General features: G+C 44.1%; 1 pseudogene; it reads left to right on the forward strand.

Annotated features, from left to right (window-relative positions):
* The first annotated feature begins 9,169 nt into the window (after window positions 1–9,169).
* On the forward strand, window positions 9,170–45,460 carry LOC144762563 (chromosome-associated kinesin KIF4-like; annotated as a pseudogene).
* Window positions 45,461–72,089: the final 26,629 nt, after the last annotated feature.

The raw sequence follows: 72,089 nt of genomic DNA on the forward strand, positions 1-72,089 counted from the left end.
CCCAAACACCACTGCAATACCCTAAACCCTAAAACACTACCCCCACCACTACCCCCTACACTACACAAACATCACTGCACTACCCTAAACCCTAAAACATTACCCCAGCACAACACCCTACACTACACAAACACCAATGCACTACCCTAAACCCTGAAACACTACCCTCAGCACTACCCCCTACACTACACAAACACTACTGCACTACCCTAAACCCCAAAACACTCCCCCAGCACTACCCCTACACTACCCAAACACCACTGCCAAACACTAAATCCTAAAACACTACCCCCAGCATGAACCCCTACTCTACCCAAACACCATTGCAATACCCTAAACCCTAAAACACTACCCCCACCACTACCCCCTACACTACACAAACATCACTGCACTACCCTAAACCCTAAAACATTACCCCAGCACAACCCCCTACACTACACAAACACCACTGCACTACCCTAAACCCTGAAACACTACCCCCAGCACAACCCCCTACACTACTCAAACACCACCGCACTACCCAAAACCCTAAAACACTACTCCAGCATGACTCCTACACTACCCAAACACCACAGCACTACCCTAAACCCGAAAACACTACCCCCAGCACGACCCCATTCACTACTGCACTACCCTAAACCCTAAAACACTACCCCCAGCACGACCCTCTACACTACCCAATCACCACTGCTCTACCGTAAACCCTAGAAAAGAAACCCCCACCCCATGCCCAATCCCCCTTACCTCTCACTCCTTGTGGTTCCTCTATTGTGGTTCCTGCTTTAGGTTGTCTCTGAGGGGAGGTGAACGTAATTGTGAGTTAATGGAACAGCCTCTGTTTCCTTACAACGACGTGGATCGTCTACATGTTTTTTAGAACACATGGTCATTTACCATACATACCTTTACAACAAAATTTGTTGTAAAGGCATGCGTGATAAATGACCATGCGTTCTAAAAAAATGCGCAGTAATGACTTTGCGATGTACAACCCATTCGTGGTAATGCATGCGTTGTAATTGTATCGCGAAGTTAAAAAGTTGTTGTAACGGCTGTTTACCGATCGAAGCTGACCCGTGTTCTTCAGTGAGACGTTTCTTTGATTAATTAGGAGGAAGGAATGTGTTTTTTTTTACTGAAAAGTGCATTCTCGGCTGTTGTATTGTGAAATTGTCCGCGTGGCCTGGTTTCCCTTCAGGTGAGAGAGTGGAAGAGTCTGTTTGGATCTAAATGAGTTCTGTTGTTGGACGGGGCCAGCACGACACATCATCAGAAAACATAGCTAATGGAAAGCGTCCTCCCTGAAGTGTGGAGCAGTGCCATGAGAGGTCAACAAGTGTGCGTCCCACCGCAGTATGACCGTACCGCTTGAGCCATGTGCCGCCTCCAGGGTACGGGAGCCAGAAGCGGCATCGCAGGTCCTCTTTAACCCGCAGTAGCACTAATTCTACATTTTGGTACCAGGGCATTTTAACTTTGTTGTTCCTGCCTGATACAAAGAGAACATCCTGTGTTATTCAGTGCCCTTGTTACCTTTTTAGTGGGTTGTGGTGCGTGTCACTTCGCTGCCCCACCGGTGCACACGACTGGGCACCCCACCTCGTGTGTCATCTGCAGGGCCTCTGCCCTCGGATCACTGGTTTCGGTTTCTGGAGTGGCAACATAAACAGTTGCTCCCAAAGAACTAGACTGAACACTTAGGTGAATATCCCCTGCATAAGCATTCCACAGAAATTCTTTCCTAGCTCTCCCATGTCAACGAGGACATCGCAATAGCACGGCTCCGCTCGCGACACCGTATGACATCATCGAAGCCATAAGAGGACCTCGCCGGCGAGCTGACGTCAGTCCCACCCTTTTTTCCGTGCCACCGAGGCAAACAAGCTGACCGAGACATTTTCACATGTATATATAGTATAATAAATATATATATATTCACTGAAAAAACCATAGGTTTCGGGAACGTTATAGTTAGAAATTAGCATTTAAAAAAACCTTAGAATTTCACAGAAAAAAACATAGGTTTCAGGCACGTTATAGTTAGAAATTAGCATTTAAAAAACCTTAGAAGTTCACTGAAAAAACCATAGGTTTCAGGGGTGTTATAGTTAGCTGGATATTTCACTCGTACACAACCATAGAAATTCCCCCATTATAGTTAGTTCAGCTAACCATGGGCCAGATGTAGGTCGGCAAATACCGGTCGGTAACGGCCGATTTCGGTATATTTACCGATTCGGTAAATGTACATAATCGGTAAAATACCGAATCGGTAAATATACCGATTCTGCAAATCAATATGTAGGTGGCACTTCAAAGAGTGCCACAGGCCCTTTAGGAGTCGGTATTTACCACCCAATCCTATTGGGTGGTAAAATATCGAATTCCAGTGTACATGGGCATCTGTGCATGTACACCTATGCCATGTGACACACAGACATGCCCTTAGGGCATGTCTGTGTGCCACATGGCACACAAGCCTGCAATTGGGGTGCTACAGGGTGTCAAAGTGACACCCCGTTCTCCCTGCCAGGATTCGGTATTTACCAATTCAGTAAATACCGAATCGGTATTTCCCATTGATTCCTAAGGGCTTCAAGGCCCATAGGAATCAATGGGAAATACCGATTCGGTATTCACCGAATCGGTAAATACCGAATCTTACAGAATCGGTAATTGTAAAAGAAAAATTACCTACATCTGCCTACTTCCAATTTACCTACTCTTAAATACCGAATCGGTATAATTCGGTATTTAAGAGTAGGTAAATCGTAATTACCTACATCTGGCCCTATATCTCGTGCGCTCGCAATGCACTGCTGATGGCGTCACATATTACATCACTCATGACATGGTCAGTGACATCACCCATGACATCACTGATGACATCTCAAATGACGTCACTGATTACATCACTGATGACATCATCCAGTGAATGTGTGTTTTTCTGAAAATAAATATGTTTTTATATGTATATCTCAAGGTTGATGGAAGAATAAATGGGTATATAAGTGTCTAAATGGATTTTCTTTGCAAAATTGATTGTATAACTGACTGATTAAGTGTATCTTAGTGAATACATGGGTTAGTGAGTAATGTTTAAATATGTAAATATCTGTATCAGTCTCTCACTTTGTGTAAAAGTGGCTGCATGGGTTGGTGAGTCGCAACATGAGTGTCTATATGGGTTATTAGTTGGTTATCTGAGAATCAGTATGAGTGTCTGAGTGTCTGTATGGTTCAGTGGGGGGTATTACTTAGTGCATAGATGCATGAATGAGTGATTCACTGTTTATATGTGTTAAAGACAGCATGTGTGCAGGACTGTATTGGTGGATGATTGTGTGTATGGGTGTGTTAGTGAGTGAATGACTGTCTCAATAGTGTCTTTATGAGTGACTACATATGTTTTAAACTAGTATATGTGAGTATTGGTGTATATAAGTGAGTATATGTGAGAGTGAGAGATTGGAAGAGTTCCTGTACAAATAAGTAGGTGTTTCTATAAGTGATTGTTTAAGAAAGTAAGTATGTGTAGGTTTCTGTAGAAGTAAGTGTGATAGTGTGTGTATAACTGTATATGCAAGTAAATGGATGTTTGATACTTTGTTTGCATGTGTGACCATGTGTGTGAGTAACTCTATGGATGAGTGGCGGTGTGTAACAGGATGTATAGGTGTATGAGTACATATGATGAGTGAGTAAATGTATGAGTGACTGTATAGGGACTGTTAGTGAATGAGTGGATGTGTGTGTAGATCTTGGAATTACCGGTGTGTTGTAACTGGTATTGGTATGTCCATTGTTTTGAAAATAAGAGTTTGTATTTTTGAGTGAGTGTATCAAAGGTTATATTAGGGTGAGAGGAGGTCTGCCACTGCATTGCGGGCCCGTTATAGTTATCTGAACTAACTATAACAGGGGAATTTCTTTGGTTTTGTACGAGTGAAATGTCCAACTAACTATAACGCCCCTGAAACCTATAGTTTTTTCAGTGAATTATATATGGGGACTCGAGGGACCTCCGATTCTACAATTAAGGAAGCTGCTTGCCACCACATGGCCCCCCCCTGACTGGGTAATTCAGCGTTTCACCCCGCCTGATCACTTACCTTGCTACTGCATGCTGGGAACTGTAGTCGTGGATTGGACTGCATGTGTTCCCAATAAAGACGGGTCAGCTGATACCGGAGGATTTTCAGGGGAGGAAAGGGCGACATCCTGTTGCAGTCGGCGTCTGAAGAAGGCTGGGAAAACCGAAATGCATTACGCTGTGCAATGAACTTAAAATAAAGAGGTCCTTCTTGTATCCCCCTTGTGTCCTTGAAATCATTCAACAGAGGTGGTTTTGTGCTACATATTCTCCGCGTGAAGCCAGAAACGCGGTACAAGGACCCGCCCCCTCAAGTGTCCTGGGAGCTACTGGCATCCTGCTCTTTTGCTCCATTGTGTTCGAGGTATCGAATTTCCCAGGAACGCCACGGGAATCAGCTGGATGCAGGGCTGCTGCTTGGACAGTCCGTGAAATACACGAAGGAGAGGGTAAACCCTGCGCTCTCCTCAGCTCTGTGTCTGTTCTCCCTGTGAACGTGGCTGGCGCGTTGGGGACTCGAGGGACCTCCGATTCTACAATTAAGGAAGCTGCTTGCCACCACATGGCCCCCCCCTGACTGGGTAATTCAGCGTTTCACCCCGCCTGATCACTTACCTTGCTACTGCATGCTGGGAACTGTAGTCGTGGATTGGACTGCAGGTGTTCCCAATAAAGACGGGTCAGCTGATACCGGAGGATTTTCAGGGGAGGAAAGGGCGACATCCTGTTGCAGTCGGCGTCTGAAGAAGGCTGGGAAAGCCGAAATGCATTACGCTGTGCAATGAACTGAAAATAAAGAGGTCCTTCTTGTATCCCCCTTGTGTCCTTGAAATCATTCAACAGAGGTGGTTTTGTGCTACATATATATATATATATATATATATATATATATATATATATATATATACACACACACACACACATGGAGCAGAAGAAGATCATTGCCCTACCTTAAGTTAGTGTGCCTTCACTACTTCCGCCCACGCAAATATGTGATCAATTATTGGTATAGATTTAATTTAGTCGCACCTCAATATAAATCACACAGCCCGGGGGAAGAGGGTTAGGGTTTAATGAATGGTTGGGATGGGGTATTTGAGACAACGGTTTGACAAAGACAAACACTACACATGCACAACACACAATCTTGGCAGACAACAATCATAAATCTGTTAAGGGAGGAAAAGGAAATGCATGCATGATGATGACTTGATGGTTAATGATAAGTAGTTCTAGACTAGTAGTACAGGGCAGCAGTATATTATTAATTATTAATATTATTAAGCAATTGCCTTGCCTGTCTGCCCTCAGAGAGACCCAAATTACATACATTTTACGTTCTGTTGTACCGGGCTTCCTTTTAAAGCTAGCAAAGAAAATTAAAAAATAGCTTTAGGGGTCAAATAATTAATCAAAGAGTAAACATAATAAACAACAATACATTCATTCTTAATGATTGAAGAAAAAAAATGAATCAAATTAATTAAAAGATAATGAATTATTCTAAGTTACTATGTTATGATCAAATTGGGGAGTTGCATCTCGGCATTCCTCTTGGTCCTTCCTTCCATGGACACTCAATCTTGGGTGCCACTGCCTGCCTGGCGGATGCGGATTGGTAAGATAAGTGTGAGTTGTTTTTCCCAGTATAGCACAGGGTAAAGGTCCGGTCTGTGAGTGTAGATGGAAAAACAAAAGGGATATTGAAAAATCAAGGAGAAAAGTAAAGATCACTTTCAGAGGCGGCATGGCTAAATCATGTCTACTATGTTTCCAGCCTTAACCTACAGCAACAGCAGGACAGAGCAGGCCTGCGACGCCCACCCAACCTCCACTTAGGTTAGAGTTTGAGCCAGACAGAGCACACATATACAGCAACATTAGCATTTTCCAAATTAAGTAACTGAATCAATGCACCGCTGTCAGTCATACTACACTACACCCGCCTCCACCACTACACAGACATGTAGGTCTGTTGTGGTTGTTCTTGACTTTTTTACCTTTTAGGTCACTTCATGATACGCCTCGAGTTATTCCAGCAATCATCTCCGATCCTTCTGACTGACTGTGACGAGTATAGTATGTATGGTCATCATGCTGTCCAACTTTGTAGTGTACTGAGTGAGTCCAGAGTCCATATTAAAAAGTGCAATGGATCGGCCTGCAGTAGAAGTACAATTTTGTTATTAAACAACAAGAAGGGAAACATTCACTTGAGTCACTTTTTTGTGTGTAGAATAGATTAAATACTAGTAAACTTCATGTACAACAACCACACAAACACCAATCACTCAGAGTCAGCGTCCATTGCATGCCCTCATCATTACCTGTTCTTAAGGGGCAGTCTCCCTCGGCTCGGAAAGGAGGATAGCTATAGCCAATTAGTCATGTTCTTTGGAGTGACTCGACGAGGCAGGTACACATCTTGTACTATTCTCCAACCAATGTCTGGCTTGATTTACTGCAAGTCAGGAGGAGGGTACTGGAGCATGACTCAGAGCAGTGGACTTACTTCTTTAATGACTGCACACAGTTGAAACTCCAATCCGGAAATAAAACAGTAAAACAGTGGTGATGCATTTTTTGTGATTTGAACCAGAAAGACAGAGACTCACACAAATAATAAAAGTAAATAAGGAAGAAAGAAAAAGTAACAAGTTGAAACTGAAAGCCTAGTTGTCAGGGAAGTAGAGCTCATCCTCAACCTATGGTGGTTCACCCAGAAGTAGGTCACCTAACACACTACTTCCATGACCTAAGTCGCTGTCATCATCTTCCTGCTGTGCTACTCCAAGTATGGTGTAATCTGGTAGTATAAAGTGCTGATTAATTTTGATCATGGTTAACCTCTCCACGTTTTGGGGTGAGAGAGTGGTACTTTTGACTGTTACATTGGCACCATCAACACTGAAAACACGTTCAGAAGAGACACTTGCAACAGGGCAAGCCAGATAGTTTATCGCCAGCCTGCTGAGCACTGCCCATTGGCCCCATTTCCCAAACCAATACACCAATGGGTTTTGATCAATGTAGACCTCTGTTGGTTCATCCAGATAGGGCTGGACCATCCGCTCAATGCTCAGGAGTGCTCCGCTTTGTCTGCCTCTTTTGCCTTTGCCTCAGCACTGGAACTAGCTAGCCCTTGCCCTACATATCATTCCTGTGCCAAATTTACTGGGGCTAATTATCCTGTTCTTGCTGTTGTTGATGTTGTTCTTGGTGTTGGCAGTGCTTTTGACTGCTGTGGGCAAACCGCAGTGCCCTCAGGCTCAGAAGTTGAACTTGACGCCAGCTGGCCTTCGGTACTTGTTGTGGTCTGGAGTAGCAGGCTTCTAATTCTCACTGTTCTTTTTCTAATTGACTGGCTCCCGCAGCTATCCAAGTTTTGTACTTGGCAACATCCACTTCTGAAAAAGGAATCAATGTGTTAGTGTTCAGTACTGCTTTGTACCGTGGATCTAAAATTGTGGCAGAAATGTAATGGTTGGATGACACAATGCTTCTTTGCATCCTTGTATTTTCAGATAAGCGAAGCGTTAAGCTCTCCACCAACTCATATGCTTCTTTTTGTCTCCCACACCTGCATACATTGCAGACAACCCCTTCAGCTGCTCCTGTAGCATGTGCAACAATGGGATAGCTTGGCCCATAGTACAGTCCTCCTTGGTGACTTCACATGGGAAGAACTCAAAAGGAAGTAGCATCTCTGTCAGGCATTTAACTAGGCCCCATTGGTCCAGCTCAATGGTCATGCCTTTCACAGTAGCATCCCCTCTTTGCATGACAAATTCATTGATTGGTCTGTACTGCTCAAACAGACTTTCATGCATGTAATAAGTTGAGTTCCAACATGTTGGCATCTCCTGGATGAGTGTTTTAACTGACACTCTATACTCACGTTGAATGATCCTCAGCTGCTTCTGGGCTTTTAAAGAATGGCAGAAAGGTGTACAGATTCTTCTGTAGGTGGTCAGTAAGTTGCTGACTCTGTCTTCTTTTTTCAGAAAGTATTGAACAATAATGTTAATGTAGTGCGCCAAACACAGGACCCTGAAATAGCCACCATGGTACATGGCCCTAACTATATTACCGCCATTGTCCCTGGCAACAAAACTAATGTTAAGCCCTCTTGGGTGCAGCCATTCAATGACCTTGCTGTTAAACTCTTCCAAAATGTTTGCAGCACTATGAGATTTCTCCATGGCAAACATGGCTACAGTTGAATGTTTCCGAGTGGTATTAAAAATCTCAGCAGTGTCAACACCTGCAGATATCTTTTCTCGAATCCCCACAAAAGAGATCCAGTGTACAGTGTTGGACATGTATTAAGTGGTTTGGCAACTGGTCCACATGTCTGTTATCAGGTGGATAGTGTGAATAGCACTCTGCTGCAAAGCCTGGCCAAGCAATTCCAGCATGTCGTGATGTAGTGCTGGAACAGCAACTCAGGCAAAATAGGACCAGCTAGGAACCTTTCATTTTGACCAGGTGGTTGTCACAAATTCAAGAAAACCCACCCCTTCCACAATAGAAAAAGGGAGAAGGTCCAGCGCTAACATGTTAGCCAGCTTCATATTGTACAAACGTGCAATTGGGTGGTTGCGTTCGTACTGCCCCTCCGACCTAAACATGCTGACAATGGTATCATGGATCTTTTTCTTTTCTGGTGCCACTGTTGCAGGTGACATCTTCTTGATGCCAGATGTTGTTAGGTTCAACACACGTTTCATTGCAGTACTCTCTTGCCTGGGACCCCTTGATGTTGCAGCCTGTCTCTTCCTCTTGTGCCACTGCGATGTTGCTGATGCGGATCTGGCCGGTACCACTGGACTGCTGGGGACAGGGCTACTTTGTGTACCACAGAAAATGTAACCCTCTTGTTCACTTTCCACCATGATCGGATCTTCCACTCCTTTATCCCCACCAACAACAATGGGTGCAGTTTTTTGTCAGCTAAGGTGCGCCTCCCACTGGATCATGTGGTGTTTTTTCAGATGGGTTGTTTGGCCTCCGGTACCATAGTTTGTACAAAGCTTACCCCGACTAACACCTTGTCCACAAATGGAGCTTATCACAATGTTCAACTACTTCCTGCTAACTGAAAATAAGTCCCAACCTGGGGAGCTGAACTTTCTGGAGCTGCTGGTGCCACTTTCAATGCTGGATGGAATGGTAGGTGGGCATGGAGTTTGACTCTCTGCAGTACCTACTTCTACTGCGGTGGTTTTGCTGGATGTAGGTCGCTGCTGGGACTTTGCAAATGCAAATATGGAAGCTGGAGGTGGTGTTGATGTTATCTGTGTTGGTGGTATCCGTGCCACATCCCTCACAGCAATTTGAGATGGTGTATTGTCAGTCTCCACTGGGGCGGGACTAATGTCCATGATGACTGGCTAATCATCATCATCATCATCATCCTTCTCTTCTCATCCTCTTCTACATCTCCCTCCATAACTTTAAGGTTTTCGGAAACCTTCCTTTTCCCTAGCCTTAACTAGTGGCATATCTCACTCTCAGACTGAGGTGGTGGCTTCCAGGTGGCGCCTAGATCATCAGAAGGGGGACTTGCAGAAGAACTCGATGGACTAACCCTCCTTTTCCTTGCTGGGGATATGGAAGACAATAGATCTTCTGAAAAAGTTACTTGCTCTTCTTCTTTATCTGCTGGAAGCTCGATTTCCTGAACTGCCCCTACTTCGGGAGGAACAACTACTATTGTGGGTGGTGGTTACAGCTGTTGGTGTCCACTTATCTGAGTTTCCTGCGTTGATTGGGTACTACTTGCGATATAAGGATAAGTACATTTTAACATCACTGCTCCTTGGCGTTGTCGTGATTAGACTGGCTGCCTCTGTGACAGACATGGGTTTGGACCTGGGTTGGGGTGGGTCAACTGATGCGGGCGTGCTGCTCCCAGCTTGCTTCCTGTACACCGCTGCTGCAGGTGCAATTTTTTGTTTCCCCAAAACGATCTTGTGTGGCTCACCAGTCTTGGTAAGTGGCAGTTCTTTCTTCTCACTGGCAACTTTCTTGGTACTGGAGGACCTGGTACCTTTCTTTGGGGTCATCTTCTTCAGATGTTAGCAGCACACAATGGCACAAGTTAAAGAGATGTCTGTGGTCACACGTCACATGAGGTTATGCACAGCAGGACTTTTGCCTGGCAGTAAAATGGGTGATGACACCTCCTCCTCTTTTATGCACCTAAAAGCATAGAAGCAAGAAGAACATCAGTGAAACATGGAATTTATTGTTGTGGTTTAATTACTACTAGTACAAACAAACAAATATAATATATAACTTAGTGTGTGGTCACACTTGTCAGTGTTATCATTAATACTATTACATTTTATTAACTCAGGGGCCGATTCAAAGAACTAATCTGAGACAAAAACTTAAACTTACAACTTCTGGTATTCACAGAAGGCACTTACGATTTTTGGTATTCACAGAAATCACTTATGACTCCTAACTTTACGTCCGCAGTCGGGCAGGAATCTCCGCACCCGGACTGTACTCTCCGATTAGGGCCGTAATCTCCAGCTTAAACCATAATCTCCGGCTCGGGACGAATAAAGTGTAATCAATGGGCTGGAATGCAATTTTTACAAAAAGGAACATTAGGAATGTGTGATAAATGGTAGAGGAGGTCATGAAAAATAGTCTGGGCAGGGAAAAGGATATGGCCAGACACTACTCATAACCCAGAAAAGTTTTCTCCTTTGTATCATGGTACAATTTGGTCTCCCCTCAGTGTTAACTGTAGTGTTGGCACCTCAGTCAACACTGAGAGGAGTCAAAATTGTGCACTGCATGTAACATGATGCAAAATCTCGGCAGCGATCACAGGTATCCCGGTAAGTCACTCCCAAGAAAACGCATTTTGAGAGTGCAAACACAAACAAAACTGCGCAGAGTTTTTGGTAACTCTGCGTTCGAAGTGGAGTTGCCAAAAATCCGCAAACTTCGCGAGCGGAGCGGATTTCACGCCCAGGGTTAGTTATCATTTCTAAATCATTGGCAAGAACAATCATTACGGCAGATCATGTCAATACTTTTCACAGTTTGGTGCAGGGCTCCGGCAATTTGATGGAGCTTTCGACTAAACTGTTTTCTTTTTTATTGTCACAAAGGAAATCCTAAAGCAGGATTTTTCTTTTGAAGATATAAAAGATAATGACTCCCTCTCCCTGGGTTTTATCTCCCATAGTGAGGGTGGGCGTTTCTGGTTTTTACTGCAACTTAGCCTAAGGGTTTGCTTGGCGGTGACAGACAGAAAAAAAAATGACTATATGCCTTCTTATCCTAATTGGGTTGACCGGCATATAGGCAATTCTTCAATAGCCCTTACTCTGTTGGGCCATCAGAGAAGTTTGGCTACGTCGGTAATGGAGTAGTCACCACCGTAACCAAATATATGGTCTGGCCATATTTAGATCGATTGGTCAGACCACTGTGTTGGCCAGGAGGAACCTCCATTGCCATTGTGAGGATGTTCTCTCTCCGTCAATATTTAAATCGGCTGCTAAGTTTACCAATTTCAACATTTTTAACAATTAACATTTCGTATTTTCCAGAGAAATACTGTGCAAATAGATGCAATAGAGGTGAAAGATTAAAAACACATTTTATAATTATTCCTATAATATTTTAATTTTTTTTAGCAGAAGACCAAAAAGTGTTGAAAACTGAAATGTACTTTCTAAACAAGGAAACAGACTTCTCAAATACAGTGGGTACATTTACTGTAAGGAGAAACTTAACTGAGCCCAGGAGTCATTGTAGGTGTGTAGTCTACTTCTTAACTCATTGTAGAGACAGAGTTGTTACTCATGGTGATTTTCTCAAAAAGACAACTGAGCATTACCACTCTACCTCTGCAAAAGAGTTCTAAGTAAGAGAAAAAGGCAAGCACATTAGGATTGCTGGTGTTGCCTCTAATGAACCCGGTTGCTCAGGTAGCGTAAAACATCCCCATACATGTTGCTGCCTGGATATGCCTACAATAACTGAACATGAATGCTTCAAATAAAACACAGAGAAATAAAGCAGACATAACTCCCCCGAAAACATTTAAGGTCTGATTTAGATTTTGGAAGGTGGGTTACTCCTCACATACCAACAGATACTATCAGTCTACACAAAGGCTTTGTCTTAAGAGCATCTTGGAAAAGATACTTGAAAAAATAACCACCCAAACTACCTCTGAAAGGCAGCTAGTGAATCTGCATCTCCTGTGGCTTTATAAACATGGGACCCAATGACCAGCTTGTAGAGGTTGAGCATTCACACGCTACCTCTCTGTGGAACTTATGTTGCTTACCATTGCTGCCACTGACCATCAATTTCTAAAGGGGTTGTACTTGGTATAATTTGCAGAGCCATAGTCGGACAGGCCCTAACACATTAGAGGCAACTTACCTCCACCCTGGCAGTGGAGGACTAGCATCCCCTTCTTACCCTGTAATCCCCTCAAATAGGACAGCAGTTTACTCCAGATCATAGAACGTAAAAGCATACTGGCTGTACTGAATACTTCAGACAGATGAACAGCAGCATGAGCTGCACAAGAACCAAGCTGTTGAATCACTGGACTCAGTGAAATGTACTTCACAAACAGCACGTGTGGAGCAATCATCAGAGACAAGTAGTTCCTCTACAATGCCAGTACAAATTAAGCACAAAGCTAATTGCACATTATGCATCTTCATTGTGATACCAGAAGCAGATGCATAAACTCTAGTGTATAAAGTAATGCACAATAGCATTTTGTTATACATGAACATACAGGGGCAGATTACTAAGGACTTGTGTTAACCTTGTGTCCCTTAAGTGGGATTTACTAAGCCACTCAAAGCAACCATGCTTGGCTCGGTGTGGTTTAGTAAATCCAGAGTAAAACAAGGGCCCACAAATCGCTGCCTTGCTTTTCTTCTCTCACCCTGTCATGCAACGCAGGCCAGCATTTTGTTTTGTTGTGTTTCATTACGTGACTTTGCCCCTTAGTTCATTGTTCATTATCAGTAGTATGGTGGAATTTTCTTTAATGGTTCACATTGCCATTCAGTGTGAACTTGGATTTACTACTTTTTTTCCTAAGGTTGTCTCTTGGACTGTCTACTGATTTAAAAGTAAAGGAGACAATTTTTTTAAGTGATATATTATTTTCTTTCTTTTACGTTCATTGAAGTGATGTTCTCAAAAATGACTTACATTGTCTTTAAAAAAAGGAACATTAACAAAAAAATATATATTTAAAAAAGGATAGTTATTTAAAGAGCCACTTCTGAGTTTAGCTCACCGGCATCATTCTCTTCCCAGTAGATCCATGAATAGCTACGGGTAAAACAAGGGAGAGCAGTGATAAGCCATATTCATAGTTCGGCCGAGAGATGAAAATGATTTCTAAAACATGCCAACATGCAGGATAAAATACTCACTAGCAAAAACCACCGTGCAGTCATTGCATAAAAGCTCTAATTTCACCACCCAAAAATATAAAATTATTACATTCATGATCCATGAGGGGTTTTAAAAAGCGCGCAAACACCCAAAAGGTGTCCTGGCATTACATGTACAACATATTTACACTGTGAGATAATTTCTAGTGGACATCGGGGGGACATCGCCAAGCGCACACCGGCCCTAGGAGGGGTCACAGCGCTCCGCTGCTTGCTGAACTGACCTGACAGTCAAAACCTCGCAGCGCCGCTGGGTTCCTGACGCTGTGATCGGACTACAGCTCCCAGCTTGCCCTGCACCCACACCGCTTCCTCTTCCTGCCGTAAGCGCCAGGAGGCGCACAAAAGGGAACAGCTCCCACTGAGGAGCGGGGGACATCGCCAAGCGCACACCGGCCCTAGGAGGGGTCACAGCGCTCCGCTGCTTGCTGAACTGACCTGACAGGCAAAACCTTGCAGCGCCGCTGGGTTCCTGACGCTGTGATCGGACTACAGCTCCCAGCTTGCCCTGCACCCACACCGCTTCCTCTTCCTGCCGTAAGCGCCAGGAGGCGCACAAAAGGGAACAGCTCCCACTGAGGAGCGGGGGACATCGCCAAGCGCACACCGGCCCTAGGAGGGGTCACAGCGCTCCGCTGCTTGCTGAACTGACCTGACAGTCAAAACCTCGCAGCGCCGCTGGGTTCCTGACGCTGTGATCGGACTACAGCTCCCAGCTTGCCCTGCACCCACACCGCTTCCTCTTCCTGCCGTAAGCGCCAGGAGGCGCACAAAAGGGAACAGCTCCCACTGAGGAGCGGGGGACATCGCCAAGCGCACACCGGCCCTAGGAGGGGTCACAGCGCTCCGCTGCTTGCTGAACTGACCTGACAGGCAAAACCTCGCAGCGCCGCTGGGTTCCTGACGCTGTGATCGGACTACAGCTCCCAGCTTGCCCTGCACCCACACCGCTTCCTCTTCCTGCCGTAAGCGCCAGGAGGCGCACAAAAGGGAACAGCTCCCTCCGCGTCGCGGACACGCGCGGACGGCGCCGGGCGGAGTCCGGGCAGAGGGCGGGCCGTCTGTGGCCGTCTAGGGACGACGAGGGACGGGACGGGCCACTCCCCTTACGCCCAGGATCCAGGACTCAAGCTCAAGATGGGTAAGAGAAAGTTACCCTCCCCTACTGCTGGCGGCAAACCCAAGGATAAGGCCCCCAGGAAATCCAACAGCATTCTCTCCTTTTTGACCTCGGAGGTGGGGAAGTTGACCACTGAAATTGCAAGAACTGAACGCAAACTGGGGTTAGAACCATCGCTGACTAGCAAGGAGAGCATAAGCCCACCGCAAACTGGTACTACTCCTATTCCCCTTGAACCAAAAATTGTTATAGCCCCGCCCCAGGAGTCTGCGTTACCTTCCAATTTTACTACTGATGTCTCTAATGGGGCAACTTCTAAACTCCTTAGTACAGCTGGAGTAAATAGAGCTACATGCTCAAAGCAAACGAAAAGACAGTACAAAAAAAGGAACACACACAAACCCAAAGGAGGAAAGGGCACAGTAGGCACACTGGAAAAGGCCATCAGAGATATGGTGGAAAGAGTAATCACAGATAAGATAGAGCCCACACTCACAAAAATAGCCTCAGACATCATTGACGTTTTACATCAGTGCGTCGATGGTATCTTAAGGAAATGTGAGCGCCTGAATGTATGCCTTAAATCCGCTGAACCTGCCACTTTTGTTTTTAAAGGGAATACATCGGTGGAATTAGGTCCTTTATGCACCCAACCTAACAGTGGCAGTGGCAGTGGCAGTAAAAGACCAAGGGAAGATACCCCAGTAGCCAGGAGCGTGGTTCCCATCTTGTCCTCTGGCCCAACAATTACACCGACAGTCGTCCCCAGATTAACAGGAGATACAAATAGGTCTGCTATACCTGTAATCACAGGCCAACAGAATTTACCCATTGTACCCAAACCCGTCCGTCAACCTTTCATTAACCTACCCCCTGAGGCGGCTCCCTTTGTAGCCATTCTGGTAAATGTTCCCCCACTTAAGCCAGGAGAATATGAACAACCATTCCAACTGCTAGCCAGGGCCAAGACATGGGCAAATTTGACCTGTTCGGGTGATAATGAAGTTTCTAATGCCATTCTTTCTGTCCGGTGGGTGGGCTGGATTGGGCGAACAACCAAAACAACAGAGGGTGACTGCCTGATAATTAATTTTAATAATCCCGGAGAGGTTCGCAGATTACTCTGGGATGCTTCACCCCTTGAGGGTTTAGATGCTGGGCCCCGCGCTGTATCATTGGGCTTTTTCTATCCCAAACCTAAATCTCATCCATTCTCAAACATGGGTTATGACCAAGGCAAGGGATATGATAGGACTTCTAGCTTGCCCTCCCATCCCGCCAACATCCGCCTGGAACCTGATTATAGTTGGTCCACGATTAATAGGATGAGTAACCAAAAGCCGGGCACACATACACCAATGCCCTCTAACAGACCTATATCCCTGTATAATAGATTCACGCCTCTGGCTCGGGCGGTTGAACAAAATTGACGCCCAGTAATTAATTACCCTTTGCTTACACAAACCACAGGGGACAGCCCCCCCTCAGGAATACCCAGTAGAAGGCCCAAAATCATAAGCTGGAATATAGCTGGTCTCCGATCAAAAAGGGAGGATAGTGCATGGCTGAACCTTCTGAACCAACATGACATCATAGCCCTGCAAGAAACCTGGGACAGTAACTGCAACTTCTGGGTTCCTGGGTTCACATCCTATTCCGTCCCAGCTACAGCTCCCCCTGTGGTAGGGACAAAAGGGGCCTCATGATCCTGATCACTGTCCAACTGGCAGGAACCGCTAAACAATTAACCACTGGCTCCCCCAATTTCCTATGTTTAGAGATCAGTTTAGCCAATGGCCACAAACTCATTCTTATTAACTTTTATAATTCTGTAGCAGACGGACACTCTACTGAGCATCTCTGCTCTCTACAGTCTTTTCTGATTAATTACAAAGAACGCCAAACCACTTTTTTGCACATTATAATTATGGGGGATTTTAATATTCATCTTTGTAGGCTTTCTTGTCACATTGAAGATACTGATTGCCCCATTCCAGCCCACTACCAACATTTCGAACACAATCCTAAAGGCCAGGCACTAGAAAATCTTTTAGCAAGCGTGGATCTTTACGAACCGGGGTTCAATGACCATAGTGAACGGGTCATGACTAACAGCGCTAGAAACTCCGAATCCATAATTGATTACATTTTTGTTTCTCCTGGTTTATTAAGTTTGGTCTTCTTTTACAACGCAGCTGTGGCTGCGTTTAGTGACCACAACCCAGTCATTCTTGAGCTCGCTAACTCTGTTGGTTTACTCAAGGAGGGAACAATCAAAACGCCTGAGTTGGCTGTGCGGTCCATGGACCAAGGTAGAAGGCTGAAGTGGGCCAAAGTAGTTCCAGCCGAGTTTTTTAACAATTTAACTTGTAAAGCCCGCAATGAATTAGATACTTGTCAAGATAATTCAAGACAGGGGGAGGAAGTAATCACCGCCTTTGCCACTATGTGTGCTTTAATTTCTGATGAACTAACAGTCAACTCCAGAAAGAAGGTAAGACCGACCAAGGGCTGGTTTGATAAAGCTTGCTCAAAAGCACACAGTTGCCTCCTGGAAGAATTAAAAAAATCACCAAGGGACAGAGGGGAAGTGGCTAGACTAAGAAAAGAATACTATAATATCATTCATGCACGCAAAGTCGTTCTCAAAAAGGATGCCTGGGCCTCACTAATGGAAAAGACCACATTAAGGGATAGTGCTAGTTTCTGGGCCATTATAAACAATCCCCTTTTTTCTGGAGAAGCCAATGATAACTTGGAGGCAAATATTAGTGAGGATGACTGGTTAGCTCATTTTAAAACCATCTATGCGAGTGACCAAGCATGTGAAACACCTACTCTCCTCAAAACCAACTCCCCCAAACCAGCACTCTTCTTCAGTATGGGAGAAGTAGAGAAGGCCATAAACAACACTGTAGGGAAGAAAGCGCCAGGCCCGGATGGCGTTCCAGCCGATATGTTCAAGGCCAATACTCCCTTTTGGGCTAACATCTTGACCAACGTCTTCAATGCCGCCACGAAACACAGCTTGCCTGTCTCCTGGTCACATGCCACCATTATACCTATCTTCAAGAAAGGCCAAAGGGGAGACCCGAGGTGTTACCGCCCCATCTCACTCATTGACTCATCGTTCAAAATTCTGGGGAAAGTGATACTGGCAAGGATCGATGAGTGGGCCGCCAGTAATAACATCTTATCAAATGCCCAATATGGGTTCCGAAGGGGAAGAGGGACGGAGGACCAGTGCCTCAACTTACATCTGATCCTAGGTAAATATACAGTGGCATCCAGTGGATCAATCTACTTAGGGTTCATGGATCTGTCCACAGCCTTCGACCTAGTGAATAGGTCTAGGCTGTGGGAAATCCTCCTGAACCTGGGGATGGACCATTCTTTGGTGCACTTTCTGGCCGAGGCACATCGGGATCTAGAAGCCTCCATCAGGATGACACAGGATGGAGCCTGCACTGCTGGCTTCAAGTCCACTAGAGGGGTGCGACAGGGGTGCATCCTCGCCCCAATGTTATTCACACTATATATTAACCACCTTGAATCCACACTGGAGTCGGCAACACTGGACGTCCCGCGCTTTGGAGGACTGTCCACCCCGGTCCTCCTTTACGTGGATGACGCCGTGCTCGTGGCACGCACTCCCCTTGGGCTACAAAGACTACTGGCAGCCTTTGATGTCTTTATGACCTCCCTTGATTTAAAAATTAACACAGACAAGTCTTACGTTATGGCTGTGGGTAGGAGAAAAAACAAGGATTTGAAGACCTTTTTTTGCGCCAATACACCAATTTCTAGCGTCAGAACTTTTACCTATCTGGGGGTAGTTTACGATGACAAGGGCACGTGGGCACCTCAAATAACTGTTAAAATCAACGCCATGAAAAGATCAGCAGCCGCCATTGTTGGTTTTTCAAAATGTCTGGGCGGAAAACCCACGGAAGCAATGCTGGCACTTTACAGAGCGAAATCAATCTCAGTAGCAAGGTACGGGGCTTCCATCTGGAGTTATACCAACAATGTAGATGCTATACAGGTGGAAGAAAACAAGTTTTTACGCATGCTCTTAGGCCTGCCTCAATCTACAGCCACTTTCTCCGTTCATATGGAATTAGGCCAGGGGTATATAAGTGACATCATCAAACAGTCCCCAATCCTGATGTGGTTAAAAATATGGCTGAACTCCAACTTAACCCTGAACCACACAATTATGAGGGACTGCTTACACTTGGACAATATGAAAAACATCCCGTGGCTGGCATACATTAAAAAAATTCTAACTTCTCTGGGCCGCCCAGATCTCTTTTACAAACCGGACTGCATTGTCAAAGAAGACCTGGAATGGTTCAAAGCGACTTTTTTCAAAATGAGAGAAATGGAGCGGGAGAGTTGTGAGCTTGTGAAACCCACTGTGAGGGAACATTATACTTCTAAAACCACACTGGCCATTGAACCCTATTTAACGGTAGTGTCAATTCCGTTACATCGCTGGTTATTAACCAAACTAAGACTTAACCAGTTCCACTTCCTGTTGAATGACTCTAAGGTGTGGGCTAAGCCCGAGGACCTAGCGGTCTGCAAATGTGATAGTTCTTCTCTGCAGGACACTATTCATTTTATGTTCTTTTGCAGTACATATGCCCTGCCTAGGAAAAAGTACATTGTTCCGTTGCTTAAAGACAAGGGGTTTGTCCAAGCCAAGCCTGCTCTATTTTTTTTTTTAAAGTTAGATTCACCGGTAACAATGTTCAGTGTCGCAAACTTTTTGGTAGCTGCTTTTCGCCTCAAAAAACGTTCTGGAAATTGATAATATAACAGTATTGGCGACACCCTATGGAATTATTGGAAAATTGCTGTATTTAAAAAAAAAAAAATTGTAAAGATTTTAATTGTTCTATCTTAAACTGTGACATCTATTTTTAGTAACTACATCCCGTAATTATGCATTTTGTGTCTATGTGCTTTTTATGATTCGTTATGAATCGAAATAAAGTTGTTTTGAACTTGAACTTGAACTAGTGGATAATTAAAATAATGTGTTGATTTACCTCATTCATAAGTTTGTGAACAATAACAGCCATGTCAATGTATTTTAAGCAATGCATCCAATTTAATTGGCTTAGGTTCTTGAACATTTAAATATTAAAAATATATTTATTTTTGTAGAAGAGACAGTATAAGTCATTCTTCCATTTCTTAGTTTACATATTTTGCTTTTATTTGCACAATAAAAACAGTAAAAGAAAGACATTGCAAACAATTAAGGCTCCCGATTGTATGGTATTTATTTTTATGTCTGTATTTATCCATATTAATTTTTGGGCCATCTTATTAGTATTTATCTATATTTATTTTGTGGTTTTCAAATAAGTGGAGTCAAATTGGTAAATTTTCACATTCATTTATCTGATAAACATGCACTCATACTTTGACGCCGGCTACGTTTTAGCAAATTCAGCAACCAAATATAGCAAAACACTACACCCACAGGTGAGTATTAGCAATTTACTACAAATATATTTTAAAGTATGCCTGTATTTGAAAATATCCTGACCCGTTTTAAACTCCCTATGCTATCTATCTGTTCATCTGTTGTTATGTACCCAAATGTATCCCAATCTAGGCCTAAGTATTTACAGGACCTTTCACCTACATTTGTCCTAATTTGCTCTGCATAAAGGTTTCAGCACTGACCTTTGACTGAGTGCTGAATAAATGTTGATTGGTTTCCTTGAAACCAGCCTCATTTATTATGCATGAGGAATCTTAGAGAAGTCCCTGCACATGATGTACATAACTGGATTAACATACTCTGTATAAAGGTTTTTTTGGGGGGTTTTAAACAGTTTTATAGTCAAAAAAGTCACTGAAATACACAGCCGTACGCCTACAACCCAGGGGCTGGCAGCTTATAAAAACAAGGCACTGCACACAGCTTCATCGCCCACATCCCGGAGGTAGGGCAGTGTCAAATTTGAGGATGGTGGCTCTTGTTAATGTGTAGAGCGTGTCTGCTGCGCATCAGTGACCATAAACAGTGCACAAGAGTTATAACAAACAGAGAGACTGTTGAGGCACTAGCGGGAATGAGAGCGGCCAGCGCACCAGGGACGGTTGGCCTCACAGTAGGATTCTACAAGGCCTTTATAGATCTACTGCTTCCCCACATCTCAGCGTTATTTGATGATCTGTGCGTAACGGGCAAGATGCCACAATCTATGAGGGAAGCGATCTTAGTGGCTATCTCCAAACCAGGTAAGCCCCCTGGGCAGTGCGGCTCTTACCGGCCGCTTTCTCTGCTGAATGTGGACACCAAATTGTTTGCAAAAATTTTGGCCAATCGTCTAACCCTATTGACCCCGGAAATTGTTGCCCCGGAACAGGCAGGGTTTGTACCAGATAGGAACCTCGCCTACAATCTGCGAATGGTATTCGGAACAATGCAGCATGCCCCACGATAGCCATTGTCTAGTTTGGGGTTTCTAAACAAATTGAAATCCCCGTCCCAGAGTATTTGTGTCGAAGCATAACCACTTATCATGTTGGCCAATGTTGCAAAGAACTCCGGTCAGTCATAGTTGGGGCCAGAGACCTTCACTATGAGCAGATCCAACCCCCTTCCGTGGCATTTGGAGATCACAAACCGGCCCTCCGCGTCCGCACCAACTGCCTTATCGTGTAGTCTGATCTGGGGTTGACGCAGGTCATTACCCCTCTAGCGTAAGCTGTGAAGCCTGAGGCGTTGACATTGCCCAAGAGGCCCCTGTTACGCATCATGGACCTATGTAGTGAGAGGTGAGTCTCTTGGAGTAAGGCAACATCTATATTATGTCTAGTTAGGTAGTTCAGCACTTTACGTAGTTTGCCGATGGTCGTTTAGGCCTCTCACGTTCCACGACAGTGCTCGGAGGGAGTCAATAGCTCTCGGAACAGTAGTTCCGCTATTTCTTGCCATCATGTCTGTCAAGTATCGCAGTGTGTCCTGACTCATATGGCTTGCATGTGTTACGTGCATCATACAACAAATTGGCTGACATCCTACCCTGCCCCTCCCTCCCCCCTCCCACAGAAGGCCACCCACAACTCGGGCGCGCAGCATCCCCAGTAATGCCCACCCGTTCCTCCCACCACCCCTCTGAACTTAATTAACAGTAGTGGTGTTTGTCACTCGTGGGCAGAGGTCGCTCTGTGTGCAGCAATCAGCCAGATGCAGGCATTCTCTTGTCCCGACCTCCGCACACCGACTGGCAGAGCCACAGCCCCCACTATAGAGCACATCTTGGCCATGCAGGCTAGAGTTCCACACCACAAACTAGCCTATTTCCTTTTACCAGTGTTCTGCAGCCTGAAGGACGGGGCCTGCGCCTAACGCTGTGACTGAAATAGAGTCCCTAGGTTATCCTCTAACGTATTTATACTAGTCCTTATCAGTCAATTGCCGCACTGGCATGTATATAGGAAGGACAATAGGATGCAGCTACATCGATTCAACATGTACAGTCCCAACACAACTCCCTTCTCCCCCCCTCTGCCCCCAAGTTACTTATCGGCTGAGCATGAGTAAGCGAGTCTCAGTCCTGCTCCTTGAGCGATCCTCCAGCCGCCTCTTCTAGAAGCTGCCGTTCCGGTCTCTGTCGCTGTTCTTTGGACCAGTGTTTTAGTGCCTTCTGTAGGGTTTTTGGGTCAATAAGATGCAGGAACAACCTTGTTTGTTCACCCGCAGTTTGGCCGGATACAGCATGGCGTAGTCCAGGCCTAGTTCACGCAGCTGCTTTTTCATGGGTACAAATTGTCTATGTGCCTCCTGCACTCGGGCGGTGAAATCCGGGTAGAGTGAGATGGTCGATCGTTCATATGCCAGCAATTGTTTGTCCCTCGCCGTCCTCAAGCCAGCGTCTCTGTCCCGCTAATTTAACCGTTTTGCTATGATCGGGCACGGCGGGGCTCCCGGTGGCGGACGGGGCCCTAAGGAACGGTGCGCCCTTTCCACAACGAACATGTTGGAGAAGACTTCAGCGCCCAGAAGGTTTACCAACAACTGCTCTACGAAATGTTCCATGTTACCAGTTTGCGTCGTCTCTGGTAGGCCCGTGATTCGTAGATTGCAGCGTCTCGAGCGAGCTTCCAAGTCCTTTGCTTTGTCTTGCAGTACACATATGACCCTCCCGAGCTGTTTGTGGTCCGAGTCCAGTGTAGTCTACGCCTCCTCTACCTCCGTGAGCCTCCATTCAGATATATCTAACCGCTCAACGTGTTTATCCAGTCTTTCCCCCATTCTGCCCATCCGGTATGAGAGGGCGTCAATTTTTGTGCCCAAGGAGGTGATACCGCTCTGCAAGACTTTTTCCATTGCCATCAGCATACTCCGGATGTCCGGATCATCCTCTAAAGGTGTTGAAGTCCTATGGGCCTCCTCTGTCGCGGTGTCATGTGACTTAGAGCGTTTTTGCTCAAAAGTGAGCTTTGACTGCGTACTGTCCATTCTGCCCATTATCTTCTCCAGGTGGGGCCGTTGTTCTGGGGCTGACGACAGCGTCCCCGTAATTGGTGATCCGGTAGAAGCCAAACAGTGGTCTGTAACGTCCGAAGCTGCCCGCAGCGGTAAAACTCGCTATCTGGGAATGTGCACCTCCACCCTGACTAGTTCAAGTGTGCCAACTATGGGGTACTCCGTCTGTCTCTACGTGTGCCTCCACTGACCTCCAAACCACCACAGTGCCAGCATTCGTCCTGCCGCACAGTACAACCCACAGTCTCTTCCTTGGCCTCCTGATTCACACCAGCAGATGACCCCCAGTGGCGCTCTTTGTACGATCAACTCTACGCTGCCGTGGCTCTGCACACTTTATAGTAGTAATGCCAAGCCTGGCAGTATCACTGGAAGTAGATTCGCCCCTGGTACTTGCCCCCAATCCAGTGTCACCCCGATATGCCCGGTCCGTTGCAGCAATGCGGCATCTCCAGGTATCTGACAGCACTGGCTATGTGTCTACGAGCACAGAGTCGATCTGTCCCCCGCTGCCTGCGCTATGTGTCTCTGAGCACAGAGTCGATCTGTCCCCCGCTGCCTGCTTTGTGCCTCACAGCGCGTTTTCAGGCTGCGGGCTTAGGCCTCCTCTTGCGCACTGTCTGCCTTTTGTGGCACTCCTGGCTCCCCACAAAATGGCGGCACCACTCAGCAGTAAAGCGCCGCACGTCCTTACGGCTCGAATCTTCAACAGTTACCCCTCTGGGTCTCTTGGCGGGTGCCTCCACCACTCATCGCCGCTTTCTGCCTCCTCAGCCGGTCCCGATGCACCACAGCTCCAGCAGCCTCCGATGAGCTGGGGGGCCTCACCCTGTTGCCGGCGCTAGGTAGCAATTTAATCTGACCTGCTTGTCAGTAAGGAGCACTCTCCAGCGCCTCTGACGTCTCGGTGAGTCAGTGCGATCTGCAGTAGAGACCGGACCCCCAGGACTCAGGGGACCGGGCAATGTCCGTAGTGCTTCATGGCACACACGAGGACGTAACTCTGCCCCTCTTAATACTGCAGCTCGGGGCTTAGCGGCCCAGTGGCTCGCCCGTTAGTCGCAGCTGTTTCTCCGGGTTCAATGGGGCTAGGGAGGTCGGGGTTGGATCACTGCGTTGCGGCCGTGCTCCGATGGCCGAGATCAGATTGGTTGTTTTGGCAGTGGCAGGCTGTCGGAAATTTGCAGGATGTTTAGCCGGTGTTGTGGAGCTCGAGACTCAAGCAGCCATCTTGGTCTCGAGCAAGCTCGACCCCCTACTCTGTATAAAAGTCATGGTCATCTTCATCCTAGGGCTAAAGAACTACTTTGCATGATTGCAGGTATTGATTTAGGCTCATTTACATAATCATACTCAGAACATATCAATTGTGTTAGGAACCCCGAGTTTATCTTTATGGTATAAAAGGACCATACCAACACTAGATAGACAGAGGAGAAGCTTCCACGCTGACACAAGACACTGAGGTTCTGGCCTTCCGAAGCTACAACACGCAGCTGTCTGACATCCCTTGGGGGGTGTCAAACTCGAGACCAAGATGGGGTCCTTCATTCTCTCCAATCAGGTAATGGGGTTGGCTCTTTCCTAGGCGATTCTTGGCTCTTTACACCCACATACATGCTAGGGACACTTAGGTAGGGTTTGCTTTGTTTCCAACTCGCCATTGGAAAGGGGAGTGCCAAGGGCGTCCCTTCCTAATAGCGAGTCGCACTTCAATGACAAAACACTTGCAGTTTACCATCTACTTCAAGTAGGAGGCAAGACACTCACAAACAGTAATGGGTCCCCAGGGGATTCCTTCCCCTTTGTGACTGGTAGCAAAAATATATGTTCTCACAGACCAATGCCTAATTTTAAAAAATATAATAGAAATGTTTCATTTTTCTTTTGCTGCATTTAAAAAAAATCTGCTTTATTTAAAAAGCTGATGATTCAGAAAAGGGGGTGGTGATGAACAGAGTGCCTGAATTAAGCAGACCACTCTTACCCAGTCCAAAGATCAGGGCTTGATCCATCACCGTTTTTTAGCTCACTGCACCATCCGCTCGCTCGCTCGCATAGAGGTTTTTGCCACTTTGAGCTCGGACCAGTGCTACAGGAGTAGCCAATCTGTTTTCCAGCCTACCCAGTGTCCAGCGTGAGGAGGAGTCATTCATCGAGGCCGCAGCGGAGGTGAGAGGCGCGGCACAGGGACTGCGAGGACCAGCAAGCAACACCAGCTGTGTCCTCTTCCCGTGAGAGCCGCGCCCCCTCCCAGTGCCACGCCCCCTCAAGCAGAGCTCTTTACCTCTCGCGGCCCCCGCTTCGCGGGTGCCGCTCGCATAGAGGTTTTTGCCACTTTGAACTCGGACCAGTGCTACAGGAGTAGCCAATCTGTTTTCCAGCCTACCCAGTGTCGAGCGTGAGGAGGAGTCATTCATCGAGGCCGCAGCGGAGGTGAGAGGCGCGGCACAGGGACTGCGAGGACCAGCAAGCAACACCAGCTGTGTCCTCTTCCCGTGATAGCCGCGCCCCCTCCCAGTGCCACGCCCCCTTTAATCAAACAGGAATTTAGGTGAAAGCAGTACCACGCATCGCGGGACGCGCGCGGGACGCAGCCCGGGGCGAAGCCCGGCCCAAGGGCGGGCCCGTTGTTGCCCGTTAGTGACCGGCAGAGACCGGACCGGGCCACCCCTCTTTCGGCTCTGGTTCCACAGCCATCAGACCTCAACCATGCCGCCGAAAACCAGGAGTAACACAAAGACCAAATCCAAGAATGCCCAAGAGGTAGCACAAATAACTGGACCAATCGATCTATTCATTTCACGGACACACGAGGTAATCAATCAGAGTATCTCCCTTCTCGAAAAAAGAGTGTCACTGGACCTCATGAACGCAAAACGATCATCTCTGGGCACCCTAGCAACCGCTACTTCCCCTATTCATCTAATTTCCCCAAACTGTTCTCTTCCCGCGACTGTGACTGCTCCTGATATTAACACAGTCCCGTCTATAGTAGATTTATCTGTAACGCAATTCGAGTCTGATCTATCATTAACATCAGATAATCTAGAGGCAACCCCTGATTTAGCAGCCTGTCAAATACATGAAGGATCTCAGACTAATATAGCCATGTATCTTCGAGGAGAAAGAGAAGGAGCCATTCCAAAATTAGGTAGTACAAACCCCACTGGCAATGTAGTAGGTACGGCTCCTTCCCCAGGTCATGCCATGGAGCAGTTAAAACATACAACACAATCTCTGCAACCAACCACTTCTTTCTTTTTAGAAACTAACCTCTCGCACTGCACAATCCCTAACGAGGCAATTGATAACCCCTGCAAAACATGCAAAGCCACCTCACAAGTATTAACTGCAACAAAAGACCTTTTGGTCCATCATTTGAAACCTATCCAATTAAGCATTAGGAATCTTGAAGCCCAACTGGCAATTCTTTCTGCAACACTCCTTGATACCAATACACACTTAGTGAAAAAGGGGCCGCGAAATGTCCCTCAGTCCTCCAAAATTCCTTTCCAACCACATCCACCCAAAGTAATAAAACAACCAACCCCAACTATCTTACCCTCAAAAAATCCAAAACAAAACGTTTTGAACCACAATCCACAAAATGCAACCCCCCGAGCACAAAAGGGTAATATCAACGCGGTGTTGAATCAACAAACACCCAACATAGGCTCGGCTACCCCAGTCATTTCAGGGCCTGCAACAGGTAACCTAAACAAAACTCACCCCACCAAAAAGTTAACACCTCTCCCGCCCAAACCAACGGTCTCTCAGTCACCTCCCAAAAAGTTTCCTAAAAAAGCAGCAGGACCTAGACGTCCAGCCCACTTGCCCCCAGAAGCCACCCCATATACATTAGTACTCACCGGTGTACCAGAACTAATGGACGATACACCGGAAACCGCCTGGTCACTCAAAAACAAGGTCATGCAATGGCTAAGCATCAACAGGCCACTAGAATCCCATCATTCGGGAGGGATCTCTGCAGTCCGCAGGGTAGTATGGGTAGGTAAAACACCAAAATTGACCCGTGGGGACTGTATCATAGTAACATGCAGAGACCCCTCCACTGTGGATTATATCTGCGCGTGGCCCTCGCTGGAAAAAAAGGGGGGAATAGATGCTCGACATCTCTCCTTCTTTTATCCCCCAACGAGACAACATCATTACACCCCATCCTGGAATTGGCACCAGCCCCAAAATGACCACTGGAAGCAGATGGAGTACTCCTACGACCACAGAAGCGGAAATGCTCCGAGAGACTGGCCAAGGCAATATAGGCAAGATAGACCCTTCCAGTCATACGAAGGCTGGCAGGGCTTTCCAACACAAAATCGTTTCGATTGCCTTGAGATGGTCGATTGACCATTCAGGGTTGAACCTAAGAGTAAAAACTTCAATACCATAGACCAACTAGTAAATCAAAGTCAGCAGCGAGTGTCACCGAAGCCCATTCCTCATACCCACAAAAACATAAACTCGGAGACTATCACTGCTTTCCTTTGTAATTCCACCAATGCAATCCATATCATACCTTCCGACCCCCTTGGAACTACCTCCGATTCATACTATCACCAAACCAAAATCCCTAAAGACCCTATTAACCTCCTACAGGCCCAGACAAACCACCTGACAGACACTCTGTCTGTGAGCACTTCGATAGAAATACCTCCCCTTCATGCCTCCCCCGATTCCACAAACTTGAGCCTTTCCATCGCTTATTGGAACGTCGCAGGTCTGTCCTCAAAAATAGCACTGGAGCTATGGCTTGACACAGCCAGGGAACATCAGATACTCTGCCTCCAAGAAACATGGTGTACAACCCCGTTACACCTTGCGGGATATAAAACTTTTTTCACCTCAGCAGTGCAGGGAAACATGGGCAGACCAAAGGGGGGGCTTACGATCTATGTTGCTAATACTCTTCCCTTTAGAGTGAAACTATTAAAGGAGTCTCCAACTTTTCAAATCATGCAGATAACAACTTCCAAAGGTAATAATTATGTTCTCATTAACTACTACAATAACTCTTGTACCTCGGACTGTTGGATCAATTTAGAAGAGATTGCTATATTCCTATCCTTAATGCAAAGCAATAATAACTCAACTACAACCCATCTAATCTGGGGTGGTGATTTCAATTTCCCTTTGTGCCCAAACCACAAAAAGGGAATCTGTGGATTGCAAAATGAACTTGGCAACCCCATACCCCACTTTGCGCACTCGATATGTGGAAATAAACTGAATGACATCATATTTTCCTTAGACCTGGACTATGTAAACGAATTGGTTGACCCGCAGCAGGATTTCCTACCAACTTTCCATGGAAGAGGCTATTCAACAACGATAGAATATATAATAGCCTCCCACTCACTTAAAGGGCAACTAGGAAATTTCGAAACTGGGTCTAACCCAACAAGTGACCACTACCCACTTAGTACAAGTATCACCATCAAACTAGCAAACGGACACCCTGCAAAGCCGAGCTCTCTCAATCAGCAAACACTGTCCATGAACAAATTGAATGGTTATACAGTGAAATGGGCTAAGATCGACCCAGAAGAGACGATGCAGAGGGTCCTTGAAAAAACCAAATACTGGCTATCCGAATGCATGTCTTTGGAGACACCACCACATAAAGTCGTTAGCAGTTTCCAAAGCATTCAGGAAACAATAAGGGATGAACTATTTGTCAAGTTAAAAAAAAACAATAAGTTCCCCACCACGAGTTGGTTCGACACCGCCTGTCGGAAGGCACTTTCATCCCTTAAAGAAGCCCTACATAGACCTTCGAGAGATTCTCAAGAAATCTCCAATCTAAGAAAAGCATATAACTCTGCTAGGCAAGACCGTAAAAAACAAATCAAACAAGACTTTTGGTCACAATTACACGACAGCGCCCGAAGAAAAGACAGCACTTCCTTCTGGCAAGTCATAAGATCTCCTTTCTTGGCCAATAGTACAGAAATCCAACATCTTGACGTGGCAGTCACTGAAGAAGACTGGGTCTCCCATTTTTCAAAAATCTTCGGATCATCTCCGGATTCCGCAGAAGACAATTGTCCAGTAAGAAACGATAACCATCCAGTGGGAAATAACACCTACCCGATAAAGATTCATTTCCACCTCAGCGAAGTCATAAAAGCAATCAGGGCATCCAAATCTGGTAAGGCTCCTGGCCCTGATGGCGTTCCAATGGACCTGTTCCTCCATAACGTAGACTTTTGGTCGCAGATAATCACCCGGGTCATGTCAGCTGTAACTTCGGTCGGCCTTTTCCAGTCATGGTCAACATCTATCCTTTTACCCATCTTTAAAAAAGGCGACCGTAATGATCCTGCTTGCTACAGACCAATCTCCCTTCTGGACTCCATGGGAAAGATCGCGGGCCGAGTACTCCTGGACCGTTTACAATCTTGGGCCCGGGAGAATAACATCATAACCGACCTGCAATATGGATTCCAGAGGGGGCTTGGGACTGTGGAGCAGGCCCTCAACCTCGTCCTCCTGGCTGGGAAACACGTTCATGCTAAAGGAGGTAACATCTTCCTTGTCTATGTCGACCTAAGTGCGGCATTTGACTGTGTCCAACATGCAAAACTCTGGCAAACACTCAGCGACCTTGGAGTGGACCCCCCAATAATAACTTTCCTACGAGAACTCTATTCCAACGCCGTAGGACGAGTAAGATTTGGTACCAGCGGTGAGTTGTCCCGTTCATTTCAAATAACGGAGGGAGTAAGACAGGGATGTGTACTGGCTCCCTTCCTGTTCAATCTTTATACAAACGGGCTTGAACAGGCTATGTTGAAAGGGAGCCAGGACTTACCCCAGATAAACCACCGTCCGATACCCACATTGCTGTATGCTGACGATTCAGTCATTTTAGCACGGACTTTGAACCAACTTCAGATACAAATCAATAAATATGCAACATTCATGGATTCACTTGGCCTCAAAATAAATATTAAGAAAACTTTTACAATGCACTTCGGTCCTAGGGTTAAAAATCCCAAATCGATAATGGTTGACAAAACAAAACTGGAAAAAAACTCAGTTTACCCATACCTGGGAATCTTAGTGGACGAAGCAATGAACTGGCGAAAGGCAATTGACGCCAGAAATCTTCATTTCCGTCATGCAACATCGGCACTGACCTCTTTCTCGAGGAAACTGGGGAAACCAGCGCCACCCGAACTCCTGACCATATATTATGCAAAATGCCATAGTGTGGCCACCTATGGAGCAGGAGTCTGGGGTTATGGTCGCACAGATCAGCTACAGGTAACTGAAAATGCCTTTATAAAATACATTTTAGCTCTTCCCCAAAGTTCCCCGATACTAGCTTCCCACCGTGAGCTTGGCATGGAATACATCACCGACACCATCCGTTGCCAGCCAATTTTACTGTGGCATCGAATATGGACCAACCCCGAATGTCACTTAACTCGTTCCCTTATCACAGACTGTCTAGCCTTGACGAACTGGCGAAAAATTCCTTGGCTATCCTATATATGGAACTTCTTCAAAGACCTGGACCATCAGTCCTACTTCGAAGATCCTGCCTCGGCAGAAGACATTTCCAGGAAACAGTTAAAATCAATGTGTCTGGGTCATTTGAGGGAATTACGGAACCAGGCAGAGATCTCAAAACCATCAAACGAAAAAATCTGTGCCCAACAATCTGGCAAAGGCATACAAGCCTATCTGACGTATTTTTTATCAAACCATGAAAAGTTTTTATTAACAAGACTTCGCTTTAACATTTTTTTTCGCTTGGTTTCATTTCCGGAAACCCATGATTGGTCCCGCAACCTGATGAACTGTCCCTGCGATGGAATCTCCCCACAGTCTACGATCCATGTTGTTCTATTTTGCAAATACTATAAACTCCCACGAAAAACGTGGATTATTCCACTTCTTCGATCTAGTGGCCACAGACAATGTTATTCTGCGTTTCTCTATTTGCAATCTTTGAACACGCCTCATGAAGCCAAACTTATAGTAACTTATCTTAAAGCAGTCTTAACAATACGTCGTAATGCTCCAAGCTAATCTAGAACTATACAGAACCGAAAATTTTAATTTGTACAAAAAATCTTTCATACTCTGACTTATTTTTAAACTCATTCATCTGCTGATAACCTTTTTGTATGTACTTTTTATGATTATATTAATTGATAATCGAATAAAAGTTGATGAAACTGAAACTGAGTCCCTTGCTCACTGCTCCATCAGGATTCAAAGCCAGGTTCTGAGCTGGGATGGGGCAGTGAGCTAAATAACGGTGATGGATCAAGCCCTGATCTTTGGACTGGGTAAGAGTGGTCTGCTTAATTCAGACACTCTGTTCATCACCACCCCCTTTTCTGAATCGTTTTTGGCCACTATAGGTGTGGCAGGGTATACTCAGACATGAGTCCCTTGCTCACTGCTCCATCAGGATTCAAAGCCAGGTTCTGAGCTGGGATGGGGCAGTGAGCTAAATAACGGTGATGGATCAAGCCCTGATCTTTGGACTGGGTAAGAGTGGTCTGCTTAATTCAGACACTCTGTTCATCACCACCCCCTTTTCTGAATCGTTTTTGGCCACTATAGGTGTAGCAGGGTATACTCAGACATGAGTCCCTTGCTCACTGCTCCATCAGGATTCAAGCAAGCCGGGCCGACGAGGCTGAAATGCCAGAAACCGGTCCCCGGTAGCTTGTCTCCTTTCTGGTGAAGAATTGGCTTGGTAGTTTGGTCTGCCCTGTTCCCATGATGCACTGGGCCAGGGACAGACTAATTTGCATATAGCCAGGTTCTGAGCTGGGATGGGGCAGTGAGCTAAATAACGGTGATGGATCAAGCCCTGATCTTTGGACTGGGTAAGAGTGGTCTGCTTAATTCAGACACTCTGTTCATCACCACCCCCTTTTCTGAATCGTTTTTGGCCACTATAGGTGTGGCAGGGTATACTCAGACATGAGTCCCTTGCTCACTGCTCCATCAGGATTCAAAGCCAGGTTCTGAGCTGGGATGGGGCAGTGAGCTAAATAACGGTGATGGATCAAGCCCTGATCTTTGGACTGGGTAAGAGTGGTCTGCTTAATTCAGACACTCTGTTCATCACCACCCCCTTTTCTGAATCGTTTTTGGCCACTATAGGTGTGGCAGGGTATACTCAGACATGAGTCCCTTGCTCACTGCTCCATCAGGATTCAAGCAAGCCGGGCCGACGAGGCTGAAATGCCAGAAACCGGTCCCCGGTAGCTTGTCTCCTTTCTGGTGAAGAATTGGCTTGGTACTTTGGTCTGCCCTGTTCCCATGATGCACTGGGCCAGGGACAGACTAATTTGCATATAGCCAGGTTCTGAGCTGGGATGGGGCAGTGAGCTAAATAACGGTGATGGATCAAGCCCTGATCTTTGGACTGGGTAAGAGTGGTCTGCTTAATTCAGACACTCTGTTCATCACCACCCCCTTTTCTGAATCGTTTTTAGCCACTATAGGTGTGGCAGGGTATACTCAGACATGAGTCCCTTGCTCACTGCTCCATCAGGATTCAAGCAAGCCGGGCCGACGAGGCTGAAATGCCAGAAACCGGTCCCCGGTAGCTTGTCTCCTTTCTGGTGAAGAATTGGCTTGGTAGTTTGGTCTGCCCTGTTCCCATGATGCACTGGGCCAGGGACAGACTAATTTGCATATAGCCAGGTTCTGAGCTGGGATGGGGCAGTGAGCTAAATAACGGTGATGGATCAAGCCCTGATCTTTGGACTGGGTAAGAGTGGTCTGCTTAATTCAGACACTATGTTCATCACCACCCCCTTTTCTGAATCGTTTTTGGCCACTATAGGTGTGGCAGGGTATACTCAGACATGAGTCCCTTGCTCACTGCTCCATCAGGATTCAAGCAAGCCGGGCCGACGAGGCTGAAATGCCAGAAACCGGTCCCTGGTAGCTTGTCTCCTTTCTGGTGAAGAATTGGCTTGGTACTTTGGTCTGCCCTGTTCCCATGATGCACTGGGCCAGGGACAGACTAATTTGCATATAGCCAGGTTCTGAGCTGGGATGGGGCAGTGAGCTAAATAACGGTGATGGATCAAGCCCTGATCTTTGGACTGGGTAAGAGTGGTCTGCTTAATTCAGACACTCTGTTCATCACCACCCCCTTTTCTGAATCGTTTTTGGCCACTATAGGTGTGGCAGGGTATACTCAGACATGAGTCCCTTGCTCACTGCTCCATCAGGATTCAAGCAAGCCGGGCCGACGAGGCTGAAATGCCAGAAACCGGTCTCCGGTAGCTTGTCTCCTTTCTGGTGAAGAATTGGCTTGGTAGTTTGGTCTGCCCTGTTCCCATGATGCACTGGGCCAGGGACAGACTAATTTGCATATAGCCAGGTTCTGAGCTGGGATGGGGCAGTGAGCTAAATAACGGTGATGGATCAAGCCCTGATCTTTGGACTGGGTAAGAGTGGTCTGCTTAATTCAGACACTCTGTTCATCACCACCCCCTTTTCTGAATCGTTTTTGGCCACTATAGGTGTGGCAGGGTATACTCAGACATGAGTCCCTTGCTCACTGCTCCATCAGGATTCAAGCAAGCCGGGCCGACGAGGCTGAAATGCCAGAAACCGGTCCCCGGTAGCTTGTCTCCTTTCTGGTGAAGAATTGGCTTGGTAGTTTGGTCTGCCCTGTTCCCATGATGCACTGGGCCAGGGACAGACTAATTTGCATATAGCCAGGTTCTGAGCTGGGATGGGGCAGTGAGCTAAATAACGGTGATGGATCAAGCCCTGATCTTTGGACTGGGTAAGAGTGGTCTGCTTAATTCAGACACTATGTTCATCACCACCCCCTTTTCTGAATCGTTTTTGGCCACTATAGGTGTGGCAGGGTATACTCAGACATGAGTCCCTTGCTCACTGCTCCATCAGGATTCAAGCAAGCCGGGCCGACGAGGCTGAAATGCCAGAAACCGGTCCCTGGTAGCTTGTCTCCTTTCTGGTGAAGAATTGGCTTGGTACTTTGGTCTGCCCTGTTCCCATGATGCACTGGGCCAGGGACAGACTAATTTGCATATAGCCAGGTTCTGAGCTGGGATGGGGCAGTGAGCTAAATAACGGTGATGGATCAAGCCCTGATCTTTGGACTGGGTAAGAGTGGTCTGCTTAATTCAGACACTCTGTTCATCACCACCCCCTTTTCTGAATCGTTTTTGGCCACTATAGGTGTGGCAGGGTATACTCAGACATGAGTCCCTTGCTCACTGCTCCATCAGGATTCAAGCAAGCCGGGCCGACGAGGCTGAAATGCCAGAAACCGGTCTCCGGTAGCTTGTCTCCTTTCTGGTGAAGAATTGGCTTGGTAGTTTGGTCTGCCCTGTTCCCATGATGCACTGGGCCAGGGACAGACTAATTTGCATATAGCCAGGTTCTGAGCTGGGATGGGGCAGTGAGCTAAATAACGGTGATGGATCAAGCCCTGATCTTTGGACTGGGTAAGAGTGGTCTGCTTAATTCAGACACTCTGTTCATCACCACCCCCTTTTCTGAATCGTTTTTGGCCACTATAGGTGTGGCAGGGTATACTCAGACATGAGTCCCTTGCTCACTGCTCCATCAGGATTCAAGCAAGCCGGGCCGACGAGGCTGAAATGCCAGAAACCGGTCCCCGGTAGCTTGTCTCCTTTCTGGTGAAGAATTGGCTTGGTAGTTTGGTCTGCCCTGTTCCCATGATGCACTGGGCCAGGGACAGACTAATTTGCATATAGCCAGGTTCTGAGCTGGGATGGGGCAGTGAGCTAAATAACGGTGATGGATCAAGCCCTGATCTTTGGACTGGGTAAGAGTGGTCTGCTTAATTCAGACACGCTGTTCATCACCACCCCCTTTTCTGAATCGTTATTTAAAAAGCAGTCACAGGCATGGTGCTTTGCTGACCCCAGCAGGCCACCATCCCTGGGAGTGGTAGCCATTCCTAATGGGGTCGCAAATTGCACCTGCCTCATCAATATTAATGAGGCAGGCAATGTGCGACCTCATTAAGACTCGCAAACAGTGACTGAGACACTGTTGTAAAATTCCATTCACCGAGTTGAAAATTGCGAGTTGCAAAACGAGTCACAATTTGGAAGGGTTGTACATCTGGCACTATATATTTATAGTGCCATCGCCATAACACAGCTAAGAAATTCCAAAGTTACGATGCTAGCTTCAGCTTGTGAATCAACAAAACAATGTGGTGGGTGTCTCCCACTCCTTCCAGACACGGATATGGGGATCATTGGAGGGCACTCTGACTTCTTCCTCTTGTATATGCCCTGTCAGCCTTGGACCACTATTTGATCAGCCACCAAGTCAGCATGAAGTTTGCAAAATTGTCAGAAAAAGAAAGTTAAGAAACAAGCACTACTTCTTAGAGAACATTTTGAGAGAGAGTCCTGTGTCCCCTGAGTTATACCAGCAGCGTCCAGGTTTGCACACGATTTCAGCTGCTTTCAGCCTGATCATTCCAGTCACTAAAGTGAAGATACCCAGTTCCAATTCCTTAGAAGACCCTCCGTTAAGATAGGGTCAAAATGTGTCAACATTTACCCAAGGGTCAAACAATGGTGTTTCCAATTCTGGATAAGGAAAGCAGGCTAAATCAAACATAGGAAATTGCTTTTTGTCACTCTTACTGAATTGTGCGGCCAATACCCCCTGTGGGCCAGTCATTTGGGCGGTTTCCCTACATACAAAACACCTCTCAGAGACCCTTTGGAACGGAACCCTTTCTTTCTCTCTCTTCGTTTCCTTTCCTTATTTACATGAACAATTGTGTAACTGTCCTATAAAAATGTGAATCCAGATTTTGTTAGTTTGCAAAGATTGAGTCTTGGGTGATGGGTAACATGCACATTAGAATACATTAAATGTTATGTTTCTCTATGTATGTACATAATAAGGTATTTATTAGAAATATATGTGATTTGACACAAGAACGTACTAATTAATATTTATTCTGATCAATCGATTTAGTGTTCCTTTGATCGGAATTGTCTAAAAAAGAATTAAGTATTTCTACACAAGGTCTTGTTTGTTTTCTTTTCACAGTCACTGGGGTCCAACCCCCCTGTGTAAAAGACCCACCCACTGCCCCTCATGAAGCATTTTTTCTTTACCTTCTCCTTCTAGTTTGACATTATTTTTCCATTGTTACACACAGGTCCAGTGACTTCTCAAGAGTCTCTTCCTTGTGCAGGGGTTTTTAAGTATTAGTGGAAAGTTTTAGAAGCCAGGACTTCCTGGCCATCCTAGTGTGCATTATCATTACCAACCCTCTTTGTTAGCATTCTGAGATATTTAAAGATGATGACTTCAAGTGAACACCTTTCCTAGGAGCCTCAGTTCCACCTCCCATTTGATTAAACTGCCTGATCAAACTTCCAACTGGGAGCTCCTCCTATGTTTGGCTCCAGAGACATGACCTTTCCTCTTTGTTTCTGTTGGTGGGAGCTTTCCCAGCCAAGGTGCAGTGTGACCCAACTCTTTCTTGCCCAGGAACTGAGTCAAGCACTGTTGCTGGCTCTATTATGTTGGGAGGTCTTTGGTCTTCCTTCTGGCCAGCAGTCTCAGTAACGTGGTCCAGTAGGGGGGACACAGTCTTGGGACCTGATTGTGGCAGTGTCAGGGAAATGTGAACATTCTTAAAGCATCAGGAAGGGTGTTGACATCCCAAATGTGACAGTGTGTCCACTCAGTAACATGTTGACTCACAGTCTGATACCTCACTGTACCTCGTAGACCTAAATGGAGCAGGACTTTACTTTGGTGCACTTTTTGCCTGTAATGTTTAATTCAGTTAAGCACCACAACCACAGACTTTCAGTAAGCACTACTCATATGCACTTTGAAAGCACAATCACATTAAGTCTATGTCAGATCTGCACCAATTCTTGAAGATCCCTTCTGCAACGGCTACCTGTGTGCAGATACAGGAGTGGTCAAGACGGTAGACTTACAAACGCAGCCCCCACATGTGAAAACATTTACACTCAAGTGTTTACATGTAACAAATCTAAAATCTGTTACTCTAGCTGTGCAGCAGCAGTCTTCTCTTAAAAGGTGGACACTGGTGGTTAGCACTCTCAGTAGTGACAAACAATCACAGTGAAAGTTCAAAACTGGATAGTCAAAAAGAGAAAAATACAGGGGGATTAAATGGGTGCAACCCTTTGGCGCATCCGTCTATCTGTCCGTCCATCTGTCTGTCCATCTGTCCGTCTGTCTGTCTGTCTTTCTGTCCGTCTCTGTCTGTCTATCTGTCTGTCTGTCTATCTATCTATCTATCTATCTATCTATCTATCTATCTATCTATCTATCTATCTATCTATCTACCTATCTATCAAATCTATCTGTCTGTCTCTTTTTTTTTTATTTGCTAATTCCTTTGGCGCTGTTAAAGACCTGAACAAAACTTTCCATAGAAATGATTGCCCAATTGGATTTAGTTGCTATATTTTGAGCAGATTTATAGTTGGGGGAGTGAAAATAAAGTGGGTGTAAAAAAAGTAGTTTCCCTTTTCGAATCCCATATGAATATTTGCTCTTGAAGACAGTAAAAAAGGTTGAACAGAAATTCACCAAATTTGGCATGAAGCTAGAACTTTACTAAGAAAATGGGTATGCTTAGTTTGGCATAAATCTGTTCATTAGTTTTCAAGAAATTAGCATTACTCAATTGTTTCGGGTCAGATTGAAAGGGGTTAAAAGCGAGAGATATCTGAAATCTCCAAGGTTTGCAGTCAATCGATGGAGCCAAGTTTACAGAATTATTACATTTGATTGAACAAGGGAGCTTTTTACTCCCTTCCCATCACCTATTTCCGATCTCGGATCCAAAGCTGGATCTGCAGATCTGAAGGCTCTAATTGGTTGGACACAGTTATGAAAAGTTTGTGTTGCAGAAGTCATTACAGAATGGGGGTTTTGTTCCCATATCCTTAAAAAAATGTAGGAGCCAGAAGGGGGCAGGGTAAGGAGTTCCTGGACCTTGGCCCAGGTGGTGTTGTGCACTAAAGTGGCCACACGGGGTGAAAATAATTTATAAAAACACACCAAAACTCTAAGCTGAGTGAACACTGCCTAAGAGTTAGCAAACTTCACAGAAAGGGCTCTCGATCCATTAGTGGCCTTCTGTCTAGTTTGTGGAACTGGGACTGGGTTTGCAGACTATCGTATGTTCAACATGGGCCCAAGAACCCCTGAATGTTCAGAACCAACATTGGTGTCCATGAACCCCACAAAAATAAAAAGCATTAAAAATGAAAAAAGATGCATTTTCAAACATTAAAAACGAAAGTAAAAGGAGCCAGCCCCCTCCACTTTGCTCCCCAAAGGTGTGCACAGCAGGAGTTGACTGCTCTCACACGTTGGGTGTAGTATCTGGTTGAAGCCCAGACCTCGTCGCCCCCTACACTGTGAACAGAGGAAACGGGGTCGAGAGTTAGTATCAATTCAGTTCAAGTGACGTTTAACTGTCTCACTTCTGTTTGGAAACTTGCTGAAAATTATACATTTCACTTTGTAGCTCCTTCATAAAAATTGTCACATTTCCTTTCAACTGGAAGAACATGAGTGTAAAACTAAATATGGCATTAATTAGGCATATTAGGAATTAGTAGCTCACTCTGTAATTAAAAAAAGGATTGCTGATAATTAGTCATAAAAAAATGAATTTATGATGTGCGTGTGAATCATATTTTTGTCATCATCATTGTTCAGTTATGACTTTAGCACTGAAAAACATCCAAACGATGCCACTGTTAACTGAAGTGTTAATGATGAATACGCATTGCTACATTTGCCTTCAAAAACAATAATTATTGTTACGGCATTTACACTGTTTGCTAACACATAGGTTTTCAACCATGGAAGAAATTACTAGTTATTATTCTCAAGTTGTCACCTCTACTTAAATGTATAAAGCCCGTACTGGTGGTTACAGTTCAAGAAAAAGCAGCCCCAGGCTGTGTGAAGCTAACTGCCAGAAGTAAAGAAAGCAATTTGTCCAGAGCTGAAATGCTAAGAAGCTCCAAGGTTACTGTAATTAAGGGGCAAATAGAAGCATAGACCGATGTAGCATTGAGCTGGGGGAAGCGCATAACTTTAATACACATCTTAAATGAGTCAAGTTATGGGCAATTATCCGGGAACCTAAAAGAAAAAAAAAAAAAATGTAGACTCTACATTCCTGATTTTTATGTGCGACGCCATTAAAACAGGCTTTGACGATTCATACTGCCAGAACCATTACTGAAGATTGTCAAAGTGCTAAGAGCACTGAATCATAAAATGTTTGTAAAAATCCTTGAATTGTCTGCCATGCTCATGAAATAATAAAGTGTTTTTGCGCTGCCTTTATCAAACGCTTCAATTAAAATAGGTTTAACTGCATTACAATGACCAGTGAAGTCATAAAATTAATCTTTATGTGGGATAATGGATACCTTTTAGGGTTTGCAGTAAATAGGGGCCAGGCGCATAGGACGACTTTCCATTTACTTGCAAAATAGAAAGCATTCTCTCAGGGAACATCTGCTCGCCTATCACAGGCGAGCAAAGAGTTCTGCATTATTAAGCCCTTAGGGTGAGTCATCATCAAGCCATTAATTTTGCACTTTCAGTCTCATTTTGCCCATGAAATTGATAATAAAGGGCAAAACACACAAGATAAAGGACAGAATGTTGCACAATGGCAAAACATTCACCCCCAGTCACAGATCTGGGTTTAATCCATTGTTATTTTGCTCACCAAGCCACCCCAGTTCAGACATGGCCATATGCAAATCAGTCTTGACCCTGTGCCTCATGGGAACAGTCCAGCCCGAACTGCCAAGCCATGTCTTCCCTGGACCAGAATCAAGCATCCTAGGACCGGTTTCTGGCTATCAGCCGTCTTCAGCCAGGATAGTTTGACTCCAGTGGCTTAGGGAGCACAGGACCCACATCTGGGCACCGTGCGCAAAATTAAAAGTGCTTGCACTGCATTTCGCTGCACTACAGGGCAGGCACAACGCGGTGCCTGCCACGCAGTGCAATGAAATGCAGGGGGTACCATGAGTGCTCCCCCAGTGCAGCACCACCTTCCCCCACAACAAGGGGGGCCCCCTACGGGCACCTGAATCCCTTTCCGCCTGTCTTTTCGCGGTGGGATGACCGCCGCGAATAGACAGGCAGAAAGGGATATCCTAATCCCTACGGCGGCACCGCCATAATTCTTTCCAATCTTTTGGTTCCGCAAGGCTAGCGGTAACAAATCGCCTTGGGGAACCGTGGCGGACGGTCTTTGCGTCCGCCACGCATCCCTGAGGTTTCCCCCCACCATCGTCATCTGGCAGGGGGGAAACTGATGTCAGATGACGGAAGGACCACCACCGCCGGCCCGGCGGTGGCGTTCCTTCTGCCATCACAATGACCCCCTTAGTTACTGCATTGTAAAAGTATGCAGATGATTGTAGAATAGATTAAATCATGTTAATTTGAATATTATAGGTTAATATTTCACTAATCAGCCTTAGCATAATTATTTTAACATATAATAGAATGGTAAAGTGATGTAATCATGTGTTATAATGCTCTTAACCATCCTATGGAGATAGTAAATTGTGTGAAGAATTAATGAGATCAAACATAATTTAGATAACTTTGTGTGTGTTATTGAGAGTTTCCGTTCTTAATTCCATCTTCTGTGTATGTGAAAATTGTGCACCAAATGAGAAATGCAAAAAGTGGTGCTGTTCAGTCATATTGAGTGTAAACCTCCCGAAACCCTTAGACAATAATCTTCATGTGTGTGCTAATATAGAACACTTGAAACAAGATTAATATTTAATCATTTGAAATAATTTTACATGTTGATACTTATAAATTGCAGGAAAATGGCAAAGCTACATTAAATCTTTGGAACAGAAACTTTAACATCTCCGAATGCTCATAAGTTGAAAGGGGATAATAGAATATTGCTTCATTTTATCGAAATGTTTATTTCATTAATTATATCCTGTACATTCCTAAATTGACAATATTCTAGGCCTGTATTGTACTATCTTATACTCATGAGAAGCTTTCTCAAACTTACATTGTGAAACAAAACAGTTGCTTCCTATAAGGAGTTCTCACTCACTCAGAAGGACTTTTGCAACAAAATGTGAAACTTTGGGAACACTTTCTATGGAAAAATTCTCTATGGGTGGCGCGTACACCCAAGACCAAGAAAATGAACCTACGGTGGGCGTTATCCCCCATTTTGTGCGTACCCTGTTCAAAGAAACTAAACAGAGACCTGATTGGGTGCGTATACTGAAAGTATCCTACCTGGAGATCAACAATGAGGAGATTCTAGACCTGTTATTCTTAGAAACAAAATCTTCTTAGATCAACTATCGAGAAGATTCTAAAGAAGGCATAAAGATTGTGGATTTGACTGAGCGTGATGCGGTCTCTCCTCTGGAAACTGTTTCCTGACTGGAGCAGGGCAACAACTGTCGGACGGTGACTTTGACTGCCATGATCTCCCAGTCATCATGCTCCCGTGCAATCTTCATAATTTTCATCAACCAGAAAATGCCATCTTCACCATCTCCATCGACCATAGAAACATTGTTGATCAAACTAGCAGCTTTCGCTCCAGGCTGCATTTGGTGAACTTAGCTGAATCTGAATGGCAGAAAAAGACCAAGGCAGAGGGTGATCGTGTGAAGGAAGGTAATAATATCAATCGAGGTTTACTGTGCCTTGGCAATATCATCAGCACCTTTGGAGAAGAAAATAAGAGGGAATTTTGTCCTATACAGAAACTCAAAACTGACCAGGCCGTTACAAGATACTCTGGGTGAGAACAGCCAAACTTTGATAATAGAATGGCCAGTCCTGCTGACTCCAACTTAGAGGAAATGTTAAAACACGTTGTGCTATGCATACAGGGCCGAGCAGATAAAGAATAAGCTAGTGATCAACTTAGACCCTTAGTCTGCTGAGCTCCAGCGCCTGAATCTACAGGGCCAGGAACTTTACGTGTTGTAGTTATAGGCTCATGGTAGCACTGTGCCCATGCTATCCAACATTGCAAAAAACACAGTTGATGGACAGAATGTAGAACAATGTCATACATTCACCCCAGTACAAGGATCTGGGCCTAAATCCATCGTTTTTTTGCACTTCACACCACCCTGGGTTAGATACTGGCTATATGCAAATCAGCTCTGACCCTGTGCCTCATGGGAACAGTCCAGTCCGAACTACCAAGCCATGTCTTTCCCAGACCGGAATCAAGCATCCAAGGACCGGTTTCTGGCTATCAGCCTTCATCAGCCTGGATAGCTTGACTCCAGTGGTGTGGAGAGCCTGGGACTCACGTCTGAGCATACCCAGCCCACTCGGGGTGAAAATTGCAAAAAACACAGTTGATGGACAGAATGTAGAACAATGTCATACATTCACCCCAGCACGAGGATCTGGGCCCAAATCCATTGTTTTTTTGCACTCCACACCACCCTGGGTTAGACACTGGCTATATGCAAATCAGCTCTGACCCTGTGCCTCATGGGAACAGTCCAGTCCGAACTACCAAGCCATGTCTTTCCCAGACCGGAATCAAGCATCCAAGGACCGGTTTCTGGCTATCAGCCTTCATCAGCCTGGATAGCTTGACTCCAGTGGTGTGGAGAGCCTGGGACTCACGTCTGAGCATACCCAGCCCACTCTGGGTGAAAATTGCAAAAAACACAGTTGATGGACAGAATGTAGAACAATGTCATACATTCACCCCAGTACACGGATCTGGGCCTAAATCCATCGTTTTTTTGCTCTCCACACCACCCTGGGTTAGACACTGGCTATATGCAAATCAGCTCTGACCCTGTGCCTCATGGGAACAGTTCAGTCCGAACTACCAAGCCATGTCTTTCCCAGACCGGAATCAAGCATCCAAGGACCGGTTTCTGGCTATCAGCCTTCATCAGCCTGGATAGCTTGACTCCAGTGGTGTGGAGTGTGTGATGCTATCCAACATGACACCCTCTGAAAACCTCTAGTCCTTGATGGAGCTGAACAAGTGCTTGGAGGAGGAGAATGACAAATTGGGCTGCAAACTGAGTGACGCCGCTGGGCAGACTGCCCACATGCTGGAAAGAGTCATCATGACCAAACAGGAAAATAAGATACTGAATACCAAGATTGAGGTGCTCCACCAGAAAGCTGCGTGCAAACTTTACCTGCAGAAACTAGAAGAAGCCTTGGAGGACCAAGTGCTGAAGGAAAACGCTGAGATTATCCGAAGGCTGCTGCAAGTCAGTGTTAATCTCAAGGATGAAAGTGCTGTTATTGCACCTTCAATTGAGGCGATGGCTTCATTAGCTGGATGTAGTGAGGAGAAAAAGGAGAAGGAAGAAAAACCAACTGAATCAGATCCTAATACCAAGAGGACTCCCAATGGCTTTACTACCCAGCAGGCCGTGCGACAGGCACAGATGTCAAAAGAACTGATTGAGTTAAATAAAGCCCTTCTGCTTAAGAAAAAACTGGCCAAAAAGATGGTTCAGGTTGAGAGCCACCTGGAACCCATCCAGTGTGAATATCAGAATAATGTGAAGAACTTGGAGGCTGCCAAATGAAAAGAAAGAATTTGTTTTCGGCATTCAAACAATGAAAAATAGATGTTAACCAAGCAAAGCTGAGTGAACACTGGCGAAGAGACTGCAGGAGCTGGACTGACAGATGGCTGATCTAAAAACGAAACTGGGTGAGCGGTAGAAGCTTCTTAAACTGAGGGAGTCAACAGAAAGTACAGTCTCCCGACTGAACCTGGAGATTCAGGGGATGAAGACACAGCAAGTGCAGCTCGTGAAGCAGATAAAAGAGGAAGCTGAGAAGTTCCGCCAATGGAAGCAGCAGAAGGATAAGGAAGTGTTTCAACTGAAGGAAAAGAACATCAAGAGGCAATGTGAGCTGCTCAAATTAGAATGGGACTTCCAGAATTGAGGAGGTGGCAGCTGCAAACAAACGCCACTAGGATGAGAGCCATAAACAGAGAGGATCTGTAGATAAACACAAGGGGCCTTATTTATGAAGGCCTTGCGCCACCGGTGCGTCACTTTTTCCCATGTTAAAAGTGACGCACCGGCCGCGCAAGGCCTTCATAAATAAGGCCCAAGGAGTTTCAGAACGGGGGCATGGAGGGAGCTGCAGCCAGAGTTAAGAACTGTCTTGCTAATTTGGTGGAAATATTAGTCAGTACAGAAGAAGCCCAGAATCACTTGAACGATCTGCTGGAAGACAGAAAGATCTTGGTTCAAAATCTTTCTCAGCTCAAGCAGAAAAAGGGGGCCAGAGAACACATCCCACACAAAATCCAGAGGCAGATAAACACTGTTGCTGAACTGGAAAATATGGAGGACGCACAGTCATTGGTCACAAAGTAAATTGAGAGTCTGGAGACTGAGATGGAGCTAAAGAGTGCTAAAAATGTGGACCTACAGCAGAAGCTTGTGGATGCGGATAGTGATGCTCCTCTCAAGCAGCAATCAGAAACAGTGACCACAATTGTGAAAGTAAAATATGCTTTGAAATACCTTATCAAAAAGATGGTCTCTGCCAAAGTGGAATGCAGTAAGCAAGAGAGTAACCGATAGCAAGCCAAGGCTCATTCTGCTAATTTGCAAACGACACTTTTTGATGAGAGTAAAGAGTTGGCAGAGATGGAAACTGAGCGCCAAATCCAACTTGTGCAACTGGAGCAGCAGCACCAAGAGAAGATCTTGTACCTGCTGAGCTAGTTGCAACAAGAAGCACCACCATGGTGGAGAAGGAGAGCCAGCTGCAGTAGCAATTAAAGTTGCAGGAAGAGCAGCTCAACAAGATGAAGGATTTGTACGAGATGAATCAGAAGCTTCTGGACAGAATGAGATGTACTGACAGAAACCTTCACTTTTGCAAGTGGCTAATGGTAAAAAAAACTCTACAGACTTCTTCACAATTCCCTCATGCAGGCTAAACCAGAGTCCTTTGATTCACCATTTAATTACATCCCTCCAAAGGGCGTGAGTGAAATCTGCAACAATGGCCAAGTTATGTCGATCAAACTGCAGAGAGGACCAAAGACTATCAAGGTGACAACTGAAGCCCCCCAGCCAGATGCTCAGGATAATCTCAACCAGTCCATTCTGAAGAGGAAAAAGAAAGTTCTGGGAAGCAACAGTCGCGTCTTTGCCGAGTGCATGCCCATCAAAGAAGACAAATGACCCCGAATGAACAGAGCCATTTCTAAGCCCAGGAGGCCTAGAAGGTAGAGGATGCCAGGCTCTATGATCCTGGCTGCCCAGAACACCAATTAGCTTTTAAAAAGATTGATGTCAGTGTTTTTAGTCAAACCTTTTATCTGAACTCTTCAAAATGAGATTCAATCGCCTTGGCCTGATATTCGTAACTGTAGGGCATGAAATCCCTCTGAAATCCTCAGCATCCATCAGTCTTCGTTGAAACTGTGAATATAAACTGTGAATATATTTGTGTGTTTGTCTGCGCAGGACGTTTGTTAAGCAACAGCTCTTGTCTTGTAAGCAGAAATGAAGAGAATCCCTGTGAAGTCTGGCAAACCCAGGAATTGCATCTTGAGACAGCTTTCTATGGAAGGTGCTTCTGACACCTCATAGGAACATGTACAAGATGCAAAGCACAGCAACATTGTCCACTCACCCTTACCTTTGGTTGGCAGATCTACTGAAACTCAATATCTTATTGTGGCGGGTTTTTAAAGCACTGTAAACTTCTACATCTCTCTCATTATACATCACACTGATACTGTGATGATTATGTTTGTGCTTTATAAAACACAATAAATAAAATAATTAATAAAACAAAATAAAAAATAAAAGGAACATTTCTTTCTGGAAAAAAAGTAAAACAAATACATGTTCCTGCGTATGTCAACATATTATATACTATGGGCGAGAATGCATCATATCTATCAATATATGGCACATTTCTGCTCTTTGTCTGCACTGGCAAACAATCTGCTGCCTAGTGCCAATCCAAGCAAATTTGCGCCATGGTGCAAAAGTGCCTCTGTTATTAGGCAGAATTGTTTTGTGCAGGAAGGGACACCTTCCTGCACAAAAACAATCCTCAGAGTAAAAATAAACATACTTTTCCCTGTTGTGGCCCCTGGGAGGTCGTGGCATTTTGACACCTTCCCAGGTTTACCAGTCTTTGCAAATCTGGGAATGTGACAAATTACATGGCTGGAAACACACATGCTACACCCATGAAACACCTTCCCAGGGTGGAGTAATGCAAGGTAGTGACTGTCGCTGCCTTCCATTACTCTAGATCATGGGTACTCATAGTACGGCCTTACTTGGCGGCCCGCGGACCTTACAGACATCTACCAGTGTGACTCGGAGACTCTGCTGCTCTGTGGGGGCCAGCCATAGTCAGAGTGGAGCTGCAGCGCTAAAAGGTGAAATACAACACAGCCTCATTAATATACGAATGGTCTTTTAAAGACCTGTGAAGTGCTCGGGTGCGGCTGTGTGTGTGTGTGCCCGGAAGCTGTCTCAGCCCGGGCACACACAGGCAGGGTGAGATGACGGAGAGGGAGGGAAAAGGAGGGACAAAGGGAGAGGGAGGGAGGGAGAGGGAGGGAAAGTGAGGGAATGAGAGAGAGGGAGGGAGGGAAAGGGAGACAGAGGGAGAGGGAGGGAGGAAAAGGGAGGGAGAGAGAGGGAGAGGGAGGGAAAGGGAGACAGGTAGAGGGAGGGAGGAAATAGGAGGGAGAGAGAGGGAAGGAGGGAAAGGGAGGCAGAGTGAGGGAGGGAAAGGGAGACAGAGACAGAGTGAAGGAGGGAAAGGGAGACAGAGACAGAGTGAAGGAGGGAAAGGGAGAGAGAGGGAGAGTGAGGGAGGGAAAGGGAGACAGAGGGAGAGGGAGAGGGAGAGGGAGGGAGGGAAAGGGAGGGAGAGGGAGGGAGGGAGGGAAAGGGAGACAGAGGGAGAGTGAGGGAGGGAAAGGGAGACAAAGGGAGAGTGAGGGAGGGAGTGGGAGGGAAGGAAAGGGAGGAAGGGGGAGGGAAAGGGAGACAAAGGGAGAGTGAGAGAGGGAGGGAAGGAAAGGGAGGGAGGGAGAGGGAGGGAGAGTGAGGGAGGGAAAGGGAGACAGAGGGAGAGTGAGGGAGGGAAAGGGAGACAGAGGGAGAGTGAGGGAGGGAAAGGGAAACAGAGGGAGAGTGAGGGAGGGAAAGGGAGACAGAGGAAGAGGGAGGGAGGGAGAGGGAGAGGGAGACAGAGGGAGAGCAAGGGAGGGAGACAGAGGGAGAGTGAGGGAGGGAGAGGGAGACAGAGGGTGAGATGACAGAGGGAGAGAGAGGGATGGAAAGGGAGGGGGAGGGAGAGGGAGGGAGAGGGAGGGAGGGAGAGGGAGACATAAGGAGAGGGAGGGAGGGAAAGGGAGGGAAAGGGAGGCAGAGTGACAGAGACAGAGTGAGGGAGACAGAGTGAGGGAGGGAAAGGGAGGGTAAGGGAGACAGAGTGACGGAGACAGAGTGAGGGAGACAGAGTAAGGGAGACAGAGTAAGGGAGACAGAGGGAGATAGAGGGGGAGGGAGAGAGAGGGAGAGGGAGAGAGAGGGAGAGGGAGAGGGAGGAAGAGAGAGAGAGAGAGAGAGAGGGAGAGAGATAGACAGAGGGAGAAAGGGTGTGAGAGAGAGATGTGTATGCCGGGTCTGGTGGCTCAGTGGACGAAGGCGTCCGCTGCAGGGACTAGTGATCAACCTCATGGTCAGTTTTTTTGCTGTTGCTCTAGCCCCACCCCCTCCCCACTGACCCCGCCCCCACTCGTGCAGCCCTCGGACACAAACCACACTGTAAATTTGGCCCCCGAGAGAAAGTTTGTGAGTACTCATGCTCTAGATTTACCAAGCAACGCAGGGTCATGCAAGGTGGCCTTGCGTTTCTGACTTAGGGATTATGTGGCCATGTATCACACAAGAGCAACACAATCCCTTCCTAGATCTATCTCCGTGTAAATGATACTCAGGAGTAGCTATGGCAAAATAGGAGGGATAAGAATATTAATTGGAAGTATGTTATGGGGAGATTTCAATTCATATCCCTTTGGAGCTTTGGTGAATGTCCAAAAAGCTCGAAATCTAACGCAAACCACATGAGGAAATGTGGAATGCATTAATTTCTTATTTTCAGCAAAATATTTCTGAATTGGACACATTATCATTAAAAACGAAAAATGTAAAAATGTCAACGTGTGCTATATATATGCTACGTTACATGTGATTTAATGGTAGGCCGGTGCCTACAACAAAGGTAAGGCAGAGGACATGTCTGGTCCATGCCAGGTATTGGACCAACATGTGACCTGCAGTGCCCCATGAAATCTTCCCAACTGCTTATTTCAATTCATTATTTCAATATGCCACCTTTGAGAAAAATCTATTTGAACTTGAGGAGATGGGCTGCGAAAGACGAAATAGTGGTGAAAGGAACAAAGGAGACGCTTATCCCTGAAATAAGTGAAAGTTCTGCAAGAGTTCAATAGCTCAATATGAGCGACTTAGAAACGGTAAAAGAGTGCACGCTAAGCATACCTAAGGTTATGCCACAAGTGCATAACATGTTTCTTCAGTGCTTACATTATGCGCTAATACATAATAAACCGGCCTGATAAAATGGAGCATCTTTTGGAGTTGACTATGACAACAGCCTCATTTACATATATAAATTAAGCGTGTTGGCAGCACAAGAGCAGGCAAGAACACGAGGGTATATATCCACAAAGGGGTAACTGTAACTGCAGACGTGATGATTCATTAAACACTGGCTTACCTATATGCCTAGCAATTTCAGAAAAGTCCAAAGTATAAAAGCTTATACACAAGATGAGAGTGTGTTGACAGAATGACACTAATATTAGGCACTAATATAAGGCATGGAGAAAGTCGGCTCTTGCCCACAGCCCCAGCCTTTAAGGGGGCACTTGATAGAGACAGATTTGTTCTGCAAAGAGTCGTGCACTGATGACCTTGAATACTTCCTAAACAGATTGTTTTAAGTATAGTTTTGCTTTAATTTATTTTTAAAATGGGTAAAGTATCAGAGTCTATTACAGACATTTTGCAGAGAAATGTTGCATTAATGTTTCATTCTTTTAGATCAAAACAGGAACACACATACTCATATGTCACAGAGATTATTTGCAGTAATATTAGTGAGCTGCTGCTGTGTTACAATATTAAAAACACAGGTCACTATTCCTAAATATTAGATGTAAACACATTTAGAATGTTGAGCAGTGTGCAATTACACTGTTACTGACCTGGCAAAAGAGAGCGGGAAAGAGCTGAAGCTGTATCATAAATTCAAGGCTGATCTGAGCAGAGGGCCCCCCAAAATATGTGCGGCCCCAGTCTCCCAAAATCCTTAAGATTTCCCTGCATATGTTGCTATCACTTTAGTGCTCAGTTAGAGTGTGTTGTAGGGTTTTTAGGACAAGCATAACTCATAGGTAATGCTGGATGGGGGGCTGGTAGAGGGGTATGGTTTCTTATCAAGCCTTCCTGGACATGGCCAATAAGTAGGATGGCAGCTCACATCACAATTTATTTATTTCCATGCTCTTGTAAAGTTACTCACTGCTTTGCATTCCACTATGTCACAAAATGGTTATTAAAGTGGGAATGTATGCCCGTTCCAAAGTAATAAACACATCCTTATCATTGCCCAGATTACGAGGACAGGTGATATTTAACCACAGGATACTTTATTTACTGAGTGCAATACATTACACCTAACACAAGTTGTTGGGGAATAACAAGCAGATGTTTGTGTTTAACACACCAAAAAAACACGATACCGTAAATACTGTATATACCGTATGTTTAATTCCTGTTATATTTCGACATGTTTGACCTGACGAAATTTAATGAAGGTTATTTTATTTAACCCATTTGATTATTATCAGATGCCTTTAAATTCCTAACAACTCATAATTCCAACCCATGCCTAAACAGGGGTTGACATAGGGAACAGAATTAACTGCTGAAACCATAATCAGTCCCTTTGTCTCAAAACAGTTCCCAGTGAAACTCTGTTAAACCCCTTGTAGGTCTGGCGCAAGCATCAGGCAGGTCATCAGAGAGATGAGTATTAAGTTCAAGCTCTACCAACAATTTTAAAGGTAAGAAAACGTATACTATGTCCCAAAACACTTTAAGAAAACAGAGTAAAATGTAAAAACAAAAGCACATACAAATGATCAAAATGAGAGGAAGGAAACAGGAGATATGAATCTTTACATTGTTAAAGAAAAGATTATGTACAAAAAGTGAAGCACCAATGTAAAGTATCAGTTTGAGGTTGATTGGGACTTCGGTGCAATTTCAGGTCAACTGCTGTGGAGGAGAGGTTGACTATACCAAGTAGGTCACACAGGTCAAGGATTTTCATCTGACAGTCTACTTTTTAGAGCTTGAAGTCTTCCAATGGAGTAATGCCCATTGCTGAAGCCAGCGTTTGTCCCTTGAAGATGGATAGGTCACCACTGAGCTCCCACTGAGGCGGTTGAGTTAGGCACCAAAATCTCCAAGCCACATAATCTGTATTTCACCTAGGTCCAAGTTTTTATCTTTAGACTTCGTCACCATTTTGTTTTTTTTTAAATCCAGCAGCTGGATAACGCTGAAGCTGTAACCAGGCATAGTTCCAAAAGCTCAGAAACGTTTTCTTTGAAACCTTACTGAACCAGTTTTCAGCATGGCAAAAAGATCCAGGTAGGAGAAAGCTATGTATGTTGAGGTTGAGCCCGGTCTGGGCAAGCCTCATCACCTTGTCCCAGTTGTGTGAAGACAGAAAAAAGGACTGAGTCCTGATCCAGCGGCCTATAGGAAATATGTCATAAACTACGCTACCATCTTCACAATATACTCTAAAATTCACTATTCAAACACAAGGCCCATAAATCAAACATGACATATTTTGACCAACTGAATCATGTGGCTTAATTAACTTATTCACAAATTATATATTTTTATATATAACCGCAGTAAATAAAAATCATTATACTTAACAAACCTCACTGATTTTTAAGCCACTTATGGCGATAAATCTTGCTAATAGTAACCTAAACGCATGAAATAACAAGTCCAGCTTGTTTTTCAAAGTAAGATTTTTATTAGTTATTAATTAGATGATTGCAATTGAAATCTTTATTAAAGCATTTTTATTAGAATTATTGCAAGTGTTTATGATAAAATTTTCGAAATTTAGAAATCATTATTGCAAATGAATTTATTAGTTTAGGATTTCCAAAACCTAAGTCCCTAACTATGCTAAATAATTGGAAATAAAAGAATAAAGTCTTTGAGGGCTCTTACGTGCTCCAAGGAAAGTTCATCTGCACGACACCCTCATCCAAAGGTCAGCAAAAAGCAGCAGCGCAACCCTTCCACGGGGAATGAGTTTTTATACCTTTCTGTGCTAAGCTAATCTAAGAAAAAGCATATTTCTCTGCTGAAATCGGAGTCCCATTGGTCAAAAAGTAACAGGCGACGTGTCACCTCATTTTTAGAATCACAGTTCCGTCACGTTCTTAGAGACCATTGTCTATAGTTTTTGAACAACGCAGCTTCCTCCAGTTGCAACATTTGAAACAAGGAAAAGTTTTTGGCTTCCTCAGATACGTAACATGTTTCAGACCTTCTTGCCGGTTCCTGGCCTTGGCCTTGCTCGACTAAAGGTTTGTCAGCTCAGCACGACAAATTTGTTTCAGGCCGGAGGAAATCGCTGCCAACATGGACTCTCTCTGGTTCCAAGCAGATTTTAGTAAAACGTGAATATTCACTAGGCCCAAAGCCTTTTTCATAACTATCATATAAACAAACACAAAAGAATAATTAATGCGAGTAATATAGTTCGTTCGGTTGCCACCCACCATTGCTAATGATTAACCCATTAGTCTAAATTACCTAGCTGAAGCGAACAAATAAAGCAGCAATTATATCTACCATTCTTCATTAAATCCAACGAAACTCTTTATGCACCTGTAAAGAAAAGAGTGACGCCACATAGGCAAGGAAAGCAAAATAAGCACATGTCACTTTTAAAACAGCCGCAATTAGTTATAACATGGCAAATAGACAGATTTAATTTATTCATTTCCACAAACAAAAGATGCAACAATAATGCACGTTTATGAGCACACATGTTAGTTTCCCGCGTGTTCTGTGTAGATGCAACTTTAAACTAGGTTGAATTAATACACACACAGTACAAAACATTAGTAAAATTATTTCTTTATTATGGAAGTGTGACTTTACGAGTTGAAATTAAAATTATTTCCAAATCTCGCTCCATCAACTCCCTCATCTGGTGATTACCAAATCACCACACCACACCCAAAATTTAGAAAATTTTTTGATTAAACGAAAATGGTTCGAATTCACTTGTATTAGTATTTCTAAAGACTTGTTTCAGCAAAATCTTTGCAACAGTCATATTGAGCTCTACGTAATTCCTCCAGCTCAATTTCCCTCTCCTGTTCCTTTTTGATCTTATAGATTCTTTTCTTTTCCTTCATGTGTTTCTTTCTCTTGTGTAACATGCAACTGATTTTTGTCAAAACTATCACAAATAATATTACAAACAAAGGTGTTAGGATCTTGCCAAGAACTGAACCACCAATTTCTTGAAACCAGGATTTGATAGCCTGAAATCTTTTTGAAAGTCGTTCTGAAAAATCATCCTCTTCTAAAGGAACTATTTCTGAATGCATTTCTGTGATGTTCTTGATATACATTTCAATATTCTTACTTTCATCAGGGATGTAGGTACAGCAGTGCTGGACATGTAAAATACCACAGACTCCTCCCTCTTTTGCCAGGAGTATGTCTAATGCAAGGCGATTTTGCATCACCATAGATCTAACTGCAATGACCTCAACATCCACTAACTGGAAACCACCCGCTGTGTCAGTTGACAATCTGTCAACAATTGTGGATAATTTTCTGATTCTTCCTGCATTTAAAGTTATACCTACTAAAGGTATTACTGCCTCAAAAATATCTCCCAAAATTTCTGTAAAGCTTTCTCTTTTATACCGATTTGCATGGTTACTGATTTCAAATGGTCCTTCTGCATTTCTGTCAACATGAAACATCTTCGGGAAAACAAGTCCAACAAAACATGTCCCGTACCAATGGTCAGGAAGATTATAATAAGCTTTGTCACCACAAATAAAATAAATCCCAGGAAAAATTGGATCTTTGCCACCTTTGAATCCCCAACCCCCCATGATTTGGTAAGTATCGTCACAATTGCTAGCACCTACAAAGAAATTATCAAATAAAGTGTTATCTCTTCTAATGCAAAGTTTACCACTAATTGGTTTATCTATGTGAATTGCAACATTATCAAAAGTCTTGCCATTAAGTTTCTCATCCTCTTTCTGCCAGAATTTGGATTTGGTCTGTTTGACCATTTCATTTCTTTTATAAATCGCCCTTCTCTCCTCAACTAAGTTTAGGAAAGTCTTTTCCTCAGCTCTCAATTTGCAGGTTAAATTATTTCTGTAAGCATACTCATAGGTGAGTTCATTAGTAACTAAAAAGAATTCCCTCATCTGTTTAGCTCTTATTCATAACACTCTCAATTTTCAGATTAGCAAAAATTTCATCAAAGTTGGAATAATAATATTCCAAGCGACCAGTCTGATAAAATAAACTAGCTATTACACTGCAGGTCATACCATATGTAAGAGGAAGCATATTGTATGTCACTCCCTCAGAAACAGAAGCAGGCAACTTTACGCAGATATAACAATCTTTGACATCCATGACTTTAACATATTCTCCCAGAAGCCTTGAAAATGTATTGCTTGAAAAATCACTAATAGATCTATCCTCATGAGCTTCAGGTTTGTGATCAATAACTTTGTTAGCTTTGCCTGTTGCACTATGTTTGTCTTGACTAACTGAAGCTTTACTTGTCATGTTGACCTTGTACAGCTCTTTATTGATCTCAAAAGGAACAACAACAGCTAAAATCAAACAAAGCAGAATTAATATGAGCACACACACCAGTGTCATCTTACAGCATTTCTTAAAAATGGAACATTTCGAAGTACTACGTTCCATAACATAAGGCATTCTAGCTAATCTTATTTTCAAAGAAGTAAAGAAAAAGAAAAACAAAATTTTAAAATATGTAAAATATGTAAAATCTAAACTAACACCCCCTTTATAAAATCTTTTTTTTTTATCCCTCTAACAACTTTTCTTCGACCTTATGTCACAAGTTATTTCTCAACTAAACATAATTTCTTCGACCTTGTGTCACCTAACACAATTTCTTCAGCCTTTTGCCAAAAACAGAAACCACAAAGTTTTATCAGATAATTATTTAAATAATTGTCACTAATTTCCTCAACTTCTTCTTGACTACTGCTGTTAATTTCGATAACAGGAGGTATAATTAGATACGTCCATTCGGGTGATTTGTATTTCTGATTAGGCCTCAAAACTCTCTTTGTCTTTCTAGTCACTACTTCTATTTTCCTTCCTTTTTCTGCTTTCTTTTCAGGATCCTCTTGACTAGTAATCTCATTCACCTGCTCTTTCGATCTTTTAATTAACCTGACTCTTAATCCTCCGTTTTCATTTGTCCAGGTTTCTCCTTTTCTCAGAATCTTCCTTTTTGGTTCAGTCAAGTTAGATTCTGTTTTCCAAGATCTCTTTCTCACACTTTCTCTTTGACAATCTTCATCGCTTTCTCCAGAATCACTGTCAGAAATTTCAATTCTTGACTCAGGAACTTTTCTAATCAGCAGTCTCACTCCGTTAGGAACTATACTCTGTCTTCCATTACTGGTACTTGGCAATTCGTTTTCACTCTCTTCTTCAATTACCTTCAACTTCCCAGTTTCTGGTTTTCCGTTCCTTCTTTCAGAGCTCGTTTTCTGCTTTTCGATACTCTCCTGGTCAGATATTTCTGCAGTTTCAACTTCTTTTTCTTCGATTTTATCAGTTATCCTTATTCCATCTGCTTCATTGTCTTCTAGCAGATCTTCATCTTTTTCAGAGTCTATTTCAATGATTTCCAAATCTTTTCTGTTCAGATTTCCATTCACAGACACTTTTTCCAGATGTCGACCTCTCTGTCGATCTTCAAAATCTGGAACTTCTTCACCTTCTACCTCAGAATCTGAATCAGCTGTTGTATCGCTCTCTTCATCAGAGTTTTCAGGTGTAGGTATCGGAATAGTATGACTTGGATGAATCCACCTCTGTATTCCTCTACACTTCACTGCATTTGTTGTAACAAGAATCACCTGTCTAGGTTTCTGCCACCTTGGTACCAGACAATTTCTTCTTCGATGAACTTTTGTTCTGACCCAATCTCCAGGTCTCAGATCATGGGTTAACACTTTGTCTTTCGACTGTACTTCAGTTCCAACCTGATTAGACACAGAAGCCACGACATCAGACAACTGTTTACAGTATTCCAAAATTGCACTGTCATTAATGCTTAACAGCTTTCCTACAGGTACAAATGCTTGTCTCATGACTCTGCCCATGATAATATCATGTGGACTCAAACCTGTCTTTTTATCAGGTGTACTTCTCAGAGACATCAGAACAAGTGGAAGAGCATCTGTCCACTTTATACCTGTATCTAGACACATTTTTCCAATTCTGTTTTTTATTGTCCCATTAATCTGTTCAACTATTCCAGAAGCCTCTGGTCTGTAAGCACAATGTAACTTCTGCTCAATATTTAATGCTTCACAGATTAAACTCAACAATCTGTTATCAAAATGTCCTCCTCTATCACTCTCAATAGTTACAGGAAATCCATACCTAGGGATTATCTCTCGTAAAAGTAATTTTGCTACAGTGATTGAATCATTGTGACATGTGGGGAATGCTTCTACCCATCTTGAAAATAAACAGACAATCACTAAGACATATTTTAACCTATTATGTCTAGGCATCTCTATGAAATCCATCTGTAATCTAGTGAAAGGACCACCCTCCCGACCTATGGTTCCCGTTCCCACAACTGATTTCCTGTTTGGGTTCATTTGTTGGCAGACCAAACACCTTTGACAAAGTGATTCAGCAATTGTTCTGAACTTAGTATTAAACCAAGTTTCCTTAAAAAGTCTAATCATCGAATCTCTTCCAATATGACCAGGACCAAGATACATTCTAGCCATGTCTGCAATCATACAATTTGGTAAAACTACTCTGCCATCTTTGTAAGTCCAAATTCCATCCTCATCTCGCTGTCTACATTCTGCTTTTAACCATGTATTTTTCTCTTCATCATCAGCTTCATTTTGTAAATCTCTAATTTCCTGCCATGTCTCAACAATTGATGTTAGCATCAGTGAATTCGAAACATAATCTCTGTTTTTTTCCCGATTTAGTGCATAATTATTCCTTGCGCAATACTTTGCAACTTCATCTGCATAAGCATTGCCTTTGGTGATGAAATCTTCACCTTTTCTGTGTGCTGCACACTTTACGACAGCAATTTCTTTTGGTAATTGTATGCCATCTATTAATCTTTTAATAAATACTGCATTTTTAATTGGTGATCCTGCTGATGTTAAATAGCCTCTCTGAGACCAGAGTTGTCCATAATCATGTACAACTCCATATCCGTATTGACAATCAGTAATTATGGTGATCCTCAAATCTTTTGCCAATTCACAAGCACGAATCAAAGCAATCAATTCAACCGCTTGTGCTGAACGAATTCCTTCAAGACATTATGCTTCTTCAACATCTGCTACTGTACAGACTGAGTATGCTGCTTTCAAAACACCTCCCTCTGATCTCAGACAGGAGCCATCTACAAAGTAGACAAAATATGATTCAGGCAAGGGTTCATCTTTAATGTCTTGCCTTGGCTTGGTACAGTATTCCATAACATCCAAGCACTCATGCTCCACATCATTTTCATCAGTTATTTCAGTATCAGGTAACAGTGTGGAAGGATTTAAATTCACACACCTTGCTATTGATACATTATCTGCTCCCAGAATAATGTTCTCATATTTCGTCAATCTGTTGCTTGTCAAATGTTGAGTTTTACTCCTTGTTAAAAGAATCTCAACTGAATGGGGAACATAGACTTTTACAGGGAACCCCATTATTATTCCTTCGCTCTGCTCAAGGCTTACACTTGTTGCTACTACTGCTTTCAAACAACCTGGTAAGGCCTTTGCAACTGGATCAAGAACTGCTGAGAAGTAAGCAATAGGTTTTCTCAGATTTCCATGTCTCTGTATTAACACAGACAATGCACAACCTTCCCTTTCACTGCAGTACAGCTCAAATCCCTTTTCGTAATCTGGCATGCCCAGAGCTGGAGCTTCACACAGACTTCTTTTTAATTTTTCAAAAGCTTCCAACTCAGTTTCAGTAAGAACAATTGGATCTTTTACATCTGATTTTGTTAATTTCTGTAGTGGCTTTGCAATTACCGAAAATCCACTTATCCATTGACGACAATAACCAACCATTCCTAGGAACATTCTGACCTGTCTTTGTGTTCTTGGAGGTTGCATTGCTTGAATCATTTTGATTCTCTCAATTGTCACTTGTCTCATTCCTTTTGCAATTCTATGACCAAGATATTTTACTTCTTGTTTTCAAAATTGCAACTTCGCAGGAGACACTTTATGCCCTTCATCTGCCAGATGATTCAAAAGAGTGATTGTATCTGTTACACATTTTTCTCTTGTTTTTGCTGCAATCAACAGATCGTCAATATACTGTACCAAAGTCGATCTGCCAGGTAGACTTAGATCCTCTAATGATCTTTTCAACAACTCATTAAAGATAGAAGGACTCTCTGTATACCCTTGAGGAATTCTGCACCATGCGAGGGTCCTATTCTGGAACCTGAAAGCAAAGATTTCCTGGCTCTCTGGATGCAATGGAACAGTAAAGAACGCATTGCAAAGGTCAATGACAGTATACCACTCTGCATCATGTGGAATCTGATAAAGGATAACTGCTGGGTTTGGAACAACTGGACAGCAAGGAATCACAATTTGGTTAATCTTTCTCAAATCCTGAACAATTCTATATGTCCCATTAGACTTTCTGATTCCCATAATCGGTGAATTACAAGGACTGCTCTCTATTTCTTTTAAAACACCTTGTTTAATGAATTTTTCAATCACAGGAATGATACCCTCAATTGTTTCTGCTTTCATCTTATATTGAGGAATGTTTGGAAATTCTATTCCCTGCTTCACAGAAATTTTACCTGGATCGATATGTATCATCAGACCCATCTCATTTCCTGTCAAATCCCAGATTTCAGTTTTAACTGTCTCCTTTAGTTCTTCTGGTAAATTTTCTTTTTCGAATGCAGGAAACAATTTGGTTTCTTCTGCCTCTACCAACAACATTGTCATTTTATACAGTCCATCTTCCTCCATTGTCTGTAATTCAATTCCCTCAGGAGAGCAATATATTCTACAATTCATCTTACATAATATATCTCTCCCCAATAAGTTTACTGGACTACTGTTGCAAACCACAAATCTGTGTTTGTCTTTAAAGCTACCAATTTTAACCTGTACTGGATCAGTTAGATCCGTTTTAATTTGTTGATTACTTACTCCGACTACTTGGATGGTATCCCCAGAGAGAGGTAGGTTTTCAATTTCCACTGATCTAACAGTAGAACGGGTAGCACCAGTGTCCACAAGAAAAGTAATATCTACATCATTTACTTTTCCATTTACAAATGGACCAGACTGGTCAACCTCAAGAGTGGCTCCAATTACACACTCTTCCCCCTCTCTCGGGCACCGTCAGAAGCAGTCATCAGAATCGCTTCCTTGGTTTTCAGTTAACAAAAATTGACCTGAAACATTTTTTCACATTTCGTCTTTGAGTCCTTATTACCTGATCTTCTCCTCCAAATCCCACACCTGGATTATATTTTTGACTTCCCCTACAATTAGGAAATGGGGGCTGTGGAAATTGATTTTGCTGTTGAATTAATTGATGCTGTAGCTGTCGCTGAAGACTCAGGTCATTCAGTTGACGCTGTAGCTGTAGCTGTTGCTGCAGATCAACATCATTCTGCATCTGTGGGTTTAACAATGGATTTTAAAAATTTCTGGGTGGGTTTTTACAATCACTTTTCCAGTGACCAATCTCACCACAATTAAAACAAGGTAATTTCTGTTTTAATTCCTCAACTTTAGCATTATACCGTGGTTTATTATTATTACCTTTAAATTTTCCTTGACCCTGATTCTGGTTCTGATTCTGAACAAAATTTTTATTTTTATTTTCAAGACTAGCTATTTGCTGTTCAGCCACCTTCACTTGTGCCCACATCGCTTTCTCTTTTAACTTTTTCTGTTTTACTTCTAACTCGTCACTGCAGTATTTAGCTTTTCTTAGGATATCATCAACTGAAAGCGATTGCCATCCGACAATATTATTCCTAATCATTTCTCCAACCTCTGGTCTAAGACCATAAACAAATCTGTAGATAAAATGACATATCTTTTTCATCTAATTTTTCATAACCACTATATTGTTTGAAAATCAATAATAATCTTTCATAAAATGAATGAACTGATTCTTTTGGTTCCTGATTTGTTCTGTCTATTTTTACCCAATCAACTTCTTTTGGGGCAATTTTCTGTTTTAACCAGTAAATCACTTTTTCATAAAAGTCCATGACTATTGGAGCTGGAGCACCTGTTTCTTTAATTCGCTCCGGTTCCTCTTTTGGCCAACCCACAGCAATTTTGCATTCTGTCCAAAGATCTGACGGGACAACAATGTCGAAAAATCCATCCAGATCAATCCACAGAACTTTTGAAACTTTGATGAATCTGTCTACTTGTAGATACCATTCTACAGGTTTCTCTCTCAATCTGGGAAAATCATTCGTGAAAAGTAAAATATCCTGTCTCGACCAAGGGACATGAACATAACCTCCACCTGCAATTTCTCTCATTGGAAATTGTTTAGACAATTTTTCCAACTTTTCATCTTCCTTCTTTTTAGTCCATTTTACTCTCCATTTACTCAATTCACCTAACTTTTTTATGTAAACAATCAAATCTTTTATATGCATTATTCTTCCCATTGTGTTAAAGTTTTCAATGTCCTTCTCTGTAAAATCCAATCTGTAGTGTTTACCGAAATTTTTCTGTCTGCTCAAATCGATTTCTAATTCACCTGCCAGTTCTTCTAACTGATCATATTTATTCTTTGTTTTCCATTGAATGCTCTTATAGATAAACAGGAGTTCATCATCACGATAAAATTTTAAACTGTCAGGACCAATTGTGCCAATTATTAATTCTTCCAAATTTGCTTTTAATTTTGCAACATCAAGTTTTGAATTTGACCCTCTTCTTTCAGAAGACTCAGTATCTGATTCTGCACCCATTGGTGATTTATTAAAAGAACCTTCATTAAAAGTTAAATCAGGCATTCTCGTTTCCTCACGATTAATTTCAGATAAATCTGAATAAAATTTTTCAGCAACCTTTTGAATTTCTGTATTTAAAGGAATTGTTAATCCTGCCTTGTTAGTGTCTTTCTGTTCGAAAACAGGTTGAACAGGACCAATCGTTACTGGAACTGTTACTGCTTCCATGCTCTTTGTTATCTGTCGAATTAATTCTTCTTTTGACCGTAAATATTCTGAAGTATTTACATTTTCTTCATTTCTGTCAGTTCTCATTAAATTTCTAGGAGGCTCCCTTTCTTTAGGAGTTATTGAAAACTGTCTATTTCCACTGTAAACACTAGTGTTTATTCCTGTTTCTAATCTTTCTGGAGTTTCAAAAGAGTCAGAATTATTTGGATATAATTTGGGCGATTCATTTATTATAGGTGCACTTGGTATGGTTTCAGTAGAAACCATCGGAGTAGACCATGAATGAGGTTGTCTCAAAGGTTCATTCTTTTTATTAGAAGTAAAAATTTCTTCTAAAATTGCATCTTCAGATTCACTTTCTGTGACAATAGTATTTTTCTTTTCAGCTCTTTTTTCACCTGGAGACCCTAAAACCCTTTCCCTAATTAAATAGAGACCATCGCACATGTCTCCTTGTCTCCACATCCGCATTCTATCCTCATGCGTTTCTCTTCTGTAACTCGGTGTTTTTAAAGGTCTTTTAATCCCACTCGCTTCTCTCTGAAGTTGAACCATCTCATCTTCCCACTCAACTAAAGCTTCAAATTGTGTCCGTCTAGGTTTCGGTATAAGAGCTGACATGCTTTCTCTTAAATTTCTTAAAATTCTCATGTTAAAAGAACCATTATCAGGCCAAATTAAAACTCAGTTGTCCTTTGTATAATGTTTCCAAACATCAAACCACAAAACAGTATGATAGCCATATTCACCTTCCATATACGCTGCAGGTGTTTTGTATTTATGAAGTAATTTATCACCTCGCGTTTTTATTTTCTTGTCAGGTGAGATAAAATTTTTAAACCTTTGAAGCATTGTGGGCTTTTTCTCAACATGTTTAAAATATTAACTCATTTTTCAAATCAATTCCGCTTAGTGGAAATGATCGTAAGTAATTTCCTGGATGTTCCGTTACACCAACCAATCCGTGCGCGAAACTCACTACCAAGCCGATCACGGTTAAGCTACGTCACTACCTTGCTCAACCAATAGAAATGGTGTTTTCTTAAAGAACCAATCAGCTTACAGCTAGTCAGAGTCACGAGAGCCAATCAGAACACAGCCTGTGACGTATGCTACCCAATCACAGCGCGAACCGTGTGACGTACACAGTTGCTGCGGTTTCTCGTGTCTCACTCTCAGCGCTCACCCCTCCTTCACAAAACTTTTCACAGCGCCATTTTAAGAACGCCTTTTTCACTGAAAATTAATTTAACAACGACAAGAAAGACTCATCTGTCTGTTTCTCTAATAAAGTGACAGAATTTCAATCGTACAAGAATTCTTTTGCATGGAATAGACGGCGCTATTTTCACAGAATATACATTCGCCCATAAAGTAATCCTTTTACTCTACCCTTCAAACAAGTAATAGCGAACGCGTTTCCCTCTGAATGCACATTTAAAGTAGCAATTCAAAGTTTGACTCGAACGGAATTACAAAAACAATTACGCACTTTCAAACAGAAAGTATCCTTCACCATACACACATGAAATCTTTGCAGGACTCTCACCTGCTTATAGATAACATGCACCGTTAGTAAAATAAGCCACGTTATCCTACCCTTCACTCAAGCTTGAATATATACTATTACTTTATCACAGTGAGTTTTAGAACGGGCTCATTGTCCCTATACTCATACTGCTCAATTTCTTAAATAATCCTCACTATGCATATTTTCACACCTAACTTCCCTAACATGTGTTGCACGGCGACAACACTTGTGATACACGTCGATACCACTATTCTGAAACAGATCAAATGTGCTATGTGACTACCTTCTCATCACACTATTTTGTACCGGTACAGCTTACGTATAACACGAGAACGAACTCAACATATGTTAGACATTGATCCTATGTAACTACCATATAGTATTTTGGTTACCATAGCAACCATCAAATCTGCTACCAGGGAATTGATCCAGCGGCCTATAGGAAATATGTCATAAACTACGCTACCATCTTCACAATATACTCTAAAATTCACTATTCAAACACAAGGCCCATAAATCAAACATGACATATTTTGACCAACTGAATCATGTGGCTTAATTAACTTACTCACAAATTATATATATTTATATATAACCGCAGTAAATGAAAATCATTATACTTAACAAACCACACTGATTTTTAAGCCACTTATGGCGATAAATCTTGCTAATAGTAACCTAAACGCATGAAATAACAAGTCCAGCTTGTTTTTCAAAGTAAGATTTTTATTAGTTATTAATTAGATGATTGCAATTGAAATCTTTATTAAAGCATTTTTATTAGAATTATTGCAAGTGTTTATGATAAAATTTTCGAAATTTAGAAATCATTATTGCAAATGAATTTATTAGTTTAGCATTTCCAAAACCTAAGTCCCTAACTATGCTAAATAATTGGAAATAAAAGAATAAAGTCTTTGAGGGCTCTTACGTGCTCCAAGGAAAGTTCATCTGCACGACACCCTCATCCAAAGGTCAGCAAAAAGCAGCAGCGCAACCCTTCCACGGGGAATGAGTTTTTATACCTTTCTGTGCTAAGCTAATCTAAGAAAAAGCATATTTCTCTGCTGAAATCGGAGTCCCATTGGTCAAAAAGTAACAGGCGACGTGTCACCTCATTTTTAGAGTCACAGTTCCGTCACGTTCTTAGAGACCATTGTCTATAGTTTTCGAACAACGCAGCTTCCTCCAGTTGCAACATTTGAAACAAGGAAAAGTTTTTGGCTTCCTCAGATACGTAACATGTTTCAGACCTTCTTGCCGGTTCTTGGCCTTGGCCTTGCTCGACTAAAGGTTTGTCAGCTCAGCACGACAAATTTGTTTCAGGCCGGAGGAAATCGCTGCCAACATGGACTCTCTCTGGTTCCAAGCAGATTTTATTAAAACGTGAATATTCACTAGGCCCAAAGCCTTTTTCATAACTATCATATAAACAAACACAAAAGAATAATTAATGCGAGTAATATAGTTCGTTCTGTTGCCACCCACCATTGCTAATGATTAACCCATTAGTCTAAATTACCTAGCTGAAGCGAACAAATAAAGCAGCAATTATATCTACCATTCTTCATTAAATCCAACGAAACTCTTTATGCACCTGTAAAGAATAGAGTGACGCCACATAGACAAGGAAAGCAAAATAAGCACGTCACTTTTAAAACAGCCGCAATTAGTTATAACATGACAAATAGACAGATTTAATTGATTAATTTCCACAAACAAAAGATGCAACAATAATGCACGTTTATGAGCACACATATTAGTTTCCCGCGTGTTCTGTGTAGATGCAACTTTAAACTAGGTTGAATTAATACACACACAGTACAAAACATTAGTAAAATTATTTCTTTATTATGGAAGTGTGACTTTACGAGTTGAAATTACAATTATTTCCAAATCTCGCTCCATCAGTCCCACTTTTTTACAACTGCTGTATAAGTTATCCTGGTAAATTCTGCACCCCTCATAATTCTCAGGGCAGGGGTCGTGGCTAAAGGGCATATTTATGTAATAGTGGTACAGCAAGTCACCTTACTGCACTGAGTCAGTCAGAAAGGGCAGGAATGCACTGTATTTAAACCAAACAGCACATTCCTGACTTTGCATTTACTTTTTTTTCCCTACTTCCAAGCAGCAACACTTCAGAGTTCCATAAATGGAACACTGTAAGAACACATAAAGTAAAATAGAACACTTAGGACCTGATTATGATATGTGTTCGCTATATTCTGACCCGTGAGGAAACCCCTGTTAATGCACGGTTTGGAACTACAAGCTAAAATGTATTTAATGTATCCGATAATTTTTGTATGTGTAATTCCCTCAAGGCTTGTTAAATTTAACAGGGGAAAAGCACATGGTATTTACCGTATCATTCTGATTTTGGTGCGTTAAACACAAAAATCTGCATGTTATTTCCCATACGCTCATAGTAGGTGTTATTTATCGCACCTGATAACTAACATGCCCTGTGGTATCATTATTTATCAGGTGCGCTAAATAGCACCTATACTAGTAATCACAGCCTTAGTCCATAAATGCTCTGTCCACCACTGGGGGTTCCACTATGAGAGCAGAGGAGCTCCGACCTGTGACATGTGGCCCCTTCAGTATGAATTGCACATGTTGGTTTGACTTGCTTCCTTTCTACAGCCTAACCCACATGCACAATTCAAACTCTCCAACCCGGCTTGGAGCGCAGGCACAGGCCTTCAGTGTTCTTCGGAGAACTGAGGCACCCTGCTCCAGCCAATCCAGATGCTTCTCTCATGTAGCATGAGAGCAGTGTCTGGACTGGATAAGGAGCTGTAGGCCCTCACGCAGGAGGAGTCTGGAACTGGGGCCGGAGAACACCGAGGACATGTTGCAGACTAAGAAGGTAAGTGAAAAATGTTTTTCATTTTTAAATGAAAATGTTTATTTGTATTTTTTTTATTTTATTTATGTTGACCACCATTTTTGCAGGTCACTGTTGTGTAATTCCTATCAATCCATAGGATCTTTGCATTGTTTGGACAACATGAACGAGGTGCTTGGTGACAAGAATGATTCCAGACATCCTCGAAGAAAGCAGCCTTGTGATGTGAGTATAGATTAGTGATGTTATGGATATGTAGATAGCCCGGTCGCCCCATGGATGACGAAAGTGATGACATTTGTACATAGTACAAAACAAGACCTTGTACATGCTGTTCAGGGCAGTGTTATATTGTTGTGTGAAGCTAGATGTGAAAACAAGTTTTGTCTCACGGAAACTAATCCAACATTGTCGTGCACGCAAATATGTGCAAAAGGTCACAGCTGAAAATGTTCTTTGCGAGGACAATGTAAGAAGTAAGCTGCTTTGAATAATGGGCCTAACTTGGGAATATAACACCTACTCCTCATACTAAAGGTCGAAATCAGAAAAGCTATCGGAAAAGCTAGCAGACAAATTTAAAATTTTTTTAAAAAATACTCTTAAAAGTATCTAAAAAGTGGGCTTTCTTTTAAAATATTTATTTAAAAGTCTTAAGTCATTTATATCATTTGAGATCCCAAGCACTCAGAAAGCCATGGTGGCTAGAAAAAGCAAAATATGTTTTTCCTCATTTTGTTATTAAAAAAGTCAAACTGTTACCACACAGAAAAGGCCAATTGTTTATGTGATCCAAGTGATAGACGCAACATTGCTGTTGACCACATCCGCAGAAGTTATCAGAGGCACACCTCGTAGCATGTTTATGGAGCAAAGGTGACTCCATCCATTTCCCACAGTAGCCAGTGAGGGAGGTTTTGTATCCCACAATTTTCCTGCAGAGCCGTTGTTCACATCACTGGGAGCCGAAGCAGCCCTTGGTGGCTCTAAGAATGCATTCATCATCAATGGAATATGCTGGGGGCAGCAATACGCATGGGACTTTAAGGGGTCCATTAGTACTTCAAAGTCCGGTGTCGCAACCAATTCTGAACCGAGACATATATCCAGGATGCTTTCATAGCTGCAAAGCAGACAGCGGAAGACAGGTTGTATGCAGTCAAGCCATACTGGGTTGAAGGATAGGAACCAATGCTCTCATTTAATTCTAGAAGCCGAGGTGTTCCGAAACTGTGTATCCGGCGCTCACCGCAAAGCAGCACTAGAAGTACTGTCTCAATTCCGAGTTGAACTGGAACATCCATTGCGGAATAGATAAAATAAAATCAGTATTCCCACCACAAGTAGCAGGACAAATGTTGGAATAAAAATTATACTTTTGCATTATTTTACGTAAGCTAACATTTGCTGCGCCATTTTGTGTACAGGCGCCATTTTGTATTATTATCGGAACCAATCCTTTGCCACTTCTGAAAAACGGCCTTCTCTAAGTTATGTTGCTTCGGAGGTTGAGTTTTGCTTCACTAATGAATGAACTGTTCTTATTAGCGCATACCTTTCCTTTAAGATGTAGGCCTACTAGTGGCGGACACGGATAGAATGACCTTGACTGGTAGATAGTGTGTGCCCGGCACCAGAATCAAAACTTACCTCTTTTCAATTTATGGTCCAGCTGCATCTCTCTGGAAAATTCCATGGTGGGTGTGCTTACATTGGTTTCAAAATGTACATAATGTATTGTTATGCTTTCTGATGTCAGTCTCTCTGCAGTACTCCTATTGACTGGGCAGACAGAGCTCCGCTGTGAGTGTACTTTGAATAAACTACTATTGGTTTATATTCCCTACTGTTTGACTGGCTCTTCATTTGGTATGGAAGGCTGAAAGGTGGCCGGACGTGACCCGGGTGACCCTAATCGGGTCACTTCCTCCAGTTGGCGCCCAAAAAGGGACTCCTTCGGGTGAGTGACCCATCCCCTTTGGCGGACCGGGGGGAGGTTGAGGCCATTGTCGAGTTCGGACGGACGGATCAGGGATCCCTGCACGAAGAGTTCCTGTTACTCGCAGCTGCCCCTTCTGTCCCGCCGGATGGTGCCTCGCTCAGTGGTCATCCCGACTGGAGTCCTGACCGGCAAAACCCTTGAATCTGACCGTTTGGTCTGAAGAGTCACAGTGGAGAATAACTTTGTTTGGCCTGCATATATCAGGTGAGTTTGTTTTGATTCATTGTAGATATGGTACCATTTTGGTTTGTATTTGGTACAGTCTAAGGACCGTTTTTGGGATAAAAACAGTTTCAATTGTTTTGCTAGGCATAAACTAGTGAACTTGTTTTCTTTTAAGAATGCCTAGTGTAAGTAGGCTGTAAGTAAACTGTTCTCTTTGTGTAGTCCTCCTCACGGATAGAGTGGTCGCTCCCTGTGCCCCTGGCTGCAACCTGGTATCGTAGCGCTGCTCTGCTAAAGGATCTCTCTAATACTTGCAACTGCTTTCACCTGCTGTGTGCCTTGTATAGCGCTTTGCCTTATTAGCGCTATAGATATTCAATTTGGCTGTTTTAACATTGTCTGCGCGTTTGCCAATAGCGCTCCGATCTGCTCCTCCCCCGCCTCCATTTTGTTTGTTTATTGTCCTCCTCGTGTGCCCGACCCGCCTCCCAGCTGAGACTCCCTCCCACTAGCTTAATACAGCGCTGCTCTGCTGTAAACGCTGTGACTCGCTCCTCCTCACGGATAGAGTGGTCGCTCCCTGTGCCCCTGGCTGCAACCTGGTATCGTAGCGCTGCTCTGCTAAAGGATCTCTCTAATACTTGCAACTGCTTTCACCTGCTGTGTGCCTTGTATAGCGCTTTGCCTTATTAGCGCTATAGATATTCAATTTGGCTGTTTTAACATTGTCTGCGCGTTTGCCAATAGCGCTCCGATCTGCTCCTCCCCCCGCCTCCATTTTGTTTGTTTATTGTCCTCCTCGTGTGCCCGACCCGCCTCCCAGCTGAGACGCCCTCCCACTAGCTTAATACAGCGCTGCTCTGCTGTAAACGCTGTGACTCGCTCCTCCTCACGGATAGAGTGGTCGCTCCCTGTGCCCCTGGCTGCAACCTGGTATCGTAGCGCTGCTCTGCTAAAGGATCTCTCTAATACTTGCAACTGCTTTCACCTGCTGTGTGCCTTGTATAGCGCTTTGCCTTATTAGCGCTATAGATATTCAATTTGGCTGTTTTAACATTGTCTGCGCGTTTGCCAATAGCGCTCCGATCTGCTCCTCCCCCGCCTCCATTTTGTTTGTTTATTGTCCTCCTCGTGTGCCCGACCCGCCTCCCAGCTGAGACGCCCTCGCCCCTCCCCCTCCACTCTCCATATATGACAGTAGTTCCCGCACGCAGCCCCCCTCGCCCCCCCCCTTCCACCCATTTATGCTAGTTGCACCCACGCGCAGCGTCTACGCGCAGCGTCCGCGCCCAATCCGCGCCGAAGGTGCGCCAAAGGTAAGCCCGTCTACGCCCGTCCGCGCCTGGACCGCGCCCAGCGCCAGACCCCCTGCCCCTCGCGCTACCCAGCCCCCCCGCATGCCGCCACCCTCCTAGCCCTTAACCCCGGTCGCGCCCCCAACTGCGTCCAAGCCGCTCCTGGACACACCCATGGACCCTTCTCTTGCTACTCCTGCAAGTTCATCGGCACCGTCAACATCTCCGCTACGACCACACCACAGACCCCCGACCCCAATCACCTTCAATGCATCCTTCTCAACACTCGATCAGTCCACAGGCACGCCATTGACCTATGGAATCTACTAGACACCATTTCTCCGGACATCGCCTTCCTAACGGAAACATGGATGAATGCTTCCTCCGCACCAGACATCACCATTGCCATCCCTGACGACTATAAGATCACTCGCAAAGACCGTACCGGCCACACAGGAGGAGGAATCGCTATCGTCCATAAGAAATCAATCCGCATCTCAACCAGCTCCGACGCCAACCTCGCCAACTCCGAACACCTCCACTTCCAGATCCACATCGACCCCAAAACCACACTCAGAGGCACCCTCCTCTACAGACCACCAGGACCCCGCGCAAAATTCAGTGAAGACATCACGGACTTCATCACCCCACACGCGCTCCCCTCCAAAGACTACATCCTTTTGGGAGACCTCAACTTTCACCTTGAAAAGATCAACGACCGCAACACCACCACCCTCTTGGACAACCTCGCCAACCTCGGACTTAAACAACTAGTCACCTCCCCCACCCACATCGCAGGTCACACACTCGACCCCATCTTCACCTCCAGCAACCATGTCTCCTTCAGCCACACTACGGATCTCCTCTGGACCGACCACAGCTGCGTTCACTTCACCTACAACAAACCAAAACCCAACATCCACATCCAACCTACCCTGCAAAGAAACTGGAACAAAATCACCACGGACCAAATCTCCGCATCGCTCCTTCGAAACTCCCCAGCCCTCTCCTCTAACGCTAACGAAGCCGCCGCCAACCTCACCCTATGGTTATCCAACAACGCCGACACCTTAGCTCCACTGAAAAAACGTCAAAGCAAACCTGGCAGCAAGAAAGCCTCATGGTTCAACGATGATCTCAAGAAGTCCAAGAAACTCTGCCGCTCCCTCGAAAAGGCCTGGAAAAAAGACCCAACCACCAGCACCAAGGACGCCTTCAAAAGCGCCACCCGCACTCACCACCAACTGATCCGAAAAGCCAAGAAAACAGCATTCAAGGATCGACTTGACAACAACGCCCACAACAGCAAGGAACTTTTCAACATCGTCAAGGAATTTTCCAATCCCTCGGCCATCTCCAACGACATCACCCCCTCTCAAACCCTCTGCGACTCCCTAGCCTCATTTTTCCACAACAAGATTGCAGACATCCACAACAGCTTTGACAACCAACCCGGAAACCAACCCACCCTACCACTTGCTGATCATCTTCCCCCCGTGAACACCCTTAACGACTGGATCCCAATTTCCACTGAGGACACCATCCGCCTGATGAATTCCATCCACTCAGGATCCCCCACAGACCCATGTCCCCACCACATCTTCAACAAAGCAGACTCCGTCATAGCACCGCACCTCCGAGACGTCATCAACTGCTCCTTCAACTCCGCCACCTTCCCGGAAGACTGGAAACACGCTGAACTCACCGCCCTTCTGAAAAAACCAACAGCGGACCCCACCGAACTCAAAAATTACCGCCCCATCTCGCTTCTTCCATTCCCGGCCAAAGTCATCGAGAAAGCTGTCAACAACCAGCTCGCCGCATTCCTCGAAACCAACAAATCCCTCGACCCCTCACAGTCTGGCTTCCGAGCAAAACACAGCACTGAGACCGCCCTCATCGCAGCAACAGACGACATTCGAACTCTACTGGACAATGGAGACACAGTCGCCCTCATCCTCCTTGACCTCTCTGCAGCTTTCGACACAGTCTGCCACAGCACCCTTTTACAACGCCTCAATAACATCAGAATCCAAGGAAAAGCACTTGAATGGATCACCTCGTTCCTCACCGGAAGAACCCAGAGAGTCCGCCTTCCTCCATTCAAGTCCGAGGCCTCTGAAGTCATCTGCGGCGTACCTCAAGGATCCTCACTCAGTCCCACCCTCTTCAACGTATACATGAGCCCCCTCGCGGCCATCGCCCGCCAACACAACCTCAACATCATCTCTTACGCGGACGACACGCAACTGATCCTTTCTCTCACCAATGACCCCAGCACCGCCAAAACCAACCTACACGAAGGAATGAAAGAAGTTGCCGAATGGATGAAACAAAGCCGTCTGAAACTGAACTCAGACAAAACAGAAGTCCTCATCTTAGGTACATCCCCCTCTGCATGGGACGACTCCTGGTGGCCGGAAGCCCTCGGAAAAGCACCCATCCCGACAGACCACGCACGTAACCTAGGCGTTATCCTGGACTCTTCACTCTCAATGAACAGACAAGTCAGCGCCGTATCCTCTTCCTGCTTCAACATTCTTCGCATGCTCAGGAAAACATTTCGCTGGATCCCCACCGATACAAGGAAAACAGTCACCCACGCTCTGGTCACGAGCCGACTTGACTACGGAAACACCCTCTACGCAGGTACTACCGTAAAACTCCAGAAGAAACTCCAACGAATCCAAAACGCCTCAGCCAGGATCATATTAGACATCCCGCGCAACGAACACATCTCTGGTCACCTTAAAGACCTCCACTGGCTACCCGTCAATAAGAGGATCACCTTCCGACTACTTACCCACGCACACAAATCACTCTACGACATCGGACCAGACTGCCTCAACTCACGACTGTCCTTCTACACCCCCCCCGCCAACTACGGTCTTCCAGCCAAGCCCTCGCCACTGTACCTCGCATCAACAGAACCACCATGGGAGGCAGATCCTTTTCATACCTGGCTGCTAAAACATGGAACTCACTCCCCGCTTACCTTCGCCTTACCCAGAACCACCTAGCATTCAGAAAGCAACTTAAAACGTGGATATTTGACAAGTAATCCTCCTCCCCTTCCTAAGCGCCTTGAAACCCCCTGGGTATGTAGTGCGCTATACAAATTATATGACTTGACTTGACTTGACTAGTCTGTTGTTGTTCTACTGATGCTCGATTTGAAGAATTTTGATATGTATGTCAAGCATGGTCTTGGCCCTATTATGTTTAGTACATCATGGCACAAATATATGAGGGACAATGCTGAGGTACAATGGCCATTGACAGGTACTTTCAATGAACAAATATTGAGTATTTACAAGAACAGTTGTTCAAGAGACGAAGTAGGCAGTCTATGTTTGATTCTCTT

Source organism: Lissotriton helveticus, chromosome 6 (assembly GCF_964261635.1).
Source record: "Lissotriton helveticus chromosome 6, aLisHel1.1, whole genome shotgun sequence".
NCBI classification, from domain to species: domain Eukaryota; kingdom Metazoa; phylum Chordata; class Amphibia; order Caudata; family Salamandridae; genus Lissotriton; species Lissotriton helveticus.